The 71,290-nt window shown below is 38.6% G+C and overlaps 5 protein-coding genes and 1 pseudogene across 6 annotated transcripts; 3 read left to right on the forward strand and 3 right to left on the reverse strand.

Moving 5' to 3' along the window:
- Positions 1–3,357: 3,357 nt before the first annotated feature.
- LOC144634725 (uncharacterized) lies at positions 3,358–17,693 on the forward strand. Its single transcript, XM_078493762.1, has 11 exons — positions 3,358–3,418; positions 4,486–4,589; positions 7,691–7,759; positions 8,096–8,354; positions 9,075–9,225; positions 9,455–9,675; positions 10,483–10,551; positions 11,310–11,597; positions 12,647–12,937; positions 13,732–13,809; positions 16,290–17,693. Exons 2-11 carry the CDS (start codon positions 4,521–4,523, stop codon positions 16,634–16,636), a joined length of 1,842 nt encoding a protein of 613 aa, XP_078349888.1. The 5' UTR covers positions 3,358–3,418; positions 4,486–4,520; the 3' UTR covers positions 16,637–17,693.
- Positions 17,694–18,233: 540 nt separating this feature from the next.
- On the reverse strand, positions 18,234–36,738 carry LOC144634697 (maleylacetoacetate isomerase-like). The gene is made up of 9 exons (XM_078493731.1): positions 36,645–36,738; positions 35,141–35,192; positions 27,657–27,724; positions 26,865–26,945; positions 20,854–20,934; positions 20,404–20,530; positions 19,571–19,623; positions 19,103–19,152; positions 18,234–18,584 (listed from the first exon to the last, which is right to left on the reverse strand). Exons 1-9 carry the CDS (start codon positions 36,651–36,653, stop codon positions 18,458–18,460), a joined length of 648 nt encoding a protein of 215 aa, XP_078349857.1. The 5' UTR covers positions 36,654–36,738; the 3' UTR covers positions 18,234–18,457.
- A 50-nt stretch (positions 36,739–36,788) lies between these two features.
- LOC144634660 (mitochondrial basic amino acids transporter-like) lies at positions 36,789–43,736 on the forward strand. The gene is made up of 5 exons (XM_078493681.1): positions 36,789–36,990; positions 38,717–38,760; positions 39,918–40,004; positions 42,020–42,248; positions 42,446–43,736. Exons 1-5 carry the CDS (start codon positions 36,951–36,953, stop codon positions 42,946–42,948), a joined length of 903 nt encoding a protein of 300 aa, XP_078349807.1. The 5' UTR covers positions 36,789–36,950; the 3' UTR covers positions 42,949–43,736.
- Positions 43,737–45,872: 2,136 nt separating this feature from the next.
- Positions 45,873–48,115, forward strand: LOC144635760 (cdc42 homolog). The gene is made up of 3 exons (XM_078494842.1): positions 45,873–46,685; positions 46,779–46,837; positions 47,268–48,115. Exons 1-3 carry the CDS (start codon positions 46,520–46,522, stop codon positions 47,673–47,675), a joined length of 633 nt encoding a protein of 210 aa, XP_078350968.1. The 5' UTR covers positions 45,873–46,519; the 3' UTR covers positions 47,676–48,115.
- Positions 48,116–50,032: 1,917 nt separating this feature from the next.
- On the reverse strand, positions 50,033–51,466 carry LOC144634874 (uncharacterized). Its single transcript, XM_078493919.1, has 3 exons — positions 51,228–51,466; positions 50,816–50,832; positions 50,033–50,662 (listed from the first exon to the last, which is right to left on the reverse strand). The coding sequence occupies exons 1-3, from the start codon at positions 51,434–51,436 to the stop codon at positions 50,415–50,417; spliced, it is 474 nt and encodes a 157-aa protein (XP_078350045.1). The 5' UTR covers positions 51,437–51,466; the 3' UTR covers positions 50,033–50,414.
- A 14,571-nt stretch (positions 51,467–66,037) lies between these two features.
- On the reverse strand, positions 66,038–67,968 carry LOC144635344 (perlucin-like protein; annotated as a pseudogene). Its single transcript, XR_013567353.1, has 3 exons — positions 67,251–67,968; positions 66,860–67,207; positions 66,038–66,674 (listed from the first exon to the last, which is right to left on the reverse strand). The product of XR_013567353.1 is annotated as a perlucin-like protein (transcript).
- Between the last annotated feature and the right edge of the window lie 3,322 nt (positions 67,969–71,290).

The raw sequence follows: 71,290 nt of genomic DNA on the forward strand, positions 1-71,290 counted from the left end.
CAGTTGCCGGAAGCTAGTTTCTCCTGGTCTTTGAGACAGTTGTCATCAGAGTTTGTTGCCAGCAGTTTCAGCGCTAGCGCACTTTCGCATGCACAGCAAATGCATGTTACTAAGCTCTTGCAGAAGACAATTAGAGAGATCTTCACTTCAACATTGGTTTTGCTTGATTACGCCCAGTGATTGGCTTAAAACTCTCGCCTCAATTTTTCAGCCAATCAGAAGTAAAACCAAAACCAATCATGACTCGCTCGCGCGCGTTTTTCCGCGCTTCGTGCCGGCTACATGTATTTGCTTGGAGTTTTGATTGGTTTACTGGATTATCTGTGTTCTTTGTGATTGGCTAGAGTGATTACTTTGATTTTGGTTTAACGACACTCAATGAAAACTGCTCTAACGTATCAATAAGTTTGGCCCCTTATTGGTCGGTGGAGAGGAGCGCCCCAGAAATCAAATCGAATAATTACAAGGCCAGCTGCATTTCTCTGGAAAGGGTTATAACGAAAGGCTTGAATTCAAATGGGTCTAATACACCATTTCTGAGTTTCACCTGCATATCCATTTCCATGCAAATCAAAAACATTTTCATTTGAATGGTTTCGCACTGACGTATAGACTCGTTTTAAAACAGAGGCAAAGGGTAACTTGGAAAGAGGTTGCCTATTTACCGAGTTAGGATTTCGAGTTGGATTTTCGAGTTGGATTTTCGAGTTGGATTTTCGAGTAGGATTTTCGAGTTAGGATTTCGAGTTGGATTTTCGAGTTTCGAAATCCTAACTCGGGAGTTAGTTTGTCTCACTCGGAAATGGCCTATTAAAAGGAACATAATCTAATTTGACACTACGGAATAAAAAAAAATATAGTATTCGTCATTAATAACGGTTGTTTAAAAGAGTGCAATAACGCAGGAAATACATTTTTTTAACATGGAAAGTTATCAACGAGCTAACTTCGCGTAACAGTGGTAAGTCGGCTAATATTTTGGAGATCAAAGCTGATAACAGAATAGTTAGTAACCCGATGGAAATAGCTGAAACTATTAACGAACATTTCTCAAATGTTGCGCAAGTATTGGCACAAGATATTCCTGTTGTCGATGTAAATCCCGCGTCTTACTTGGAGCCCACTGATAGTTCGTTTTCTCCGCAAATTCCGAGTGTAAATACTGTTTTTAAGCTTTTGTCGAAAATTGATGAAAAGAAAGCCACGGGTCTTGATAGGATTCCGAGTAAATTGTTAAAAATGGCTGCTAGTATCGTCGCGCCTTCTCTTACTTCCATTTTTTCGAAGTCTATCCTCACGGGGATATATCCAAATGATTGGAACACTTTTCAAAAAGGGCTTAAAATCGGATCCTAACAATTATAGGCCAATATCTGTAATCCCAGTAGTTTCGAAAGTTTTTGAAAAAATTGTTTACAATCAACTTTACAATTATCTAGATGACAATAAATTGTTATTAGGTTGCCAATCCGGGTTCCGTTCCCTACATAGTACGCTCACGGCTTTGCTTGAGGCAACAGATGCTTGGTCAGTAAACATCGACAATGGCCTTCTAAATGGCGTTGTCTTTATTGACCTTATATTACTAAGGCATTCGACACCATTGATCATGAGATTATCCTGCGTAAGATGTCATACTTGGGTGTCGACCAGGCAGCCAAAAAGTGGTTCTCATCGTACTTAAGTGGCCGAACCCAAAGATGTAGTGTCAATGGCAATCTATCAACTGCTCGTACCTTAAGTTGCGGCGTGCCCCAGGGCAGCATATTAGGTCCATTGTTATTTTTTAATTTACATTAACGATCTTCCAAACTTCCTGCAGAACGCTGTACCAAGAATGTTTGCCGATGACACCAATCTTACGTTATCTGCTTAGACGTTAATTGAGCTTAAGTTTAATTCAGGAGCTTTAGCCCCTGAATTAAATAGCCTTAGTTGTTGGCTGAAAGCTAACAAGCTCAGCTTAAATGTCGCCAAAACAGAGTTAATGATAATTGGATCAAGGCAAAGACTATCTGTTCAATGTGACGACGTAGAAATCAGAATTGATGACCAAATTATCGAGAGAGTTGATCATACCAAATCTTTAGGTCTTACCATTGATGCTCATCTCTCTTGGTGTAAACACGTTGAAGAGATTTGCAAAAAAGTTTCCTCGGCTATAGGCGCCCTTAAACGAGTGCGCCCCTTTATATCGAAAAGAACTGCAATTCAAATTTATAACGCTTTAATTATGCCACATTTCGATTATTGCAGCCCCGTTTGGGACTGTATGAGTGGTTACTTGAGTGACAAGCTCCAAAAATTACAGAACCGTGCAGCCAGAGTTATAACAAAATCACCTTTTGATACGAGTTCAAACCACCTCCTTTCCACACTCGACTGAGAGAGGCTATTTTCTCGAAGAAAGAAACAGAAAGCCTTGATAATGTATAAAACCATGAATGGACTTACCCCAGATTACCTACAAAACTTTTTCTCTCAGCGTCACTCTGTTTATACCTTGAGAGACTCTGAGGTAAAGCTGACGCTACCAAAACCAAATACCAACTATTTAAAACGAAGCTTTTCTTACAGCGGCGCTATGCTCTGGAATAACATGCCCAAATGTCTTAAAAATGCCGCATCAGTTAATAATTTTAAGAAAATTATCAAGAAGGTAGCTGACGTATTGGATTCCCACACGGCAATCATGTAAAGCAGTTTTAGTTTTAGTTTCTTTAATACTTGAGCTTATTGTAACTGATGGTTTCCCGTGTTTAAATAAAGTTTTTACATTACATTACATTACCTTAATCTAGAGCCGTGCAACATTAGCGAGTTGTTTTCGTCATTGTATCGTGATTATTTAACAATGCCACCTTATGTAGATTTGTCGTGGTTCTGAATTGTGACTTCAGTTTAACTATCACAGCACTGCTGAACTAACCAATGAAAATCACACATTTCACCTATAATTTTGCGATCATTGCAAAGCAAAAGACTCGCTCATCACAAGAATGTAGGACTTCACATTTTCATATATATATTTTCCAAACGACGTTAAAATGGGTAACGATAGTCATTCGGCTGTCTATCGTCTTTGTATACCAGAGTTTCGGAGGACTGTAACATCACCAAAACAAAAAAGCAATTGTAAGACCCTTCAAAAAATACGAAAATTTTCGGTTGATCGATGGACAATCGTCGGTGTTCTTCGTAAATTTGGTCGAGGTTATCACGAACTTAAACCAACAGGACAGAAAATATGACATGGTTTGTGTCCATAAAAGGATGTGACGTAGTGTAAAGCCACTACAAATATCACTGACCTATTTAAACTACCCGTTAAGTCAACCTGCCTATCGGGTCAAAAATTCCATTTCGTAATGTTATTCTTTTTAGTCAAATTTTGCCTTCGGGAAAATCCTTAAAAACGGTAAGTAACCTTTAGATATGAGTGTATTTGGGGCTTTAAATTGGTATTCACTCAAATCTAAAGAACGATAGAGTTTTAATAATTTCGGGAAAAATGGTAAAATGAAATTCGTCGTGATCTCCTTAATGATCAGGTTGAATTGTCAGAGGTAATTTATTTCAGGTTTTCTAAATTTATTGACAGACACCTTTACTTTTTTGATTAAACTTAACAGCCTTTAATTTGGCGATACCAACACTTCTCGAAGCGATGCCTGCGTTTTTTTAAACATAGTAGAAAATATAATACTTATAGTTGAAAAATACTTTGTTTTTTCCAGTTGTAAGATTTGTTTAAGTTCCTCACGTGACCCACTCGAAGAGGTAGCAGACAAGACAGTTTAGAGCACATGCTGAGCTCTCAGTGTATTGTTAAACTTAAGTTGAAAAGGTGATTAATCGCAGTTTTAAATCAAATCTAGTGTTTTAATGGAAAGGCAGATAGGTTAGTTTTTTCTATATGATAATAAACTTTGCGTTTTGTCTTGCCCTAAGTAAGTAACAAAAACGTAACTAAGAATTTCAAGTTTATACAACAACTTGTATGATTTGGATACACGATTCATAATTTAAGCATTTCCGCATCATTTTCTGTCTGCCAGCTTAAGGTATTTAGGTATTTCTGTTTTTATTTTGTGCTGATTATTAGCCCTAACAAGAATTCCCTTTAAATGCAACAACGGTCTGGAAGCAAAATAGTTATAGTTAAGCAGACCTCCTCTTTGCGTGCATGCATACTTGCACGGATAGAGTTTTGCACAAAAAATGGAACTGGGCCAAACAGCGGTCAGAATTGCTGTTTGAGCAACATGAGTCGTGAGTCTGAGGCAGACTGAAATTAGAGGCAAATTGAAGTGGTTTGAATGTGCGTTAACCCTAAAAGTTCATAGTCATTATGTTAAGCACAAAATATGGAATTCTGTATAAGGGTGCCATTTCTTTCACGCAAGGCATTTATAAAGAAGGGTGTGACCTTGTTAGATTGGATTTTCCTTTTCTCTACCAACTAACTTGCTTTTGTGTTTTCAGCATTGAACTGTATGAACTTGTACTGGTAAGGAACGATGAATATGCTTTCCAGAGTGGAAGGACTAATAATACTGTTGCTTTGTCTGCGCGTAGAATTTTCTAAGGTTTGTTATTTGAATATGTTTGTATATAAATTAACGGTATTCATCATTACATTTGTTGGCTTTATTTTGTAAACGAAATTGAAAATGGTCGCAGCTTCCTTACATAGTCCGAGAAAGGTCTGGAGAAAACGAACTTACTAAGAACTTACAAACATACGAATTCTTCCACTCGTATTGTTTGATTGCTTTATTTACAAAAAAAAACAGTGCAAATTATGCAAAATAAAGAGAAAAAAAATGACATACAAATATTCATATCTGGCTTATTTACAAACGTGCGCCATCGTCTACCTTTAAAAATTTAATGGCAAAAATAATTATGTTAATATTAGAACAGATTTCTCGTGGATTTAGTCATGATTGGTTAAGCCTGATTTTCACTAGCGACGCAAGCACAAGCACAAGAATAACAGCTCTTATTCTACCGTAAAAACGGCTTCAACTCAAGCAAAGGCACGAGCGCATTGCATTTTAATGCTTGTGCTTGTGTTTGCGGCAAGCACAAGCACAATGAACAAACTTTGTCCTTTTTGCGTGATTGCGCTTGTGCTTGTGCTTACGTCGCTAGTGAAAACAAGGCTTTAAGGTGGGAGGACGCGAATTGTTGACCTCTCGCATCCCGGTAAGACAGACGGGTGAGGCGGAGGCCGCGGAGGTGGGGGGAGGTGGTGGGGAGGGCAGGGCGGGGGTGCCTCACCTCGCGCCATCGCCCTGAACCAGGGGTGGAGGGGGGGAGAGGGGCGGGGAGCCCGACGACCCTGGCGCGTGGACCGGGATGTGACCTGAGGGAGCCGGGTCCCCGCGACCTTAAACAACAAATTCGTTCTGCATTGTCATAGCGAAACAAAACAGTAAAAGACGTAATTGACGTCGACTTACGGCCGAATCGCACTAGCGGACAAATTTTGTAACAACTGGTATATTTCATCATTAACGTGTCACTTGTTACAGAAAACAAGTGCGAGTGCGTTTTTTGAGACCTAGAACTTGTCCAACATTTCAGGAAAACAAAGAAGCAGTTGTCTTATGATTGGTCCGTGTTGCACGCGCGATAGATGTTGTCAAACAATTGCAAAAACAAGTGCGAACGACTTGTTGGACAAGGGCAAATTTTGTCAAAATGGACAAATCATCAAAGGGGCCGAAGTACTGCCTCAAGGCAGGACATCTCATGACAAGTCGCATTCCCATGCCCCTCGTAATGCCAGATAACAATATGTTGTTGATTGGCTATTGTGTTTGGTCCAAATTGCACCGAAAAACAACACGCACTCAAAAGTTGTTGGGATAGTATGCACCGTGATGTGGCTCTCACTATCATAATCCAGCCGCAAAATCTTTTCGCGAGAGGCAAAGCATATTTATAAGTGAAGTGTTTCGGCCAAATGTAAGAATGAGAAAAGAAAAAGTTATCTTGAGACGACTCATTATCACTGCATGAGAACACGCGTACTTTAAATGCGAATTGTTTTAGATTTTTTTACCGCGTTGTACTGCATATTTGATGTTTGCCCAAGACGACCGTGCTGAGAAATGTACAGGGATGGCAGAAGCACGTGCAGAGCTATTGTACTAATAATTACACCTTTTGTCTTCTTCAAAATGTCTCTGACTTGTCGCGACAATTTTGTTTTTGTAAAAAATGTTATGACATTTAAAACTTGTCTGCTAGTGCGATTCCGCCCTTACTATACATTGATAAATAAAGATAAACCACCATCAGCAACTTTTACAGCAAGGCGCCCAAAAGTGTAAACACTTTTAATTTATTCACATTCTTTCGTGCAGATTTAATCCAATCAGAAGTCAACTGCAAGCTATCCACGGCTTTTGACTGGATTAAATCTGCACGAAAGAATGTGAATAAATTAAATGTGGTCACACTTTTGGGCGCCTTGCTGTAGCATAAAAAAGATGTAACTTAAGTGGCAGTTTCTCTTAAAGCGGTCCATCGCATTTCGGGTTCGGAAAAAAGTTTTCCCTCAAACTTTGCCCAGTCAACTATCTTAGGTTGTAAATAAATGCAACGACTTTAGTTTTTGGAAATACGTTAAAATATATATTGTTAGAGCTCTCAACAGTGAAGGCTGCAAAAGGCCTAATTTTGAGCTTGGCCAGAACGAGAAATTTCATAAGTTGACGAGCTCGCCGCTCAAAAACAACCAAACGAACCAAATTATTATTATTATTCCTAAGTTAAGTGGTCCTTCAAAGGTTGGAAGCGCATGTTAATTTTGATACATTTTGATTTACGGGTCCGTGAAAATTTAAATATCAGCAACCGTTAGATCGCTTTTTGTAACCATGCAAAAGTATGGTGTCTTCGCCGGCCTTTATTTCACGAGTCCAGACCAGACCTTTCTAAATTCCAACTAAATCCTATTAAACAGATGTTAGGAAGCATAGAAATATAAAAATACCTTGCACTTTTTATCTTCCTTTGCCACAGCGACTTCGAACATTTCGTGCTTATGCGAGTATTTCATACACATTATGCAAATGAGCTTACTTTACTCGCATGAGCACGAAATTTTCGAAGTCGCTGTGGCAAAGGAAGATAAAAAGTGCAAGGTATTTTTATATTTCTATGCTTTTTAACATCTGTTTAGTAGGATTCAGTTGGAATTTAAAATGGTCTGGTCTGGACTCGTGAAATAAAGGCCGGCGAAGACACCATACTTTTGCATGTTTACAAAAAGCGATCTAACGGTTGCTGATATTTAAATTTTCACGGACCCGTTAATCAAAATGTATCAAAATTAATATGCGTTTCCAACCTTTGAAGGACCACTTAACTTAGAAATAATAATAATAATTTGGTGCGTTTGGTTGTTTTTGAGCGGCGAGCTCGTCAACTTATGAAATTTCTCGTTCTGGCCAAGCTCAAAATTAGGCCTTTTGCGGCCTTCACTGTTGAGAGCTCAAAAAATATATTTTAACGTATTTCCAAAAACTAAAGTCGTTGCATTTATTTACAACCTAAGATAGTTGACTGGGCAAAGTTTGAGGGAAAACTTTTTTCCGAACCCGAAATGCGATGGACCGCTTTAAGAGAAACTGCCACTTAAAAATTTATCAACTGATACCTCATTAAATTTTAGGGAGTCACAAACTTTCAAAACCTTATGACGATATGGCGTCATTACAGTGGGCAACTGATGGATGGAAACGTAAGTAAATGAAATGGAAATTGTATTTATTTTAAAGCTCAAATTGAAGTCGAAACCAACTATGCAAAATTAATTATTCGTACTGAAGGTCATATAATCCCGGGTATAATACCGTGATATTTGCTTGAATTTATGTGCCTGCGATACGTCAGTGGTGCGTCTCTTTTCACACATTTTTAGTTCTCAACAAAAGACGAGGCGTTCTTCGCAGCAATCCTCAACTAACCGAACGTCTGGAACAGCTTTTGTGACCTTTACCGAACCCTTTATATCGAAAGATGCGTAATATGTGTAACAATGAATTGCCCTTTACAACTGTGATTTCGTCGTAAACAGAGCTCATACTACGGATATTATCAAGGTGGCGGAGCATGCTCTCTGGACCCTTTAACTTCAGACTACAGCCATAAAGGTTGGATCAAGGTTGCAGCAGGGGATGGCGAGTTTCAGAAATCACTTGGATGTGGAATGTGCGTAGAGATCACAGGTCAAGGAATTCTGGCTGAACTTGCTGTAAAAGGAAGAATCCCCAAGACGCCAATTATAGGACCAATATATGCTTTTGTAATTGATCGCTGTGGAAACTGTAAACAAGGTAATAATTAAAATAGTTTCTAACTGTGCGTTGGCTGTAAGGGCTGATCAGTCACAAATTTGGTGAGCCCATATACATTCACTGTAACTGCTGTCTGCTGAACCCTTCAAGTACCACAAACGGTTATGCGTATTTCTTTTACTAACATCCTAAAAAAGCTTTTTTATCATGAATTTATTGCACCCCGATAAACGACATTTTTCATATGTGAAATATTTACTAATGAATGACTAAATATTCAGGTTCCGGGTCAAGAGAAGATCACTGGTCCCACCAGAGCATCGATAAACGTTTCTTTCAAACAAGAAGTAAAATTCCACCTGAGTTGAAGCCAAAATCCGAACAAACCTGAAATTTTAAAAAGTCGTTGTATGTTAATCTCATACCTACTGCAGCAGTGTATCGCCGCAGGGAATTAGTATCTTTATACGAAGTGACACTTTTTAAAAATCTTTAATTCCCCACCAGCTTTGATTTCAACTTTTTCCTTCAATATTAGCATAATCTGAGGTGCAGCAATTGTATCTGTTGCTTAGCAACATTACATGAAAATTTGGAATGCAAGACTCGAGGTGTGCAGTGCTTGCCAAATTTTGTGATTGGATAATAAGATCCGAATACATTTGAAACGCATATACGAGAAATTGGCAAAATCGACACTTATTTGAGAAATCACATTAGTCAAATGATAAAGAGTAATTCTTATTGATATGATTGCAGGGTTCGATTTATACGCTCCAGGCTCTGACCAATGGAAGACACAATTCAAAGCGATCGATTGTCCAAGAGTTGCTGGTATCAATGGAAATATCAAGTTCAGATTTGTAGATAGCAATCCCTGGGCCATGAAATTACAAACGAGAAATTCTAGGCAAGTTTTTCTACGTTAATAGTTCAATGTGCACTGTTAGCTCTTAACAAATAATTGCGTTGTACATAAAAAATAAAACTTACACTCTATCACGGTATAGGATGCAATGCTATACATTTTTAAAGCCGCTATAGTCACATGCACGCATGCACGCATTGCAGAGTTATTCATTCTCGTTCAGTACTCGTAGCTGTCGGCTCAGTGGACTATCTTTCTTAATTCTCGCTAGGGTGGTGACAGTTGGACTAGAGATTTCTCACAATGGAAAGTGGATTTGTCTGCCGCGTACAGATGATAATTACTTCCTAATGGGATCACGTAATAGAATACAATTTCCATTACAAGTCCGTCTGACAAGTGTCAGCGGTGAACAAGTGGAATCTACAATCACAGAACTCAAGAATGGCGTGGATATAACTTCTTCGGTCCAGTTCTCGGGGTTTATAAAAGGTAAATTTTTTAAACATCAACTGCTGGCCTCAACATGATCTAATAATGAGAACAAAACGCCGTGCTTGGCAAGTCGTGATGGGCAAATGAGCCTAATGCCGTGATGGGAAACCGTGGCAAATTAATATATATAAATAAATATAAAAGTACTAGCAGTTTCAGCCAACGTCTTATAAACCATGCAGAAAATTAAAGAAGTACGCGAGTGTAAATGATTGAATTGATATTCGAAGCAATCAATATCAAAAAGTGCAAGAATTGTCTCAAAACACAGATGGCTCGGGAGTATGACGCTTCTTCAGGTGTGATTAAAAACCGTTAAAATACGCAATACAATGTATTGGTAATTTCCCAATATTTGTAAAAGTACGCGATCGTACTTTGTCGCATTACATTATTGTAATTTAGTAAGCTGTTTATAATGCCTTTCAGACAAAAACTGTGGATCTTTAAAATTCCTAAATTTGATAGGGAAAGTGCTGCAGCTGAATCGACTATAATAATTACTGAAGAAAACGATCCCAAAATTAGTTACTGACCATGTACGTTCTTTTCGGTTCCAAGCTATATATATTTTCTTGCATCTTTGTTTGTTCTAAGTTTAGCTTAACAAACAGCTTTTTAATAGTCTTTCAAATCACCGCTTGTTGAATTTAAACTATGTCTTCCTTTTCCTTTCTTTCCGACTCATTCCTTCCTATTAATTACCTTCATTGCAACTAATTCACTGTTCGATTCACCCAATGTTAGTCTTGCATCGTAAGTTTCCAGGCAAATTTTATCATCGTCGGTTTTCTGTCTCATTAGGAAGTGATCCACGCGCTATCAAATGCTATGGTCAAGGTCCAGCTTTGGGTAGTAATGATGAAGATATGGGTAAGTCACTAGTGAACAGGTCCCGGTTTTGCCAGGATTAGAAAGCTTTCTTTCAACTGCGCGGTAACCATAAATCATTCACACTTTGTCTGAACACGCAATTCGTCCATGTTAAGTCAATCTACAAACTGACTCCTTTGTGATTTGATTAATTATGAATTTACCACTTTCGATTGTTAGGTATGGGTCGCACTTGGGAAAAGTTTTCATCTGTGCCGGCTAAAAAACCGCAAAATTTTGAAACCACAACCGGAAAGGAAAACTTTTAGTCAAACTAAGGCCGGGGTCGCACTAGGCGAGACTTTTGTTAAAAAAAAAAAAACAATTCTTGGGAAACGAAAATTGCGGTTGTGTTTTTTAAAATCTTCCAATATTTGAAAAGGGTCGCATCTAGCCTGCAAAATAAAACCCACTGACAGATGACAAGACAAATTAAGTAGAAGGGCATCGGTATATGTACTTAGAACACAGTTGCTGAATTGCCTCATTTGGAGGTTTCGATTATCATATAACCAAAATTATTATTCTTTATTTATTTCTTTTCCATTTTATCCAATCTGTCGCCCATAATTAAAATAACAGCTCATTTTGGGGAGTCATTCGCCTAGAAACACACCATAGTTTCCAGAGGCCGCAATTCATTTGGTCAGCCAAAAACTGAACGTGATTTGTTTAAGCTTGAAAATAGTTAACGATTTTCTATTATATCCAGTGTACAACAAACATGAATTGCAGTTTTACCTTTTTGGACGTTGTAGGGGATGACACGTTTTGCAAAGGCAAGCAAGATGGATATTACCTGGACCCCAAGGACTGTGCGGCATTCTATCAGTGCTCAAGAGGCAGTGCTTTTAGGAAGCATTGTCTTAGAGGACAGGTATTCAATGACATTCTCAAAACCTGTGACAGCCCAATGAACTTTCCATGCCGCCAAAGAAGTCTTATTAGTGTTCTTGGTCCAAGTAAAGAGAGGACAGTGCAGCCAGTAGTAAATCCCATAACACAACACGATCAGCCGGAACTGAGCCAGAGTACCCTACAGAAAGGTATTCCACCTAACCTGAGCTGTTGCAGTTGGTGTATATTATCCTCCAAAATAATTGCTAATTAGCTAGAATAGATCGCATGACCTCTACCGGACAAACTTCGCGCAATAATGTCTAGTTCAGAGGGATAATTTCAGTTCTGGTAGAAAACGCGTATGTGGCAATAGATCTTCACGTTCCTTGGAACAATGAAATTCTTAGAAAAACATGCCAGACCAGGTCAGACCAATAGATGAATGCCTTAGCGACTTCTTCATCCCTCTAAACTCAAAGATACAGCATGCGCAAATGCTGTATCTTTGAGTTACGATTTCAAGAAGGACATACTTTCCACATGAATTTCAAACATCTTTGTATTGGCTTCCGTTCCTAAGAAAAATGAAAAATTGTTGAAGGTAGCGGGGGTCCAAACGGCATTGTCGAGCATTGGCATATTTCTCTCAGAAACCAATACAGTGCAGCAAAGAAATGGTCAATTTTGTGTCCTGCCTATGTGAACTGGAGTTACACGAAAATCGCAAAGTTCAAATACAACTGTAACCATAATGAAGTTCGCGTAGTCTCTACTACAGTACGGCGGTACGAACTGTAGACTAATTCCTTTTTGTTTGAATGTAACACAAACGGTGAATACAACGACAGTACTAAATCATGCCTCAGTTGTTCAAAGGGTGGATAACGCTATCCAACGGACAAATCTGACTGTCCAGTGGTTGATAAGTGTTGAAAAAACACACTACACGGTCCACTGGATGTGGTTCATCCAGCATTCAGTGGATAGTGTTATGCACTCTTCGAACAGCCGTAGCCAGTAGTACAGCTCCAGTACCGTAATTAATTATCCGTCAGTTAAATATTCATTGCACAAAAACAACGACTCGACACTCTGCTGTCTCTGGGCATTTCCCGGACTCTTTTCAGGGAGAAGAGAGAGCTGGCAGTGCTCCGATGGTTGCTAAATCAACATAGCTGCCAGGAAAATGTATGTTCCTTACAGATACGTAATATAATTTTGTTCGAAACAGTCATTTTTCATTCCTTTTTTCCAGTGGATGATACCTTTTGCAATGATAAGTTTGACGGCTTCTTTGAAGATCCAAACAACTGCACAGTATTTTACCAGTGCCTGAAAGGTAAAGCGACAAAGAGACATTGTCTGAAAGGAATGGTGTTCAATCCTCTTCTGAAAACGTGTGACACTCCTCAGGACTTCCCATGTCGAACGGCTGGGGGCGTCGATGGGGTCCAGATAGAAAACAACACGCCAGAAGTGAAACCAAGCCCTCGTAAAGAATTGAACAGTGATGGAGGCCAAAGCCTGATAAATTTGGCCGCTTCAGGTATTTTAACGTCTACCTGATATAAGAAGACACAGTGTGAGCATTTGGCTTATGTTGACTGGTAGCGAGATAGAATGACTGTCAAGAGGACTAACTTTCTCTGCTGCGAATCAGTGATGCAGCCTTAAAAGGAAATATAAGGAGGCAATGGGGTAACAGCATGATCCGGGTTAAGATCGTTGTGTCGTGTCAGTTACAAAACACACTTGTCTCTCAAAGTCTTTATGTGCCTAGAGGGGTGGCGTACTCGTAGAATATATCGGCCCTCGGTCTAACAAGGTTTTTCCAGTAGTACACAGAGCCATCAGGCTTGGATTGTACGATATATTTGACGAATTCCCTGCCTAATCTTTAATTAGAAACTGATTTCAAATCATAGAGTGGTGCTTGCGACACTCATGGTTGTTAGCACACCGACTTTTATTTTCATGAGTTTAATTTCAGTAATGTCGCAATTCGTTAACCCGGCCGGCCATTTCTTAAATAACTTAAATCTAGTAGGCATGTTTCGATGACTATGGTTTGATCATCTCGCTCTGTCGAAAACTGATACTCAAGGAGGAATTTCTCCAGATTAATTACTCGTGGTAGAAACCAGAAATGATGAAAGACTAGAAGAAGCGCGCACTCAGACCAACAAGTTCGCGCTGCTTGTGCGTCATGACCTGAGTGAGTTGTTGCACGCATCAAGTGGTCCTCGAACACGCCGGATCTGTAGCAAACCAACTACAGAATCTTATTAAAAGCGATAAGATTCTTGTCCCTCACGTTATTACCTTAATTGCTTTTTTCAGCCAAGCCTGGAATCAACGGGATGACACCAGTAAAACCACCCGTTGTTAAGTCTGAAGACAATGCGAATGGAGTCATAGGTGAGAAGAACATTTCCTATTTATTCGAGTTGTTTGTTAAATTGCTTTTTAAAGCTACTTAATCAATGTATGGAAAATTCGATCTTAAAATACCGTAGAATTCCGGTTATAAGCCCCCCCTTTTTAACCCCCCCCTTTTTTGGCCCCCATCCTCAAAAAAAAAAAAATTTTTTTTTTTTATCCCCCCCCCTATTATCCCCCCCCCCCCCCATGTAATTATTATATATATATTTTTTTTTTTTTTTTTTTTTTTTTTTTAAAAAATTTTTTTTTTTTCCCCCCTCTCTCCTTTTTTTTTTTTTTTTTTTTTTTTTTTTTTTTTATCCCCCCCCCCTCTACCCCCCCCCCCTCCTCACCCCCCCCCCCCCCCCCCCTATTTTATTTTAACCCCCATATCAACATATAACGGAAGAGTACGGGTTAATCGACAAACCAATGACTGTCTTGGACACTGTTCCTCGAAGCAGGGCTAAGAGTATCCTGGGTTAGCGTTTTAAATAGGCCTTATGCATGATAACGTCTTATAAAATAATTAAGATAGTACGCGCGCTCTCATTGGTCGATAGGTGTGTTTAGATGAGAGTATGTAAACACGGTTGTGACGTCACGCTTTCTGTGTTTCCCGGCACAATTTAAAAACATTATAAAACTGCCAAAAAGACTTGCAAAGTAATTTCAAGTACGATATTAAAGAAATTGAAAACAATACCAAATTTTGATATGTGTTCCAGCTTTCTCTTCCCATATGAGCCCGAGGAAAAAAAGCAAAAGAAAGAAGAACCACAGCGCTTTGCCTGGAGGGAGCTCAAGCGAACGACAAAATATGCAACAAAATACGCTGTAAACATTTTTCAAGTAAATTTTTGCGGTTAAGTACTACAAAAAAATTCCCTACAAGTCATTCTTTATTAGAAAAAAATTATAGGTCAATGCAAACGAAACTATAAGCTACAAACTTAAACTTTGCACGGCCGATCGGTTGCCGTGTTTTTACCGGCAAATCTGCTTAAAATGCAATTAAAATGACGCTTAATAAAATATATTTTCTCTGAGACTTCCTTAGCGTAAAAATTCTACTGTTACATTGGCCATAATAGTCGTGAACTTTTTTCATTCAAAATGGGCTTGGGGAAGACGAAAGAATGGAAATATTTGTCAGAGAACCAAAGCAGAATTTGTTGTCAATTTGAGGTTTATTCTACGCTTGGAGCACACTACAAAGACGGAGGAAACGACAGTAGAAGAAACTGGACCCGTTAAGATCGGCCATCGCTAACTGAACAATTTACCGTACAATAAATGTATACCATTGCTACCGACCTCGCTAGATCCGCTGCTTGTGCTATGATTCCTAATTATCCAGTAAAACTTCACAAGACACGATGAGACATTTCAACCGTGTTATCGGGCTGCCAAATCATTCAGGCAAGTTCACTTCACTTTCAAGAGCGATAAAGCACAGTGGCATTCATTTCCAGCTTAAATAAACTCCTCATCTTGAAGTTCTATCCTTACAGAGCTGTATTTTTAGCATTTCTTTTAGTTTTTGCCAAGCTTTCCGTATTTTTCTGCAAGATTTACGTGGAATCGCTTTCGTCGACACGGCGCTAATTGCCACAAATTTTACTTGAACTTTTATAACACGAATTTTGATTGGTTCATGTGTTGTCAAATGCGCGTTTTGAGGAAATCTATTTCAATCAAGAAATAAATAAACCAAATCCCCTCATTTTTCGAATTATTTTTGAGAAAAATATTTTATAAAAGCAATAGAGGACTTTTTTCCCTGTTTACATAGCCTCATCTAAACACTCGGGTGGTTGGGAGAATTCTCGAAAGTTATGCAAACCCGAGACGCAGTCGAGGGTTTGCATAACTGTCTCGAATTCTCCCAACCCCCCTCGTGTTTAGATGAGGCTATGTAAACACGGAAAAAGTCCTCTATTGCTTAAATATGCTCAAAATTCACCACCAAGCCTCGTTTGCGCGAATTATTTCTAACCCTCCGCCACCTTCATGCAGTTTTCACGTGGGTATGCTTTTCATCTGTGCTGCTTTGGGAATTCGTTTATGATAAAATTTACAAGTTTCCACTTCAGAAGCGAGGCTTGGTCGGGAAACTAACCAGCCTGACGAAGACATGCATAAGGGCTATTCCAAAGCAGCTATGTATAATTCATAAGTAATGATTATGAGCAGGCCAAGTTTGAGTGCTGGCCGGCGGGTCACTATGTTGGGCTAAACACACCTTACAGTGCCTTTCTGTACCCACGAATATGAATTGCATTATCAAACTGTTACAACAACCTGACAATTTAATGCTGGGAGGTAACCTGGCGTTAAACTAGCATCCCATCCAGGGGGACTGTACACATGCATGCTCCAAGTTACTACAGAATCCGGGACATGCTCCGGTTGTGTGGAACAGTTAAAACCCGAGTGCAACTTAACATTTTTTACCTTTCCTTTATATGTGGAAGTGGATAAAGAGTTCTGTCTGGATAGATCAAATGGGAACTACGCTGATCCATATGACTGCTCTGGTTTTTACACGTGCACCGAGGGAGAAACTATAAAGGAAAGCTGTCCAAGACGCTTAAAATACAACTACAGCACGGGAGAGTGCGACTGGCCCTTCAACGTCAAGTGCACCACACCACCTCCCTACAAGCCAGCTCGGAGACGCAAAGTATTTATGTACAAGACAGGTGAAGACAAGGCAATGACAATCCATGGTTTGATAACACGCATCACTGCTGTGGCCAAGAAACGCACCATTCACAAAGGGTACAAAGACAAAGAAGATAACACAATTGATACCAAGTAGTTATCTTAAATACTGTGTTAAAAGTTTCGTTGTTTTATATGTTAATCGGCTGGAATCAAAGCACCTAATTTGAATTAGTGCCTGGATAATATTTCAGCCAGTTCAGCAATTTGTTTCAACTGTGTGTTTCTTTTTACACAATTCTCTCTTTATTTTCTGGTTTGGTTTAGACTATTTGATAATCTCCAATGATTATTAGTTCTTCCATTAAACTACGATTCTCTCAACTACGATTCACGGAAAGAGTAGGCCCTGGGAGATTTTTTGAACGACATCTAATTAAGCTTTTTGTGTGCAGTAATTTGAAATTGGACACAATTGAGTTTTTGTATAATCTCCAGCTTCGTATCTCATAAATGTCACTTCTCATGGGAAAAAATCGAGGTTACCAATGTTACATACCTTTAGCTAAAAGTAAGAATAATTTGATTTCATTATCATGGAAATTTGCCTGTTGGTACCGAATCATTTATTTTATTCTTAACATGAATGTTCTGGCATATTGGAAAAATGCAATAAAATAATAAGTGTTATTTAGGTAAGTGTATTTCATATTACTCAAGACCCTAACAAGGACTAGCTAGTCTAGAAATGATCTTTAAAAAGTTTGCTGTTGTTCATACAATGAGAAAATGAAGGTTGCTAAACATTTGGCTTGGTCTCGTAAGTACACTGGTATGTGATCAGTGGGAATTCTAGTTGCTGCCGTTGTAAAAACTTGAGTTTTAGATCACCACACTGTCTCTACAGAGAATGCACTGTTCAATTTTGTTGTTATACTCAAAACGATCAGAAGACATCACATGACATAAATTTCGTAGATGCAATTATTACACAGATTAAATAAAAATCCTAAAATAAATTTTGTAAAAAGCCATTGACGTTTAAAAAACCTGTACACAGAAGATTTCAGTATGCTGAATAAAAGTACACGAACATTATTTAAATTTGTGACGTTGATTTTCCCTGCGGTGAAGTTGCCAAAACACTCGCCAAACTTTATCAGTTGTTTATAAGGGCTTTTTCGAGTGTGGTACATGGCTGTTCTCATGGCAATGCTCGGGAGACTATCGGAAAAATTTGCTGACCCTCCGATCACGTCCGAAACGTCCGTCAAGGGTGATGTTCGGGTCATCCTTGGCAATCTTCGGAAAGCTTCGGGTCATCTTTGGAAGTCTTCGGCTCTACTGTTCAATCTTCAAAGTCCCTCGGGCGATCTTTGAGTCAAAAATTAACGAAAACTGCCTTTGCTAATATGGTATTAGGGTTAGTTAATACTGAGACTCCTCCGAAAAAATGTCATCTGTGTAATCAGCAAAGTTTGATGACTCGGCGGTGGACCAGAAGTTTGACAAATATCGATTTGATGCTAGAGTGATGTGGTGTCAACAATGGTTTTTTAATAAATAACAACCACAGTAACCGGTATTCAAACACTGCTACATTTGATCGAAAAGAATTTGAAAGTGTTCTAGTTATATACTGCCTGCACTTTATATATCACCGTAAAGCATAATGAGTACATCTGACCATTTCTCATCGTAGTTTTTACTACTTACATGTATCAGTTTACTTTTACAAATAACAAAGAGTCGTATTTCGTTTTGAATTGTCTCGCTATGATCTTTAATGAAATATTTCCATTACCTACCTAAAAAGTATTCTACAAGTAGTAACAGTTTTCGTACATTAACGTTATTGGAGATAAATACTAGGACGAATCCTTGACAACGTTTCTGCTTTTCATTTAAGTAACTACCCTACATCGACAATTACATAAAGGAACTCTGTGTTAGAAATCAGTTGCAGGCTCTTTTCCATTTATTCCCTCATTTCCTCTGGACAGTCAGGTTGCTTGGAAGGGTGTGCAGCTTTGAAAGCTTCTAACTTTGTCAAATCCTCGTGGATTCTTGATATGATAGGAAACTGAGACATATCAACTTTAAACCTATCACGAGAAATACAAATTTAATGTATTGCTCCCCACTCCAACTGAAACGAAGTTTTCTATTGGAGGAGTACCGTGACGTTATCACGTGACGCTCCTTATAATATAACCATATGCAGTGTAGCTCCCTAGGGCAACAACTGTCTAGGATCGCAGTAATCATATGGAAGTGGTAATGACGTAAAGTACATGTATATGAAATAATTCATATATGTGAACTGCGGATGAGATGTAAAGTGAAGAAATGATCCTCGCAGTGAACCCATGACCTCAGCGATACCGGTTATACCGACTTTACCCAATTCATATTCCTTCACTTCCTTATTTGCAAAGAATAAAATAATAACTGATGTATTGTGCATGGTCAACCTAAAATGTCCGTCATCTCCCGCCCTGAGCCAACCCAGCTGGCGAGAGACTGCCCGGGGATAGGCTGAGACCAAGATGAATGACACTTCAGTCTAATTAGAATTCAGTTAACAAGCAGTTGAAACGAGCGACGAAATACTACTGCTTACCTGTTTGCATTGAAAACCTGGGGAACCAAACATAAATCTGCCATTGATACCTGACAACACAAAGAAACAAGTTAAAAACAAGTACTGTAGATTAAATGGGATAGTCATAATACCCTTCATAAATTAACAGTTGTACTGATGTATTAAATGTTTAGTTTTTCATCTCCTCCTCTTTCATCAATCTGGCTTGAAAAATCTAACAAGCCAGTGCACTGCAACATTGTACCTAACTGTACATAACGGGACAATGGATTTGCAGACTTACGTTTATACAAAACGGATAAATATTCCAAATCTTTACAAGACCTTTAAAAGTCTTGAAGCTGAAGTTTGTCCGTTGAAAGTTCTAAGGGTATAGCTCAGTGCAAGAAGCTTCCTCTGCCATCATATTCAAATGGCATCAAAATTCATGTGCTGGATACGCCCAAATATTGATGTATTTTTTCAAGGTAATAAATTATTTCCTACCTCATCCCCAACACAATATTTTCCTGATGTATTCTGCAAAATCCTCTCTAAATCTGTAAGCAAAAACATCACGGTTTAACAATGCTATTAACTTACAAAACAAAACTTTTACTATTTTTGCAAGCAGCAAAATACGCTGGAAATCAGGAGCACCCAACGGAATATTTCGTTAAAATATCTGTTCGGAAGACGATTTGAGATCTAGAATTTTCGGAACATTCATTGTAATTTTTTTTGCTTGCCTGCCTTTCCTAGGATTTTCGAATATCTAAAAAATGGTATAATTGTTCATTTTTAACGGATTTTTTACTCTAAAAAGGTCACCTAGAATTTTCGGGAGCCTTTCTCTGGCTGAAATTTTCGAAAAGGTAAGTTTTGATCCCTATAACTTTCGGATCACTAGACTTTCAGCTAGGAAATCCGAAAAGATAAAAAAATTTTAGGGGATAAAAATATGACTATATCCACCGTTTAAATACTAAAATACGTTAAACGGTGCTATCGTTAAGTGGTTTTGAACTATATTCTCGATGGGTGCCCCTGGGAAATAATTACAACCATAGACTAACTTAATAGTTGTCTGGCTACTGGACTACATGTATGTGTTGTGGTTTAATTTCAACTTTTAAACCAGTTGGATGATGTTTATTTCACTCTGTTTCAGATTATGGTAATGAATATGAGACTAATGGAAAATCAAAATCATACTGGTTTGAAAACATTTAAACCAAGATTAACCACAGAATATGCATCCAGCAAGAAGGTGTGGCAGTAGGTCTTTGCATCTGCAGCCACTTCAAGCCGTTACATTAACTCAAGCATGTTGAACTCACTTTGAAACCCCTTGTTAATCCAGTAATGTCCCCACTCAGCTTTCTTTTCATCGCCAAGATACTTCAGGACGGAAAGATTCTGGATTGGTTGTATTCCACTAGCTATGGAATGACTCACTTGCCTTACCTGGTAAGAGAGTTACAAAACAAATAACTACACCATGATGTCCAATTCACACAGACTAAATATGTTTTTGTTCCAGCTACTACTAAAATTATAATAGATAGACAAGTCTGTGCGGCTTGGCTTTTGCTTTCTTCTTTGGAGGAGGAGGGGAGAGGAGAATGGGCCTGGGGACTCAAGTGCAAAAGAAATCAATCTTCCAATTCTCTTCTTTGGCATATCATGAGTCTGCCAGGACTAAGAACAGACAAGCAAACAAATACGTAAACTTACAAACAACAAAAAAGTCATCAATACCTCTCTAGAGAACAAGTACATGTACATACCAGGGCTCTTTTGAATGGATCATTTCTGGGAAACAGTGGAGGGTCTGGTCTTGTCTCATCCAGATATTCTATAATACTCAGCTGATAGAGAAAATAAGAATTTGCTGGTGACAAGAACATTGGCTACATGATCATAATCACTTCAGATGGGATGTGTTCCTACGTGCAGTTGCCTCCCCCTTGCAAAACAAATCTGGAATATTCTAGGAATTTCTAGAATTTTTCTAGAAATATTCTAGAAAAATATCCTAGAAATTTCTAGAATTAACCAGTTTTATTTTCTGGAAAATTCTAGAAAATTCTAGAATGTTAATGAAACATGCTAATTAGGCCAGAATTTGCCAGCTTTTTCCAGAAATCTTAATCTGGCACGAAATCAGGGTTTTTCCAGCTTTTTCCAGCTTTTTAAATATGCAGTTTTCCAGATTTTTCTAGAAAATTCTAGCAAAGAACATAATGATTGCAGGTGCAGAAAAATATTCATTTCCAGTTTTTTCTACAAAATTCCAGATGTTTCCAGAATAATTCCAGCTTTTACCAGCATTTTTCCAGCAGGATGTAAAATAGCTTCAGGTCCCTTTAAATACCATCGCAATTAAAAACTGTCTTGTTCTTAACATGCCAACAAAAACACCATGCAGCCACCTTTTTGCCAACACAAACTGGATTTATTTCTACTTAAAATAGAAGAGAGAGTTTCTTATAGCTCTTTTCTATGTTGCTCTCTTATTGTCCATTCTTGTTCTTTGCCTTGAAGCTGTTTTCTTTATTTTGAAGAAGCAGACTAAGGTCCTTCCTCACTAATGACCTGGTTGATCCTAGCAATGCTTTCTTCAATACAGTCCCTGAAAAAAAAAAGCCAAATGAAAATTAATGTTGATGCATGTGTATTATCAATCAATTACAAGACTATCAAAGACAAAACTTCTATTTGCCACCACTTAATAGGGATACAGGTAGTATTACTGTAACTACATGGGAACTACATGATGCATTATGGAGTCCAGATAAGCAGAAGCTAAATTCGTTTGTAGCCTGTAAATTTGAGCTTTCCTTTAAATTCAAACTGACAAGAAAAGAAACAGGAATTTTGCATAGGTCCTGCAAGATATAAACCTCCATAATTCCTTTCCCTGATTAAGTTTATCATTTCAGCCATTTGTTTGGTGTCATCATTTAACAGAATGTCAGTTGTTTTGCAAATGAAATTGTGGGGAAAAAACAAAGTTTGGTGAATAAAGCTTTTATGGAACGTGAAATGAAGAATTATGTATAACTCAGCCTCGTGAGTGAAACATTAAGTAAACGTTAATAAACTGTCTCGAGATGCGGCCATGCAGGCCACGTGGCGTTTGCACGCTCACTTCAAGTATGGACAAACAGACAACTTCACGCACCCCAAAATGAAACTTTGTCTTCTAGACCTAAAGAAATTGCAAGTACACGTACTCACCGAATACTCCCAAAATATTCCTTCGAATATGACTGATCTTTTGGTCACTGGATGGGTTCCCTGATCAAAAGTGAGCATGCATCTCCTTATTTAATGTTGAGATGATCTTTGTAGACAATTAAACTTCCATTCCCCAAATTCCCCAGTGAACAACAACGTATTCGTATTTTGACAAACTTGACATGACTTAAAGAGAAGAAAAACACGATGAAGAGATAAAGATCTCCAATCACATCCGTGCAGAAAACGAGTTGAAATGAATACCTAACTGAAAGCGCGTCAGTATTCCAAATTCAAATTTGGCGGAACGTTTGATCACAGCTATCACTTCTATAAAGAAAATAGTGCATTCTGCACTAAAAAGGTGCCAGATACATGTCCGAAACAAAGCCGCTTCTTTGGGATTGGCTGCCATCCAACGTGTGAAATTTTTCGTTCGTTGAGCAGTAATGAAGAACCACGGTCCAACACGTAGGGCCTTCTCCTTGATTTAGCCTTGCACATTTAGGCAAAAGACATAACACTAATTTCTTTAACTAAGAAATAAATTCTAAGTTCTGTAAGGTACTTTTAAAGTTTGGTTTATCCGTTTGTCACATTCATTTGGTGGCCGCAATCAAACGCCGCCATGTTTGTTTACGGGTGTTACGAAAACTAAGACCCTCGAAAACGAAGACCTAAGACCTAAGACCCGGTCTTAGTTTTCGTACTACGAAAACTAAGACCCCAGGTCTTAGTTTTCGTAGTACGAAAACTAAGACCCTATATTAAAATCAGAAAACCCATTGAAATAACTATTGTAGACGTACAATGAGCACCAGCAACTGTTAATTTAGCCTTTAATATGTGAGACGGCTTCGCGCGTAGTGTTTTCTTGGTCTTTCTTCAGTCAACACTCCTTTCGGCTCTTGGCTTTGTTTTTCTACGCAATCGTGTGCGATGAGTGCTAGTTCGCAACAAATTTCCCCGTCGAAAGAGCGATAGGAATAGTTTAGGGCCGCAAGAGGTTTAAGCAAGCTGAATTCGGGCGCGTACTCTCTTTGTTGCGTGACAGAAGTGTACAATAAAAGAACATGATCTTCGAAATTGTTGTTGGTGGTATCCAACAACAAATATTGCGTGACAGAAGTGTACAGTAAAATAACATGTTCTTCGAATAACTCTCTTCTTGCATGCGCTACACATTAGCAGATCTTTTTCCTAACGGAAGAGGGTCATTTTTGATTGGAATATCTGTACCAGGGTCTACCAGCAATGGAAACGTTTTAAATAAACACAGTCCAGTTATATCGTTATTAACACTTTATTACTAGGAGTAGTTCTCACTAACATTGCCCCCGCTTTTGGCTAGTCCTGCTTTGAATTTGATTTTTCAAATGTCGTCTTTTTGCGGTAGCAGAGAAACTTTTTATTAACCGTCTGTCATTGGGCTTGAATATGTTTAATTATCTTGGATGCTCCTGAAAAGAGCTTTTTTAAAGTAATCTTACTCAAGGGTGCCTTTATAGCCGTGAGACAACATCTTACAATAAATGCTAATTAGTGAAAATTAAACAAAAGGAACAATGAGATTAGTGTCTAGTGATATCTATTTGGGTAGTAACTTTTTCTCGGTGAAAATAGTCAAGTCCTCGTATTCGTTTCTGCAAAAAAATGATTGTAACAACTATCGAACAACTGGAGCTGGCTAACTGATTTCATTAGATTTTCTTGGCCTGGAAGCGGAAACCACAGGCTTCGTCTCGACAACTGATCGAAACTGACTTGTCAAAGATGCGGCAAAATTTTCTTTCAGACGGCCCTTTTCGTAATAGCTGAGGAAGCTTAAACTTTCGAAAAACCGACATAGCTGAAAATTTTACCCCTCGATCTAAACATGTGTCTCAAGTTTCGCGCCAAAATGTTTACTTCTGCCTCACGTGCGATAGCCGACCTTCGACCTCAATGGCTGAAAGCAAGCTATTGTTCGGTCACACCACCACCAACAATTTCGAAGATCATGTTCTTTTATTGTACACTTCTGTCACGCAACAAAGAGAGTACGCGCCCGAATTTAGCTTGCTTAAACCTATTGAGGCCCTAAACTATTCCTATCGCTCTTTCGGCGGGGAAATTTGTTGCGAACTAGCACTCATCGCACACGATTGCGTAGAAAAACAAAGCCAAGAGCCGAAAGGAGTGTTGACTGAAGAAAGACCAAGAAAACACTACGCGCGAAGCCGTCTCACATATTAAAGGCTAAATTAACAGTTGCTGGTGCTCATTGTACGTCTACAATAGTTATTTTAATGGTTTTTCTGATTTTAATATAGGGTCTTAGTTTTCGTACTACGAAAACTAAGACTGGGGTCTTAATTTTCGTACTACGAAAACTAAGACCTGGGGTCTTAGTTTTCGTAGTACGAAAACTAAGACCGGGTCTTAGGTCTTAGGTCTTCGTTTTCGAGGGTCTTAGTTTTCGTAACACCCTTTTGTTTACAGCAAGTAGAAAAACCTGGGAACTAGGCCGTTTTTAACCACGTGACTCGCGCTTGTGTACGAAAACATGGCGGCTCTTGGCAAAAGTTTATCAAACAGAACTGATTCTCCTGAGAAGGAAATGTATGATGTATCTGCAACAAACTATTTTTTGCAACATTTCCTAATGTTATGTTGTATCTTCAAGCATTTTGTTCGTCAACAAGTTGTTGGGAACTTCATTATGAATCACTGCAAGTCATTTGTTCGATCGACAGACGTGAATTAGTATCAGAAGTATTGAGCCAAGAATGGCCGTTCCCATTTGAGAGTCAGTGGAACAGTTTTAACCTTTGAAAGGTGAACGAGATCAAAAGCAAACTAATTCGTCATTATGCCGAAGTTTGACACTGCGATAACATCATTCTCTCTTCGTATTAAACAAGTGCTCTATAATAACTTCAAGTCTGGTTCGACCGAATGAAAGGAGCAGAAGGGTTAAGGATACTCGGGCTTGTAAATTTGTGGTAAGCGTAATGTTGTGGAATATTCTGAATAGCTGTATGCTAGACAGGTAAACTAAAATCTTTTAACAACAATGCTTGACTGTGTAGACTTATTCTTGGCTTCGACATGGAAATGCACACAAGGAATGACTAAATAAAGTAGGTAATTTGAACTGGAAATACATGTCTTGTTGAGTGGTTTAGTTACTGAACTTATAGCTGAGTTTTGGTTAAGGTATTTGGAAAAAGCTGGAAATTCAAGTAAATTTGTTATTTTTACTCCTTTAAGTAAACACCTTCTAGTTTTTTCCAGTTTTCTGATAGATATGAAACCTGGAAAAAGCTGTCAATTTCTGGTATCACAAAGAAGAAGTGGCTTTTTTCAAGCTATTTCCAGCTTTTGAAAGAATCTTAAGCTTCCAAAAACTAGAAAAATCTTTTCTAGAAAAAAGCTGGAACTCAATTCTGGTAGAGAGCTGTCAAAGTTCTAGAAATTTCCAGACAATGACAGAAAGCTAGAAATCCATTTTGCAAGGGGTAACTGCTACAACAATTTGCTGTATATTTCAGGTATATGTATCATTCAGTTTAAGAAAACTTAAACCCTGGATCCAACAGACCGGATGCCATTTAGGTCACCACACAATCATGCCTTCTTGAAAACAAATACTAAAACAATAAACTTCAACAAAGAAAAAAAGGTAATTGAAAATTACTATAATTAAAAATAAGGGTGTGTGATAATTTGAAAAAAAAAATTTCAGGACGAACTGTTGAAGCCTGCAAGTGAAAACAAAACAAAACAAAACGTAATTATGCAGAACAATCCATGTGAAGTTTATACCACTTGGGCCCAACTATTTTCAACAGTGATAATTGGGCTGGGAGCCCAAGCAAGAATGACCAACTTGTTTGGCTAGTTGGAAAAGATGCTTTAAAAAGACTTTCTCACGTCTGTCAATACAATAACCCCTGCCATGAGTTTTAATTTAATTGTCAGACAAAATAATTTGCCCCGATGGGGGGAGGGGGGGGGAAGTACTTGACAGGCAGGATCAAAATATTTAAGGGGGTTTGAAATTTTCGATTCCAGGATTTTTTTGGGTTGGAAAATTTGGCAAGTAATTTTTTGGGTGGCTTGATTTGAGAAGGGATTTCTTTGGGTATTAAACAATGTGAAGGTGCGTGGTAGTGCCTTGGCTACGTAAAAGCAATATTTGTATTTGTGTTATATCATTCCTCCTTTATGTTAGCTTATTAGGGTCAGAAATGCAGCATGGGATTTTTTCAGGGTTTTGTTGGAAGCCCTAGAGATTTTTTTGGTCTTGATTTTTTCCCCGATTTGATCATCCCTGTCTCTTAAAATCCTGAGTACCCCCCACCCCCCAGGTAATTTGCATAACTTTCGGCTTCCAGACCATGTGAAATGGACAGACCTCAAATAAAACTTCAAATCATAAACCAAGATGAAGGGTGTTAATTTAAACTCAAACCAGAAAAAAAATTAAAACTGCAACAAACTGGTAAAGGCTTGTTCAGCAAGTATTTGAAAAACTCTCGTTACCTAGCAAAAAAGAAAATTAAACCAAACTTACAGAATCAGCCAATGTTTTTCCATCAATAACTAATGCAGGAACTTGACCCATGGGATTTAAATTCTTGTAATCGTCAGCCAGCTAGATAAAAAAATTCCATAGTTATATAAATATGCTCAACACTTTGAAAAGGAAGAGGCAGAGAAGGCTACAGAATAATGATCAACATTTAGAGAGTTTTTATAAGGTCCCTGAAAAGAAAAGACCACTAACAGAAAGCACTTGTTATAAAGCATTGAAACCTTTAGTGGTGTTTTTTTCTTTGTCTTAACGCTTAATTTTAACACACACCTCTATCGTGGTTTATGTCTTTTCGCATTTGTGTCAGGTTTCTCATTAGTCATATCGAGTTCAGCATCATCTGATAGGTCAGCTGCAGTCTCTTCCCACTGTTTTTACCCTCCACACCCGCTCTGGGTTTAATTTTATAGCCTGTAGTTTTCAATAAATTGTTCTTTTGCCCCAAACTTATTGCGTTACTTTTGTGTCTACTAATTAAAGAAAAATAGTGGTTTCTCTGTTTCTTTCATTCAAAAAGGTAGTATTTCAAAGCTGTAATTAAAAGATGTGGTTTTCTTTCGTGGTCTCTTGTATGCACTTCTCTCTTTTGAAGACAATATAGACAAGACTACAAGAAAAATGACTGTGGCATCTCTTTCTTGATAAAAAAATCTCTTCACTGGTAATAATGTTGACATTGTGATGTCAGTATCATAGGTCTGCAAGGAATGCAAAGGGTTAAAGCTAAAGGTACACAGGCCTCAGCACGCAGTGCATGCCTATCAAACTGACCTGTTGGCCTCCATCTTTCAGCAAGTGAACAGGGTGTGTCTCATACTCAATTCCTTTTAAGGCTAGAGCTGATAAGAAACAACATGCATCATTAAGCTGGACATCCAAACATAAAGAGAAATATACACATCATGCCATTTAATGGGTTCATTTCCTAACAATTCCCAAATTTCCTTGTATCACAGTTTCAAAAAGAGTTGGTAGCTGACCCAATTCTCTGCCTATCATGATATTAAATCTACATGACTGTATAATTTAACTAACTTGAATTGGCTTCCTATTCTTCAGGGGTGTCTCCAATCAAAAAATAAAAAAGGAGTGCATCCAGGTAAATTTCCATTCTTTTGACAAATCTATGAATTTTCTGACTTCTCAATCGCATCTCCTTTGGGCGACCAGATAATCTTATTTCTTTCATATAAGCTTTATGCTGGGCACCCTGGATCTCATGGCTTGGAACCTTTGGGTTCCTTGTAATTTTTCTAAGAGCACAGCCTTGGTGATTCCACATGCATGCAATCTCATAACTGCGAGAATTTGGAGTTGGAATTCTCTGAAATTTGTTTCCTGGTAATATATTATCGATAATATAATTTAGTACTACCCTTCCAAATAATTTGTATACGTAATTGGACTACATGCTGTCCAATTTGGAATAATTTGATGAAAAAAATTCTGAGGGCAGCCAAAATTAAACGAGGCTGTAGGCCGAGTCCAATTTGGCTGTCAGAGGAATTTTTTGAATCAAATTATTTCCAAATTGGACAAGCATGTAGTCCGGTTACATATTAATTATATAGCTTGTAGTCAGTCAATCCAGCGTTAAACAATAAACTTATGTCCAAAACGGAAAAGCATTCAACAATAGTAGGCATAACACAGCACATGCAACTCACTCAAAGCATTGTCTTCAAAAATAAAACTTAAACAAAACAGTGCAATTTTATTCCCCTGAGTTTGCGAAGCTTGCTACAAAGTGAGTTAAAACACAGCATCAATCAATGAAAGTCGTAAACAAAGTGTCCGAAGAGCTTTACAACTTCTTGAATCTGACATACTCCTTTCCACTATTTCGTTCATACTTCATGGCCGTCTTTTCTTTTCGAATTTCAGCATAAACGACAAAGAATTGCATCTAGCTTGTGGCGATATCTGTCAGATTTCTTGCTTCGCTTCGCTGCACTTACGTTCACCCAAGTTTAGTTTGTACTATTAGAGGCGTTTTGCTCTTAGTTTTTGCTTCTTAGTGTAGCTAGCTCCTCTTCTGACAACGTAGAAAATTTCTCTTTGTTGTTACTATTGCTGAAAAGCTCAAAAGGAATGGAAAAACGTAGCAAATTTGCCTTTAAAATTCCGCCATTGTCGACTAACAATGCGACAAGTTTACTGGGCTAGACTGGTGATGATGCCTCACTGAAAGGACACGATTTTTGAGGCTCCGTTGAAGGTTGAGCTAAATAGCTCATAAAACGCTGAAACCGCTTGAATTGTGTTCCGAATAACATCTATGTTCACTAATCTCTAGTAAGCTATGGGAAAGACGCCAAAGAAGAGCCCAAAGAAACGAAGCGACAACGCAAAACGTGCCAGGCCAAGCTCGACCGAAGAAGAACAATATGGCGGCAACGAAGACGTGTTGTACCTTGAGCTTTTTGACTTAATTAGAACATTGCAGGCCAAGGATGAAACCAAAGAAGAACAATTAAAAGTGCTCCAAGAACAACTCGACCGGGCTCGTGATGAGATTAAATCGCTAAAATCCAAAGTAGAGGAATTAAAGGAATCGCTCGAATTCACGCAGAAGCAGCAAGATGAGGCGAATGACAAAATAGAGAGATGTGAATACGACCAGGACAGGCAAGAAGATGAATTAATCAGGCAAAGCATTTACAGTAGGCGCTGGAATCTTATTTTTCACGGTATTCCGGAAACAGATGATGAAAGCTGCTCAGACCTAATTAAACACACCATGGTATCCAAGCTTAAGATGGATCAGAGGAAAGTAAAGGCGACTATGTTTTGTGGAGCACACCGCCTCGGGAGGAGAAAGAGAGCAAGTAACAACAACAAACCGAGGCCGATTATAGTCAGGTTCACATGCCGCGCTGACAGAGATTCCACATGGCGTCAACGCTATAACCTTAAAGGGTCTTCAACCAGAATGGCGGAGGACTTACCGCAAAATGTTCGCGAGATCAGGAGAGACGTCCTCGTGCCGGCCCTTAAAAATGCCAGAAAATGCGAGGGAACCAAGGCGACAATAATCGGCGATCGCTTACTAGTGAACGGTAAGCGATATTCTTTCGACAAGATTCCAAGGAAATGGCAAAATGTCTCTCAAGCTCCCGATGATGAAATGCACAACACAACTCATGATGAAGAACCTGAGCAAGCTCAAGCAAGCCAAGCAAATGACTAATAGGTAGAGCAAAATAGTTTTAATTCATAATTTTGTTTTCTTGTGGAATATTACAAGCTTAGATAAAATTTCAAGTTTTAATTGAAGCCACTAACTCAAAATTGTGATCTCTGACAACAGCACTTGATAAAGCTGATGCATATGCTAGCCAGTCAAAAACGCCAAACCTCGTTATCGCGGTGCGTTTTAAGGCCAATATTTGAGCCTCTTTTAGGTTACTTGTGTATATTTTTGTTATATGTTTTTGGTAATTTTCCGTATGTTGTTTCGTTTGGTTTGCCCAAAATGCTATCAATCTCAATATTATTCTTGGTATGTTTACATTACACTACAAATTATGCTAGTTTTGTATATCGCACGTCTAATGAAGCTTTCAAAGTCTCAGCCAATCGCATTCTCCTGAGCGTTACATTTTTGTTTTTCACGTACATAAATAATGAATCTGCACGAGAGTATAAATGTTAAGTGCGAATCGTTAAATGTAAGAGGTCTTAATAAGTCGATAAAACGACGCTCCATCTTCCGATGGGTGCACAATCAAAATAACCATTTCACATTCTTGCAGGAAACGTATAGTTCCAAAGAATGTGCCAACATATGGGAAGCTGAATGGGGCGGGAGAATTTTCTTTAGCCATGGCTCAACTCACAGCAAAGGTGTCATGACACTTATAAACCCGAAATTAGACTTCAAATTAGAAAAAATGATTTCCGACAAAAACGGTAGATACATCATTTTAGACGTAATCGTTGACGAAACCCATTTAATACTTGTGAATATTTACGCCCCAAACGATCTTAATCAACAACTCGTTTTTTTTAAAGACCTGCATAATCGTCTACAGGAATTTGCACAGGAGAACATTATAATAGCCGGGGATTTTAATTGCGCTTTGGCTGACAAAGACAAGAAAGGTGGAAACCCAGTGTCAAAGAAAACTCCGGTAATTAAGGAAATTGAACGAATCATGCATGTCTACAACTTAACTGATATCTGGCGCAACTTAAACCCAAATACGGAATGTTTTACTTGGAGAAACAAAGCGCTTAAAATCCAATGCCGACTTGACTACTTTCTCATTTCTAACGATCTCAACAGCCTAGTAACATCCTGTACAATCTTGAACTCTCCAGAAACCGATCACTCTGCAATCACACTACATCTCAAATCAGAGGATCTAAAGCAAGATAGAGGCCCGGGCTTCTGGAAATTTAATAACTCATTACTACAAGACTCCGAGTACGTTACCATTCTTCAAGAAAATATAAAAGATTATAAAGAAAAATACTCTGCTATTGAAGATTTAGGGCTAAAATGGGACCTAATTAAAATGGAAATTCGGGGTTTTACAATTAAATATTCCAAGATGAAAGCAAAGAAACGCGAAAATGAAGAAATGGCGCTAAAAAAGAAAGCAGAAAAGCTGTTGTTAGAATCCGGAAAGAATCCGAAGGACAAACGAATACTAAATGAGCTTTACGCGACTAATTTACGTCTACAGAACATAATGCATCACAAGACAAAAGGCGCTATTCTCAGGAGTAAAGCACGATGGCATGAACATGGTGAACGTAACACCAGATATTTCTTTAACCTTGAAAAGCGAAACCACTGTAGGAAAACGGTGACAAAATTGAAACTTGGTGAAAATAAGTACACAAAAAATCAGTTTGAGATTTTACAAGAAGAGAAACGTTTTTACGAATCACTTTACAAATCCCAAAATATAGACAACAGCATCTTCCTCGCTTCCACGTTTTTCAATCCCGAGAACGTATCACCATAATCGCAAGAAGAAAAAGAATCGTGTGAAGGCCTCCTCTCAGAAAACGAGTGTTTCAACGCTATTAAAGAGTTTAAGAATAATAAATCTCCTGGCACTGATGGATTTACAGCGGAGTTTTATAAGTTCTTCTGGCCAGAGCTAAAAACCGAAATGACTTCTAGCTTCAATTACGCTTTCCAGAATGGATCACTGTCAATAAGTCAGCGACGCGGAATTATCTCTCTCATTCCTAAAAAAAATAAAGATAAAACGCTCCTAGAAAATCTTAGACCAATTTCACTCCTCAACGTGGATTATAAAATTTTGACTAAAGCAATTGCGAAGAGACTAGAAAAAGTACTACCTAGCATTATCAACCCTGACCAAACCGGATACGTCAAGGGTCGTTACATCGGTGAAAATATAAGGCTAATTCAAGACCTCATGTTTTACACAAAAACGTTGGATAAACCGGGCGTCGCAATATTTTTGGACTTCCGAAAAGCTTTTGATACAATTGAATGGAATTACATCAACGCTGCTTTAAAACTTTTCAATTTTGGACCGGACCTATTAAATTGGTTCACCGTATTATATAATCAAGTGTCCAGTTGTGTCCTAAACAACGGTCATGCATCTGAATTCTTCCTCCTGCAATGAGGAGTAAGACAAGGTTGTCCGTTATCTGGTCTTTTATTCGTAATCGGAATTGAATTATTTGCCAGAGCGTTAAAAAATGACCCCACAATCAACGGCATCGAAGTAGAACAAAAGGAAATCAAAGTTACGCAATACGCTGATGATACCACAGTCTTCGTGCGTGACCGTGAGTCGGTAACGCAGCTTCTAAAACTCTTAGAAGAATTCAAAGTGAATTGTGGACTGGAAATTAATACCACCAAAACAGAGGCGTTGTGGCTAGGTTCCTGGCGAAACAACAAGGAAACTCCTTATAATTTCAAATGGCCGAGGGAGCCTGTGCACGCCCTCGGTGTGCACTTCTCTTACGACGAACAACAGGCGAATAAGTTAAACTTCGAAGAAAAGGCCCGCAATTTAGAAACAATACTTAATGCCTGGAGAAGAAGAAACCTTACTTTGATCGGTAGAATAAAAATCGTGAAAACCCTGGGAGTAGCTAAAGTTATATACGGTACATCCGTTTTATCCATTCCAGAGCATTTTGCAGAGAGAGTCAACAAGCTTATCTTTAACTTCATATGGGAAGGTAAAACCGCAAAAATTAAAAAGAGGACGATCATTGCTGAAAAGAATCATGGTGGATTAAAGATGTTAGACTTCGAAATAATGGAGAAAGCTCTGAAAATCGCTTGGATTAAAAGAATACATGAACAAAGCGATGCTTCCTGGAAAACAATTCCCGAACAAGCAACAAGTCATTATGGTGGTCTTTCGTTTTTAACAAAGTGCCGTTACGACACTAAGCTACTCGACCTACGAAAACTCCCTGCTTTCTACCATTCCGTACTAAAGTATTGGCAAGAACATAAGCATTTATCCTCCTTTGAGGAAAAGAACCCGGAAAATGAGATCATTTGGAACAACTCTAGCATCCTGGTTGACCAAAAGCCGATTTTTTATAGCGCCTGGTTTAAAAAGGAAATTATACATGTCAAGGACCTGTTAAACGAAAATCGAGATTTCCTCTCTCTAGCTGACTTTAAACAAAAATTCAAGGTCAACAATCCATTCACTATGTACTACGGTCTCATCAGAGCTATCCCGATCAGTTGGAAAATGTCAATTCAAAATTCATCTCGCAGTACCCAGAGCTCCCCTTCTGAAACAACACACTCAACAACAGTCATCTCCACTCGAGGGGCGTATAATGCTATTCTTGCTAGACGTTCCGCTACACCAACAAATGAAACTAAAATCTTGAAATACGGGTTTAATACAGAAAATATTCATAACATTTATTTACTCCCTTTCCGGGTTACCACAGAGGCAAAGCTAATTGCTTTCCAGTTCAAAATAATACATAATATTCTGCCTACTCGCGTCAGCCTACTCCGTGCTGGCCTAGTAGACGACGACATTTGCCCTATTTGCAATTCCGAGAGGCAATCACTTGTTCATATGTTGTATAGTTGCAGGGAATCGTCAATCTTTTGGGAACAGTTTACTCAATGGTGGAGCGAAAAATTTCTCGAAAAAATAACGTTATCAGAAAGTACGATTTTATTTGGGTGGCACCAAAACACTAGCAAAGAGCGAGAGCTCAACTACATTCTTCTTATTGCAAAATACCATATTTTTGCAACTTGTATCTGCGAGGACAGGCTGAGCTTTGATCGCTTTCTTTTAAGACTGAAATCGAAATTAGAAGTTTTACGTAAAGTAGCCATAGCAAACAAAACGCTTCATAAATACAATGCTACTTGGGCACCTATACTGTAGGTTATTTTTTTTTCTCCCTTCTTCTGTTTTACTTTACATTTTTTATTTCTTGTTAATGTCAATCCTTAATTTATTTAACTGTGTTGTAGTTTATCTGTAGTGTATTATAAGTTTTCATGTTTTTATTTTATATATATACACACAGTATAGATTTTGTATGTAGTGTAGGTATTGTTAGTGTTATTTGTTTCTTTGTTTGTTTTTTTTTCTTTTACTGTTTGTAACGTGAGTTTCTGCAAATAAAAAAAGAAAAAAAAAAAAGTTTACTGGGCTGACGCTATGCTTAATGCTAATTGGCTGATATCCGTCACATGTCATTTTTCCTTCGATTTGATTGGCTGAGACAAAACTGTCCAATTTTTCTTAAATTGGACAGTTTGTGCATTTTACCTGAAAGTCCTAATTGAATCTATCCAAATTTAATCCCAAATTGGACAGTTCTCAGAAATTAAGGAAAAATAGCTGCGCTGACAATATAGGATTTACTGACAGCTATATAATTATGACAAAGAATAAACACATTCCCTCTGAGTTGTTAAATTGTCCTCTATTGCCCAACAATAGTTTTTGAGAAAATATCGAGAGAAGTCTTCACCCCAGTTGCAGTAAAATTTCCTCCATAATTTCTACTTCTTCACCATAATTTACTTACTCAATTCCAACAGAGTTATTGGATGGTATATATAAAAGATAATAATGGGAGCCTCATATTTAAATAATAAAAAGAAAATCAGCTCATGTTTAACAATTTTTCTAACCAACGACTTTTTAAGGTATTTTTTTTTTTGTTTAACCCTTGACTTTTAAATTGTTTTCTCTAATGCCTGTTGAAAAAATAAAATAATTAATGCACCACATGCACACATCATTTATATGTACCTGTTCTAACCCTCCAAGAGCAAGAACTTCTGAAATAGGAGTACAACACTGGCTGAAAATGTCAGGAAAAACAAGCAGTCAATAATTCATGTTCATTGAGAAACAGGTCAAGTTGTCCAGTAGATAGAGATTGCTCAACATTGTGTGGTTCCAGAAAATATCCATACTCCCCCCACTCTGGTGAGGGGGGGGGGGGGGGGTCACAAAGACCCAAAACTTTAAAGCAATGTATGAAGCTAAATAGCTGTTATTGCAGTTGAGCCAGCGATAATATATTCTTTTGTTAAAAAGGTATGCGAACGAGGCGAAAGGGTCAATACATCAATGAACACAATGCAAAATGACCCTTTAGCCTCGTTTGTATGTCAAACCGCTGAAAACTGCAATAACAGCTATTAGAATTTCCAGAGGGGTGGGGGGGGGGGTCATATTTTCTGGAACCACACATTGTGACTGGAAACAGTTAATTCAAAAATAGTAATGGACGTTTTATTTTGTCTTAACTTCAACTTCCCTCCTTGAAGTGAATGTTTCAATGTTCAAACAGTGCAAAACCAACCAATCCATTTATCTATTGATGGAACATCAAACAATCAATCATTATCAAGATAAATCACACTGAAAAAAGAGCAGAAAGCCATGATTCATCAATGTGTTGCCACTGCTTGCCTGCTCATACTCCTTCTTAAGTGCTCACAGGGGTTCCTGGGAACAAGGAAACATGTCCCGACCCCACCCCCTACTCACCCCCTACCCCCTACTCACCCCACTCTTGGGAGGCAATCTCTCCCCCCCCCCCCCCACCTCCAACAAGTCAAACAATGACCCGTTCACCACAAGATTCATGTTCCTTGAGTACGGCATAGCATAGAAGGATATGTGCTGCTCTACAGAGCCTAGTGAATTTTGCGGGGCCTTGTCAGTAGACCTTGTATCGTGTCCTATGCACGTGAAACGAGAACAATCAAAATTGAACCAATATTGATAAAGGCAGCGATTTACTCGTTGCCATTGCATACAAAAAGATGAATGGCAAAAAGAAAAACATTCTGCAAAACTTAAATCGCGAGAAATTCTTCTGATCATGATCCAGAAAGCTTACATATCCCTGTTTATTATTCAACACATACGCGCGCTGCCCATATATGGTCTATTTTTTATTGTTTTTTTTTATATATCTGTTATCTTGTGTATATGTATGTTGAAGATTGTGATTTTCTTTTTTTTTTTTCTTTTTTATTTTTTTTTTTATTTTTTTATTAATAAAAAAATTTTTTTTCTTTTTTTTTTTTTTTTTTTTTTCCCCCCCCCCCCCGTTGCGTCCCCCCCAAAATATCCGCAGATCGTCAAGCCAAATCGTGACGTCCAAAAAAATTAAGCTATTGCAAGCGAATGAATACAGCCGCGAGAAAATGGCGCTGCCTTTTTCTAAATGAGTCTCTTGGTAAAGTCCTAGTCAGTATCATTCAGAAAAGCATTTCTGCTGTTCCTTTATCAAACGTACCTTGGACATTTCACCGCGGAACTATGTACCACTCTACCACTTTGGTTTATTGGACGTTGTGTCTGACAAAAATACTCCAGGCGTTCCAGACGTTGATACCCAGTCTTCTTGCGGCCAGCGAGGAATTAAGGGACGATGTGTTGGGGACGAAGAGGGACGAATGACACGTTGCCTGGAGCGTCCCTGGATCCCCTGGAGCTGAGCGGCGAAGACCCGTGAGGAGATTGCAAAATATATACGGTAGTCGTTTGGCGCGATACAGCAAAATTACAGTAGAAAGAGATATGATGAGCATATCTTTGAACAATGGAAATTGCTCGAGAGTTCATAGCCGGCTGGTTTGCAGGTGAGGGCTATTTTCTCTTTTAGTCATGCTTTTATTTTATGATTTTAAGCTTACAACTTTCTACGCTTGCCGAAAATGTTTTAATCTGTACAAAGGTAGACGGTAATGCTGCTAGAGTATATAAAAACATGTATTCAAGGCTCCCGCCTTTCCGAGCAAAGTACTAATAGCCCAGGGGGGTAATTATTTTCAAGACCTGTGCTGAATGGAGTCGGGGAGGGGGGAGGGGGCAGGGGAGGGGTATGTTTAAGGGGTGTGAGACAATTTCACATCATACGTAATGCACCTATCAATGTTAAGCTGCTGGGGGTAGAGAGAGTCCGGGCATAGGCTGAACTTCGCTGAGACTTTCCGCTGGGGGAAGAGAGAGTCTGGGCATAGGCCAGCCATTTGAACTTCACTGAGACTTTCCGTTCTTGAAAATGCCCAACCTCAGTGCATTAATTTTGTGGATGTTCAAAAGAGTCACTTAATTGCAATAAAATGTTGTCATTAAGCCCATTAAAACAGCCAAAAGTCCCCACTACAGGCAAACAATTGCTGTCAAATCCCCTGCCTATGCAAAGGCCTCCCCCCCCCCACCCCCAAGCAGCTTAACATTGATAGGTACATAAGCCAGGGCACAAAATACCTATGGGAGACAGTTGATTAATTTTAATAATTCGGGTTTGAAATCACTGCATCAAATTAACATAAAAAGTAAGGATAAATAGAGCATTGTATGACTTTGTTCATGGGTTGTGAAGAATAACAGAACAAATAAGCAAGTGCAGTGAGCATTTGAGTTTATTATCCTTCACAACAAGTGAATAAAAATTGTACAGGCGGCAGACAGTAGATTGTGTTTTACTGACAGAGCCTGGTCAAAGTGATCAGAACTAAACAAAATAATTATGACCAGAGCTTCCTGACGTAAAGAGTATGCAATCTTGGCCAAAATTATTGGCTAATCTGCTATCCGCTGCATGTTTGAAATTCGCAAATCCGCTCATATGTCACAAAATATCGGCAGTCTGCATGCTTTTTAAGGCCAAATCCATCAATCCCCAAACCTCTTCACCCCCTATAATAAATACAATAGCCTCCATAATTTTGACTTAAAAATATACACTGAAAACTTTTTGTTTGTTGAAACAAAGGACATCTGTGGACAACAACATCAACCTTTATTAATTTTGTACTTTAAGATTACAAGAAGAAATAAAGTTACAAATATAAATTAAAAATACAAATAGAAACTGGTCACCCAAAATATCTTAAAAGCTAAACTAGTTTGGTGACCTTCATTTATTAACATCAGTGCATATTTTTTACACCAAAAATGTAGGTTATATAAAAATATATTGTATGCTTATATGTTTCTTTACTATATTGTTCTTGTAACTCATATCAGTAGATTAAAAGATGAATATAAGATGACAATAAACAACCCATTAATGTACTCTTTTGTTAATACTGAATATGTACATTATTTTTTCTTTTTCCAGTATGTCCTTTAAGAGACACTGTCTGCTTTGATATACCTTACTTGAGAGACAATACATAATGAGCTACCGCGTCTTTTCTAGAAAAAAAATATATATTGGCAGCCCTGACTTGCCATTGTTAATTTCTGTGAAAAAGAAATTATTTGTTTGAAGTATAATGATCATACTAAAATGGACTACAAACATAAGCATTTACAATACAGTATTTTTACTACTTGATAATCTTTTTCTGTCTATAGGTTGTGCAGGAGTTGTTGTTGCACAGCCAATGGACACAGTAAAGGTAAATACTGCAGTTATGATATTTTGGGGTGGTGAAATAGAGCACTTTAAAAAGAATTTGACATGGGAATTAACAGATGGTGTACCCTGGGTGCCAGAGGGTCTTTTCTTTTTTGCAGGAAAAATCAAAAAGGAGGCCAAACATTTTGATGTAATTCTTTAGCTCTCATTTTACAGTTTCACTTTCTGCAGTCATACATGAAATGGATTCTAATTTAAATGACAATCAAGGCCAATATGTTCTTCTATTAATGTACTGTTAATCATCAAATAAGCACCTCCTCACTTGAACAAGTGCCCCTTCTATCAGTAAAAACTTTGAGATAAGTGCCCCCCACAAGTACCCATCCCCGTTCCCTCTTTTTTAATCCTGATTTTTTTTTATGTTCAAAAAGTAAGACAAAAAGGGTTGAGTACAGTGTCTCAGCTGTAAGTCAAGCATGGTGTTGGAGGCGTTTAATAGCTGGTCTAGTTTTTTGCATTCATGATTACAATCACTTTTTACAATCATTCCGTAATTCAGAATCAAAGTTGAATAAGTCCTGTTGACGATAATACCAGAAACCAAATTATTTTCTTCCAAGTTGTATCTTAAAACTTTCCAGATTTAATTATTTGCACAGCTATTTTATGTGCAAAATCCATTCTTTCAATACTAATTCGGCATTTAATTGTTTCCCAACTGCAATTTGCTCTTTGTGAAAGCTGAAACTTTCCAGGGACCACTATGCCATATTGTATAGTGGTTTATTAGGACCAATTACTTGAACAAATCACACAGTCATTAGTTGCTGGTTTAAAAGGGTAGCTGATTCCATGTTCCTGCCTAGTGGAGTTTTTGTACTCTTCCCCAGATGATTTGCTAGTCCATTCCAAGGACACCCCAAGCAATGCCGGTACCAATAATGCATTTATACTTATGGTCGAGGTACTGAGAGGGTTTTGCCCAGGTTTCCAGAAACCTATACTAGACAACTGAAACATTAATCATGTTTGATTGCCACAAAATGTTTAATTTTTTACTGTTTGAGGATTATTCTGTCAAATAATTTTCTAAGAATCGCTTAATGTTTGTTGAAAACAACACTTTAAAAAGGGACTGATCTTTAATTTAGCCTGATTAATACCCACAGCAATAAGTTCTATTCTTGTTCCCAGGTGAGAATGCAAGTTTTGAATTCAGGAACCAAACGAAGTGCCACCAATTCATTCTCATGTTTTGTTAACATCCTTAAACATGAAACGGTGAGTGTGATGCATATGACAGCTTGTTTGCAACTAGTATTTCCTCTACTGCTTAGATGGTAGTGTAAACAGTTCCATGTTAATGACATTCCAATTTCTAACACATTGTTAACATTTGTGCAGAGTCTGGAAATATGGAATAAAAGAAATAGAGGATATTACATGGTTGCGCGGAGATATGAAATTTATCTTCGAGTGTTCAAATCCATATCGATTTGAACACGAGAAGATAAGTTTCATATCTCCAAGCAACCATGTAATATTCTGTTTATTATATAAACCTACTAATTACAATGTTTTTGACGATTTTCCGAAGATTGCCGACCATTTTCCGAAGATTTCCGAAGATTTGCAAATAGTCGTCCGAAGGTCGTACGAATGTTTCCGAACATTTTCCGAACTTTTCCGAAAATTTCCGAAGATTGCCGAAGATTGCCGAGGAAAATCCGAAGATGTTTCGACTTAATATCGATTTACTTTGGCTCATTCAGCATTGAAACAGGGCAAACTTGTCAGAAAATGTTTAGAAATCGATATCATCACATGTGAAAATAACATGTTATTTTCACGTGTGAAGATATGATTTTTTCGTGCGAAAGATTTCCTGGTATTTCACTGATGTTTATATAATAATGGCAGTTATTATTCTGAGCATATTAAAGGAACTGTGTCATGGATTTTAGCTAAATTTACACATACGAATTCAAGAAGTTTAAAACGGATTCATTGTGACATGAGTTTTGAAATACTGTTAGGCTGAACAGTTTTCAATGTTAATCTCATTTGCTTTTATGAAGGTATGGTTTTTCATTTAGGGCCATAGAAGAAATTGCTTCACTAACGTTATGTTTGACAGCGAGTATTTGGTGAGTCTCAATGAAAAGAAAAAACTAGCCGTGACACAGTCCCTTTAATAGATTTATACAGCGCCATTCCTGTATGTTCCTTTGTTAGAAAATATCATAGAAATAGAGGATATTACATGATTGCGCGGAGATATGAAATTTATCTTCGAGTGTTCAAATCGATATCTCACGAGTGAGCGCAGCGAACGAGTGGGATATTGATTTGAACACAAGAAGATAAATTTCATATCTCCAAGCAACCATGTAATATTCTGTTTATTATATAAACCTACTAATTACGATGTTTTTGACGATTTTCCGAAGATTGCCGACCATTTTCCGAAGATTTCCGAAGATTTGCAAAATGTTGTCCGAAGGTCGTACGAATGTTTCCGAACATTTTCCGAACTTTTCCGAAAATTTCCGAAGATTGCCGAGGAAGATCCGAAGATGTTTCGACTTAATATCGATTTACTTTGGCTCATTCAGCATTGAAACAGGGCAAACTTGTCAGAAAATGTTTCGAAATCGATATCTTCACATGTGAAAATAACATGTTATTTTCACGTGTGAAGATATGATTTTTTCGCGCGAAAGATTTCCTGGTATTTCACTGATGCTTATATAATAAATATATATAGTTCCTACAAAAGGCTACTGATCAATTAATGGGATAATTTTACGTCTCCTGTATGTAATTCACATTATGGTGTACGGTACGCAAGTCGTTCATAAATAGAGCAGTTTTCAACTAAGTGTCGTAAAACGAAAACCAAAGTAATTACTCTGGCCAATCACATAGGACACAGACAATTTAGTAAACCAATCAAAACTCGAAGCAAATACATGTAGCTGGCACGAAGCGCGGGAAAACGTGCGCGAGCGAGTCACGATTGGTTTTGGTTTTAGTTCTGATTGGCTGAGAAAGTGGCGCGAGATTTTTAAGCCAATCACTAAGCGTAGTAATGCAAAACCAATGCAAACGCAATTCACTTTCGACACTCAAGTGAAAACCGCGCTAATTTGTCTCTAAATTTTTTCACGCTCGTAAAAAAAAACGCGTCAGTGAAAATCCACCTTTACAGTAACTGTGATCAGTGCTAGCATGTATTAGTGATTTGCACTTTCTGTTTAGGTTTTGGCAACAGCGTTTTTTTTTTTACATTCTAGGTATTCGGTTTGTTTAAGGGGATGGCACCACCCCTGGCTGCCGTGGCATTACAAAACGCCATATTATTTGGAGTGTACGGAAATGTGCTGACCATGCTGTCAGGAAAGCAGGGTGAGAAGCCGTCCCTTTCTCATGTCTGTGTTGCTGGGGCTGCCTCTGGCGCAGCTCAGCTCTGGGTGGTGTGTCCCATGGAACTTATTAAGATTAAACTGCAGATGCAAACTGAAGGTAAGTTATTGCTTTAGCTAATACAGTCAAATCGCCTCACATGTAGCTCAGAAAGTGTGGGTAACAACGTTTTTGGAACTGTTTTAGTGTATAATCTGTGTGTGCGAGAAGAGAAGGAACAATGGAATAATAATTTCTTAGTTTTTATTTGTTTGAGGTAAAATAGATGACAGAATTTTGTCATTTTTCACCTGCAGTACACCGAACCAGTTCCTCGCGATACCGTGGGACCATAGACTGCGTCCGCAAGATTTACAAGACATCTGGAAGCAGGGGGCTTTTTCAAGGAATTACCCCCCTCTTTCTTCGAGATGTCCCAGGCTTTCTCATTTACTTTGCGTCATACGAGGTCCTACTTGATTTATTGTCACAAAGGAAGTCACGTGTTGACGTGGGACCGCTGTATACAGTTTTTGCGGGCGGCCTTGCCGGAATGATCTCATGGGCTTCGACTTTTCCTTTTGATGTCATAAAGTCACGCATGCAAGCGGATGGAAATAATGGAATTTTTCTCTACAAAGGAGCTGTTGATTGTTTTGTCCAAAGCTATAAGACAAGTGGTGTGAGGAGTATATATTCTGGGCTTGGACCTACTCTATTGCGGGCCTTTCCTACCAATGCAGTCATTTTTTCCGTGTACACTTTTGTTTCGAATTTGTTTACAGAAAGCTTTTTAACATTGACTAGAGATGTGGAGTAAGAAATCGGCCAAACCCATACAAAGAGGGTTTTTATAATATCTTATAAAACTCCGTGGAGTGGTTCAATAATGAATACAAAACACGAGGTAAAATCATTGAACTCTATTTCTATTTCAGTTGGAAGGACAAAAACTTTCTATCCAATGGAACCCTAGAGAAAAACTCAGTCTGAAGACAGTCTCACAGGCAACTAGCGAATGAAGGAAATAAATCTCCTCAACTGACACTGATATATGCCAGGTGCCCAGTCAGAAACTGTTGGGGTTACTCCCGGGGTTACTATCGACAAAAAACATTGAAGAAGTCACTAAAGAGAAGGCTAAACTAAACCACGGTCACTTTACCAATACTGCATGCATTCGTGACTGCGAGTCCTGTCGCAAGTTTTGTGCTCTAGGATGAACATTTTTTTATGCTATATACTAAACCAAATAGAAGACGGGTTTCCTTTGTCCTATAAGAAAATAATGCACTTTTTTGAGGTCTTGAAAAGCAGCTGAATGCCTTCGCCTACTATAGTAATTGCTCGTGCATGCATCAAGCTTTTCTATACCTCATTCGTGCATTATTTTCTTTTAGAACATGGAAAACCATCTTCAATTTGGTCAACAAAAGTTCAGTAAAAGAATAAAAAAGACTTGTGCAGTAATTCATTATAAAACTACCTAACTAAAAGGATTCCAAAAAAGCTTTCATTTCCGGCTTTCCTAAAAGCAATCCTTATTGTATATATTTTTCTTCTGTTTGATAGAGGAATCAGTTACTAATTAAAGCTAACTGTCACGTGTCACCTTCCGAAAATACCGTACTAAGCCTTTGCTCATTATAGCTTACCAGCGTGCCACACATGGATACGCCTTGTTGCTTGGCAACTACGGAGATGAAAACTGCGGGCCCAATCGCCAACCAGCTTGTACTACCCAGAGGCGGCGGAGCGTTTTGAAACGTGGGGGCCCATCGTCCTCCTAACCAAGAATGACCCACCCCCTGGGGGTGCATCCCCCAACTCAAATTTGTGACAATACATAACTAGGCAGTTTAGAAGTTCCTGCTTCATGGTGCTTTTTTGATTGCTTTAGACGTCGGAGTGCAGAAAATGTACAGCCCCCCTGCCTCCCTGCCTCACCGCCTTTGTTAGTACTTGTTCCCGTGACACAATTCAAAGATTAAGGTTACAGTGGAATCTGGCATAAAATATCTAAGCCTTGTGGTCGGCTAGGATGCTGACAAGTGCCTTCCCCATGAACAAAACAAAAAACACTAGAGTTAAGCCAGGATTAAGTGGTAATCCAAGGTTTTAATCTTCTTGTTTAAAAGTGGTTTTGAGACTATTTAATTTAGTAAACAGTCAGTTGCGATAAGCTGGGACGGAGATATCAAAGTCAAAACCTAAACACAAAGAAGCGCGGAACGCGTTACACATGAATTGAAGACCATTGGAGTGGAGTAACATAACGATAATTTCCACGCTCGGACCACCCTAGAAACCAGGTAAGATTTTACTCCGACGAAGGACTGTGTCGAAACGTCAGCTTTCCAATCTGGCTACTGCGGTCAATTTACCTTTAGTTTATCGACTTCAGGTTGATAATAAGCTAAGCGTTTCACACTGAAAAACAAGCTTATCCTCGTGCCACAATGTTTGGAGTGGTATATCGTGAAACTGATCACACCACTGACTTGGTTTTTCATTATATATGCGCATGAGCCGTAGGCGGGTATCGGTACACTAAAAATCAAGTCACCTGTTAAATGCACGATGGAACCAGAGGAAAGCATTCACAGCTATGTTTTTTTCATGCCTCTTCAATGCCCATTTTATTAGCTTGGAGTTCAGCAGAGCAGTTCAATATTAAATTATATGAAGCTTACGATATCCGACGATTTCCTATTATCTTCCGAAGATTTCCAAAGAATGTACGTAGGTCCTGATTCGAATGTTTCCTCGTATTCCGATGGGGATTCACGGTTCGCGCGAGAGTTGGGACGAGATTGAGTTCTCACGGTTCTCCAGATGCAGTAACATGCGTGCAGACGTGCAGTTCCTACACAGGAAGGTGATCAGACTCCCTGCGACTGCTGACACGTATGCCGACAGTTCTTGTTGTCGCTTCCAGCTACATTCAGATGTAAAACACGAAAACAAAAACAAAGACGTGCTACACGGTAATGTATCCTGGTTTTTTGTCAATGTCTAGTCCGTGAGCGTGTTAGCTTCTCGAGCGCGAAGACTTGAGAAACAAAGCAGCAGATTTTAGCTTGGAGTACATGATCCTGTTTATTATATGAAGCTTAGTGTTACCGTTAGCAGCAAATTTACAAATGAACTTATTTCAGGCCGCACAGTTTACCCGGACAGTTTAATCCTTATATATGCCACCAGATCGTGTAATAAGCTTAAACAAGAGAGGGTCTTATTGGCTAATTGACTCAGGATCATTTTCGAGACCGGGCGATTATATGTATGTTTGTGAAAAAATTTCGATCGGCGCAAAAGTGTTCCGAATTCTTCTGTTTTTATTCCAAAGTGTCAGTTTAATCCTTATATATGCCACCAGATCGTGTAATAAGCTTAAACAAGAGAGGGTCTTATTGGCTAGTTGACTCAGGATCATTTTTGAGACCGGGCGATTATATGTATGTTTGTGAAAAAATTTCGATCGGCGCAAAAGTGTTCCGAATTCTTCTGTTTTTATTCCAAAGTGTCTCGATTTCGTTTAACCGTGCCTCTTAAACTAATGTGCTTTTGGAAAAACGATGTTCAAAGCACGGTTAAAAGTCGGTCACGTTTAGACGTCATATTCATTTTCATGGCAATCGCCGATCGCTGAAAGAAAGAGATCTGGAGCGAGATTAGGGCCAGGTTGAGAGGGATTGCTTGTGATTTTTTTTTCCGCAAAAAAGAAAAGAAAAAATCATTGTCAGCGAATGTGCTTTAGTTGAGGAGTTTAATCGTCTGCTTTACATAAATTAAACTTAAACTGAAGCTCGATTAGCCTCGGTAGCCTTTGAAAATGGACATGTTACTATTTTACAAGAAGACTGGACGAAAGAAAGCATATCCAACAGTGTTGGAAAATTTTTCTATTTCAATGTCAATGTCGACTTAAATAGTTTAGCATTTTGTGTCGCACGTGGTCTTTTGTGTGGTTTCAGTGTCCACAAGCAAGTCACGACACCTGTTGTCAGCCCCCTCTCTACCCCACCCGTACAACTACAGCCTTGCATCGGGTGAATGTGTACAACTTGATACCTTATTTATCGTATTGAAGAGGTGATCATTTGATTTGTTTTAAAATAAAACAAAAACGTGTTCAAAAGGCTCACTTTCTCTGCCCAGGGCATCAATAACGAAAGGTTAGAAAAACACCGGAAACTCGTAAACCGCTCGTTATCGGCGACCAGCCAATCAAAAGCTGATGTAACTAATGACATCACTTCCGTTAATAACTTCTCATTACAAAAGCGATCGCTGAGTTCCTGTAGCAGTTTCCCTATATTTTGGTTTGAACCGTTCTCGTTGAAATATCGTTAATAATAGCCAAGCGTGTGGCCTGCTGGGTAGATGAAATGGAAAGCAACGAGAGAAAATTGCTGATGGAGGAAACCGAGAGTAGACTGATTAAATGTGTGATTGTTGGAGATGGTGGAGTTGGTAAAACCTCGCTTCTTATAAGCTACTTGATGAACGGATTTCCTAACGATTACATCCCAACGGCTTTCGACGACTATAGCGGTGGGTAAAGATTATGAATGACTTCTTATGTCCTTATTTCTGCGGTAAAAAGAATTCCTGATTCATTTATTATTTATTTTGTTGTTATTTTAGTCTCGGTTAAAGTGGACAAGATACCCTATACATTGCAATTTTGCGACACGGCCGGGCAGGTAAAGTTCGCTTTTCAAAATTATTTATTTGTCTATAAATCTCGTATTTCTTTCTCCTAAGCCTTATATTGCTGGGAATATAAGTGTTAATACAAAATGATTAGTAAATTTATAAATTGCTTATGAACTTTATGCTTTCGTGCAGGAAATTTACCAAGTCAGTTGACAATGTGCATTATTACCGTTTCGCTTGAATGAAACGTATTATTTCCCAAAACATTGATTTAACGCTCAATTTAGCTAGCAGCGGAGCGAAGTGAAAAAAATATCGGCTCCTAAAATCATTGCACAACAAGACGCGTTCTATAATTGCTTTGCAAAAGTGGGAAGTCACAATCGATAGAATTGTTTACATTAAGAAAGTGCTATAAATATACAATTTACACGCGCTAACTACTTGCTGAATACATGTTTATTCTGTAATTTTCAGGAGGACTTCGACTCACTGCGGCCCCTGTGTTATCCTTCAACGGATGTATTTATTGTTTGTTTCTCTGTGGTTTCGCCAACGTCTTTCGCAAATGTTGCGCAAAAGTGGCTCCCCGAATTACGTGGTTATTCACCTAATGTTCCTGTTATCCTAGTTGGAACACACTGTGACTTAAGAACAAATGTTCAAGAACTAATACGGCTTTCTGATCGCGGTCAAGAACCTATAACGGCGCAGAAAGCCGAGGGCTTAGTGAAGAAAGCTGGTATTGTCTGCTATATTGAAACTTCGGCAGTGACTCAAAAGAACATGAAATCCGTTTTCGATGAAGCAATTATGAGCGGATTAAGACCACCTACGTGTTCTAAAAGATCTGACCTCAAAGGTTGCGCTTGTACTATCATGTAATTTGCTTCTGATGTTGTTATTTAATTATCAAGTTTCGGTTTTGACGCAATTTAGCGATTCAACGAGATAAAGCGAAATGATTACTGCAGCGTCGTGTCTCAGCAGGCAGCAGCATAATGAAATAGTTATTTATAAAGTTTACGGCTGGTCCACGCTGCAGGCATGCGCTAAAGGCGGACCCCAGAGGAGACATTTAATTTGCCAATGAGTTTCCTGTGGTGCTAACAGAGAGAAAATAAACGATATTATTTATGCGGTATTACGCCTTCGAGGATTGTAAAGCCCCTGGGAAAGTTAATTATAAATGTGGAAAATGAGTTGTTGGGATTATAAACTGTTTTAAAGAATTAAGTAGAGAGTACTAATTTATGCAAAGCATGGAAACCCAATCAGATTATTTTTTTTAAATAAAACCATGTTCCAGAATCCTCTCATAACAACTGTGGCAAGTGTTGTCTAAACTCCACTGGAATAAAAAATTAATAAATTCAGTTTTTAGGGTCAGTAGCGATATATTAGAATATGGCTGTCACACAACAACATGAAAAGAAAGCATTGTACAGGTGCCAGAATGATCTTCCAATATAAAGCCCTGCCACGCAATAGGATTAGCATGGTTTCTTGGGGTTTTAACACACATGTCTTATTAATTTTTGCATACATCAGCTGTTTTCAGTTATGTCAGTAAGTTTTATTACACCAATTAATACAATTTTTGAACCACAAATCTGGGGAGCTTGTCTACTCGTGTTGAGAATATAGCTTCCTGCCTTGGCCCAGTTGTTCCAAGAATGGATAATGCTTAATTTCCACCAGCTTGGTGCAGGCTGTGCTTACTCTCTATCCACCAAAAAATGACATTACCTTTGCAATTGAGTTACATGGTGCTTATCCAACCTTTGAACACCTGAGCCTTAGAGAAATCACTATCTGGCAGATAGTGTAGTTCTGTCAGGTAGCAATCTAAGAATTAAGTACAGAACTATCCTCCCTTTGAACAATTTAAGGGCCTCAGGTGACTCCAGCACCCCAGCAACGACGATGAATTCAGTTTCTTTCTATAGTCATATTCTGTAGATAAAAAATATTTTTGTGTGCAGATTAAGGGCTTGACTGCTCCCTGACCCATTGCTTAGTTCCTTTTCTTTCTTTCTTTTTTTTTTTTCACTCCTCAAGTTTTTTGCTCTTTCATTTTCACTTCTTGCTTGCTCAATGATTCAAATAGCCATGCTGTCAGTGCTTTTTGAGCTCTGTTGTGTTCATTGAGACTTGATTTTACCGATTAGATTCCAAATTTTGACCAAGCTGTTAGCTATTGGGAACCTTTTTCAATCCACTGTGTTACACTTTTGTCCAATGGGGGCTTTAGGGGAATGCTTGGAACCCACCTTAATTTTTGTAATTTTGTTGGAAGAATGTATTGAAATTATTGACGTAAATATTAAAGAACCATAGCACATCTTAGCTCAATAACGATATAACTGGCGCTTATAACGTTTTTATTACATTTTTTACAGGGGAAATAAATTATCTTCTGAACGATTCAGTCAAAGGTGAAAAATTATAAAAACAAGTTGATTTACAATTAAGTATTTCCAAGTTTGATCAAAGTGCAAATCACACCTTACTGTTTTAAAGACATTCAGGAGAGACAGAGCTGCCAATGAAAATGAATAAAGGGGATGTTTATCTGTATGAGAAGCCTATTATTCTTGGGCGGAACACTGACCCGGGCACACAAAGCCCTATTTTCAATTTTACCCTCAGTAGTCGAAACCAGTGGCAGCCCCTAATTTGTTCCTTACAACAAGAAAACGCAAGCCAACTATGACGGTACATACTATGCGATTCTTCCTTACAAGTGCACCAGAGTTCTTGGAGATTTTGCTCGTTAACTGTCAATTTTTTATCGTTTCGTACAATAGACTTGTCCATTATCAAGCCTAGCGGATCTCACAAAAGAATAAGAACGAGATCTGAGCTATGAGTGTAAAATCTGCGTTTTTTTTCCCGCAACTCTATGTTCTGGGAGATGCTTTAACCATCTTTCTTCCGATTGCAAACGGCGCAATACTTCCTGCAAAAATTTTTTTTCCCTTTTTTTCCAGCTGTTGTTTCTACTATTAATGGTGTATTAATCTTAAATTTCCGAAGCCAATAAACGGATTCCGTCTTTTTTTTCTTTTTCAAGACGTCCCAATTGATCTAAGTATTGATTTTGGCACAAAATTATTGAAAACGGCGTCAATAAAATCCTTCCCTTTCACATACGAGATCTACCAAATCCATAAGAAATTTGTTGAAGAATTTCATGTCAGGAGTTTGAATTAAATTAAATAAATACCACAATGTTTGACTAGTTGCAACCATACACCACTTTTATTCCATTTTTTTACCTTACAAAAATGCATGACAAACGATCGCGAATCAAGCCGGAATGACCTGCTAGAAATAACAACCGATTTGCCTTGTAACTGAAATGCTTTATAACCCGCCAAGTCTAATTTCTAGTTCTACGATAAAATATAGATAACAGCAGCCTCATTTGGACTTTTTCTGGCAAAGAACACTTGGGGCGTACTTTAGCTGTGACTCTTTCAAATCGCACCACAAGTCGTTCCACTCTCCCTGGCTGCTTCCGGTGCCAAACATATTACCACATTTCTCGCCGGGGTGAGAATTGTTCGGTTCCTCACTTCCCCACGAAGAATACTGGCCCGCCAGTGGAGTGTCGTCGATCTAGTAGAACTTATTGTCAGCCTTTCGGATAAAACCAAGCCACACACCCCAAGCTGTAACTGTCTTCTGCTTCTTCACCAGGTTAAAGATAAAGTTGTTTTCAGCAGCTGATTTGATGATGGCAAGGTCTCCTCCCAGATTCTGGCAAGTTCTTCTAGCATCGCTCCATTTCAGGGTTGGAATGTTGATGATGAGGAAACATGACTTGCCACGAAGAACCCAACCATCTGGACAAGCAGATCCGGTGACTGAAATATCAAAAAGGCAAAACTAAGTTTCTATTTAGTAATTGGCCCACGAGGCCGAGTTTTGTATGAGAGAATTCATACGCAAAAAGGCGCAGCTGTTTTCTAAGAGGACACGGCTGAGTTTCGACTGATTAAAATCAAAACACAATTTACCTTTCTCGGACAAAGAGTCAATTTTGAGCCTCTCTATGGGTATTTCCGAAGAAATCGAAGACGCGAAGATCACCGGCGAAAAAACGAAGATCTCAAGATTGAAGCGAAGATCTGAAATTAACCAAAAATTGACCAAAACTCGTGTGAACAAATACTAAGATATAAAACTGTCAAATTCGTTAACACTACAGAAAATATCTGTAATTTCTTAATTTTGGCATTTCAACCTCATTTCACTGCGATTTCCACAACAGTGGTTTACAATCACTGCCGCGAAACCACAGGAAGCCATTACAAGGCTCAAACGTTCAAACCGTTTCAATCCATAGAACGAAGATCTGCTTAAATAAAAAACGAAGATTTGCAAAAAAATTGCGAAGAAAACGAAGACCGTGGGCACCCATAGAGAGGCTCAATTTTGGCTTTGATATCAGTTAGCAGTTTTCGTTCAATCTTCCCAAGGCCCCAGTTGTTAATGTTAAAGGTTTGGTCAGCTAACTGCGGTGTCTTGTTACCAAGAGCCGATTTAAAGTTGGCTTTTTGAAGTTTGCCGTTCGCCGAACCAGTCGTCGACTGTACCAGGATGCAAAAGATTAAAACGAGGTTTGTTTTGTAGAACATTTCGACTATCGTGAAGTTATCAGTCAGCGCTTTTCCCAAGCCAAGTGTCGACAGCGACTAGTGAAATGATTTTGCAGTCTTCACTGAACTATGGAAAGCTGACGTATACAATATATGTGAAACAAGAAAAAACATCAAGTTGTCCTATTGTAAACAGTTCAGTGATGTACGTGTTACACAAAAATATTTTGAAGATTGCTAAGATTGCTTAGTATTTTTGTTACATACACCATTTATTCAGCGCGCGTTGTCGTTGAGATGAAATATAAAAGACACTAGTTCAAGTAAATTTAAAAGCACCAACTATCTCATGAATAAAGTTGTAGCGCGCACAAGAAGTCGGAGTACATGTTTAAACAGCGTGTTTGTTTGTCTGGCAAGCAAGGTACATACTGATTCAACAACAGAGCGCGTGGATTTTTACATTAAAAATACTGTTACTGCTAAGACGTTGCTCTTAAAAGAAAAAACGAAAAAAGGTGAGACTTGTTTCGTCGGTTTTTTATGTAAGCATCACTTTCCTTCATTTTTCAACTAGACACTTCCTGTATTGATTCGTCAACAAGAGAGGTTTCAGCGAAATGTGCTCGTTTAATAGTACCAAAAGCGTCCTATCGTGTTAAATTATTCGTTGGCAACGAATGAAGTGAACAAGAAGCTATAATACTAGTAGTAATCAGCGATTAGGGAATGCGTTCGAGTAAGGCTTGAAAGGAGGGGTAGTTTTTGGTGTTTACTGAGATTTCCCCTTTTTCTTGTACAATTTGTTGGTGATGGGAAAAAAGAGGAAGGTGAAATTTTGTAAGAATAATTTAACAACATTGATGGCGAATAAACTGTGAACAATAACTTTATTAATTCCAAGAATGAATGACAATTGCTTCTCTTTGAATGTGTGTTATGTGTAACACACAAGTATGAAAGTAACGACACAGTTCAAAGTTCAAACTTAAACTCAGCTGTGGCACTGTTCCTTTAAGGTTACAGACAACATTATTTTATATTTGAAACAGCAACATGTGAATTCCATAGAAAGCACTTTTAACTTGAAACAGCAATATATTGAAGTATGAATTAATATTGCAGAATTTGCTTTCAACTAAAAATGCCTACTGCCTGGATAATTACATTGTCACACCAAGTTCCTGGTGTTGACATTTGCTGAATGTAGTCTTGCCAACTATTGTCAGAAACGCTCTCAACAGAAAATTCTGGATGATTATTCAAGTGCCTAATACCAGCAGCACGAATTTGAAAATGCAACTCTGCAGTTCCATACAGTTGGTGTGAAACTGACCTAAAAAAACTGTCTCCACTCCCACCAACATCATAAGGCATTAAACTTATTAATGAAAGTATCTCATTAAGAGATACCCAAGTCAAATTACAAATTATGACCAAAAGCGCAATTGTGACTGAAGTCAGACTTTTTTTTGAAGCATGTCAATTGATAACTCTTTCTGTTTACCATTGCAATACTTGTATCTTTTTTTTTTTCTCTTTCTATTTGTTTATGAAAAAAAGATATTTATTGTAAAAATGTTCAGTTACACAAAATAAACCATTTCTTGTAATTGCTACAAAAATTTCTAATAAGTGAGGAGCTTGGGAAGTTATGTTTCAGTAGTCTACTTCTGTATTTCTTTATTCTAAGCAATTAAGTAACTCTACGAACAGAAATTCGAGATGGTTCTCTGTCTGTTGCTTTTTGCTTTTAAAAAAAGCCTGAGATTTCTCAGCATTTGTAGAGATCATAGCAACAGAACAACCCCTATCGCCATTCTTTCCAGCTACAACACGAACATCTCTTTCATATCTCTTTATAAGCTTACTATCATAATTATTGTGGGTATCATTTATCGAAGTCTGGACAGAACTCTGTGCACGACGTGATTTGGTCACGTTATACAAAAGAATGCTTCCGGTGCCGCATTTACTCGACTGAACAATGGTTCGGTTGTATTCGATCGCTTCATCTGACTAAACAATGGTTCGGTTGTATTCGATCGCTTCATCTGCTCTGAAGTCGTCTACACCGTGCAAATGTTTAACGCAAATGCGAGCCTCATCACTCGATAACGCCTGAATTACTTGTGTTCTGATCACAAGTAATGATCAAGTGGCTCAACAGCCGCCGAGCTACATAACTCGGAAAGTTTGTTATTTGATCACAAGCCATGATCAATTGGCACAATGGCCGCTAAGCTATACAACTCAGAACATTTGCTATTTGACCACAAGCAACGGTCAGTTTTGGTCGCAGTTCAGCGACCAAAGACGACAGAAGAGGCGATTCTTGTACGAGAACGAAAGTAAACAGTTTTACTAAGTACACAATCTAGCGACCAAACGAAATGTTCTAGCGAATTCGTGAAGCGCGCACGCGTGCAGAACAGCGACCAAAGACGACAAAAGAGACGATTCAATGCGAAAACGAGACTAAAATATCGTCGCACCAGTTTCCCGGCCGAGACTTGCCCCTGCAAAAATCAATCGGGGCGGCCAATTTGGAGTCCATACACCTGCGCGCGCATTACGGCTCGATTCATTCCGCATAACAGTGCACAGGCCTACCAACTCAAAAGACACAGGACGCAAAACAGAATTAGGCTTGCGCTCTCCTTCGTCGAACGCAATGACATAAATACATCAAGGAGAGAGAACAAAGTCAGTTACTCGTTGACGCGAAAGAAATATTAAGCCTTGGACTGCGTTGCAGTGGTAAAGAAACGCGGTAATAAATAACTCACATTAACAAAAGGACCTTTTGCTTTCTCCCATACAAACGATACTCGAAAATAATGGCCTTTTGCTTTGTCGGAGATCCAAATTTTAGTTCGTTTTTAGACGTATAAAATAACTTTCATGTATTATTTTAAAACGTATCTATAATGGCGAGCGGAAGCTGTTCTGTTTAGAAAAAATGGAATTTAAAGTCAACAGACTTAGTTTTCGCATCAACATGCACTGTAGCTTTGTTTATTCAGTACAACAGAAATTACAACTTAACAAAAGATTTCTTTACTTGGCCTGCACCTAAGCGATAGGTGAGACACGCTACGTTAACAATTGTGACAGCAAAATGTCAGACATGTTCAAAATATTATAATATTAAAGGTAACGACGAAGAGTCAATATTTTCATTGGGTTTGGTTGTATAATTTATGGGGGGAAAAGGCAAGAATCTAAACAATTTAAAATGGGTAGAAAATCTGACACCTATCGCAGATTTCGAAGCCTTGTTTTCACCATCAAACAAAGGTTCATTTGATCCGTCGAGCCGCCGGAGATAGTCGAGATAAGGAAAGGCCATTTAGCTCATTTGAGTTTTGGAGTAATGGACGAACGAATTATTTGTCGTGTTTGTTAACTTAATCATTCAGTACGTACTATTCCTATATCTTAGCAATTGATTTCAGACATTCTTGTTTCCCAACCTGAGAGTTTAAATAAAAAAATACGTGGCTGTGACTCAAGATTAATACGCCATGCAATGCAATTAATTTGAATGAGGAATAGTAACTTTATTTACTATGGAAAGAGGAAAGAGAAAGCGAAAGGAAAGAGAAAGCGCGAGAGGAAAAAAAATCAAAAGCCCTCTGGGCTTATTGTCTTGTGACTCTTTTCAGAGTTTAATTTATTTGAAAATAGATCGCTTTTCACGTCTATTTATTGCTTGTAAAGATATCGAAAATTAAAAAGCGTGCATCTAACATAAAGAAACATTTAGTCTCCTCACCCCTAAAATTTAAACTAAAACTAAAGCTACTTTAGTCGCTCGATAAAAGTTGTGACATTCACAACACGATATACGAAACTCTTTATTCACTTGTCAATTCAGAAACCTTTGTCGTGAATGCTTGCGCTGAACTTCACGATTTCACAGTTAAAGATAAAAACAAAGGTTTATTCCAACTACAAAAGGTTCTCACGCGAAAGGCTTAAAATCCAACTAAAAAATATATATAAGATTTGGGACCTGAAAGACAACAACACCGAATTTTCGATCATGTGGTCCATTGTCACGAGAGCAAGCGCTTACAGCGGAAACCCGTCACGCTGCAATTTGTTTCTGACGGAGAAGCTCTGCATACTATCAGCTGACAGATCCACCTTCTTGAACAAAAGATCTGAGCTTGTTACCAAGTGCAGGCACGAAAACAAGTACTACACGGCCAATCAGAGACAGGATCGTTCCAACCGTCCTCCATGAACGTAGTTTAAATTGTATTTCACCGCATCTAACGACACAGTCGGATGATCGCTTCGTGCGTGAAACTCTGAGTAACTGTCCGTGAAGTTTCTATCTTTAATTATTGTATAAGATTACATGCTTAAAGTTTTGAAATCGATGCCTTAATAGTATCCATTCCGATCACAATCACGGTAATTAAGCGTCCATCTTGATTCATACTAATTGATCGTTGCTATTTCTGTCAGGCGGATAATGTTTGTACTTATTATTGTCACGCGACTTGTTTCCGACACCTTATCAAAAGCGATTTTTCCAAGCAGGCTTGACTTAAATTCAAAGTACACTCTAGCACGTAGCCGTTGAACAGTTATAGGACTCCGATAACAGCACAAAAAGAATACAGACACACACAGATTCATAAGCATTTATCTGTCACAGATAATTCTTAAATATCTTAAAAAGGTCAACAAAGTCACAGATTCTCCTTTGTTGTTTTGTGTCTGTGACTGATAAGAACGTTTTCAGCCTCACGTTTCAATAAACTCACGCACACTACCAAGCAAAGTTTCATGGTTGACCTTTCGCGTGTGTCTTCGAGTGATACTCAAATTGAAGACACACAAGGAAAATAATGTCCACGGGATCAGTTGTTTTGAACTAGTTTAATCAGCACAAATTCTAACTTGCCTAAGCTAGCTAGTCAACTGAAGTAAAGGCACACATGTGGTTCGACTACTACGGTCTATTACATCTTTGAAATCGGATCTAATCAAAAATGGAAACGGCAAAAAAAGGTTTTCCTGACATATTGTCGGTCGACATACCTACAGTTCTGTAAGGCGCAATCCTGTTTAAGACATGCTTTTCCCCTATTGATGTACCAAAATCATAAAACACATTGTTCTCACGAAACGGTAGCTATTATCTGATTGACTAATATGACTAGAATGGTGGGAATCTCGTGTGATTGCTTTTATGACTAAGAAAAACAAACAAAAAGCTTAAAAATAAACGCAACTGTCAGTGTAAACAGCATCTGCAGACCTCTCAAGTCTCACGATTTTGTCCTGAGACTCACGGTTTTCACTTCAATCTCACGACGAGAAACAGAAATCTCACGGAAAAACTGACAGAGTAACAAGTCATTTGATTAGCGCCTGGTTTCAGGACTCTTTTAGTTATTTTTGTCCGTCAGTTGATCAGTCTCCCGGTTTTTACTGAAATCTCCAGATTTTTTTACCTCAATCTCCAGATTTCCAGTGCTTTGAGGTTGAGAAGTCTGCATCTGTTTTGTTTAAATCTGATGATCGCATTTTTCGGCATTTACTAAAAAAAGAAAATTTTGACATGGCGGGAAAAATATTGACATGACGGGAAAATTCCGCGGCCTCAGAAAGCAAATACGCATGGAATGCACCTTGTCCCCTGTAGTATTATCTTGTGTCGTCATGACTACGTCATGACGTCACAAGACAAAAAGGGCGAGAGGAAAAAAAGCGCGTGAAATTTCCTGCCTTCCTTTTCATTATCAGAATTCACTTGCAGCCTCCAGAAGAAAATGTGTATAGGGTAAAGTGTATATTTTTATTGATGTAAGTTAAATATCAAACAAATAACACGGACGTTAGAATAGTGGCAAAAACATTTCAGTCATGTTTTGTTGGGTCTGCAGATGATGTCTTCAAAGGTGATGGAAGATTCAGAAACTTCAATCTTCAATCTCGCTTTAGACGTCAGTATTCCTTTTAATGAAAAGGGGCTAGCAACTAGTGTTCACAACAAATTAAACCTACCTACTCTCCAGACTCTCCCAGCTATTTATTTCGTTCGTCTTCTCACCCGCCACATGTTAAAGACTCCATGTCTTAACTCAATTGCTTAGAATTACACGTTTATGTACGATAATTCTGACTTCTTGTACCTAATCCATACGAAGCCACGCCAGATTCTTCAAAGATCGCGGCTATAATGATGCTGATAAATCTTTGTTGAGGATACCTTCTTCACTCGAAAGTCCTCTACAGAAGGGTGCTTTTACTTAGTTACAATTCAGCTTTTCTGACTTCGCTGTCAAACCGGCCAGGAGAGGGGGGGGGGGGAGACGCAACAATGGAGCAGCTGTGGCGCAGTGGTGACAGCGCTCGCCTGAGTAGCTCTGAGTCGCCGCAAACCGATGTGATCTGGGTTCGATTTCTCGTCCTTGCTCCGAGGGTTTTCTCGGGGTTCTCAAATTCTTTGTCCCTCCTGAAAAACCAACATTTCCAAGTTGCAATTTGACCTGGACAGAGGACCCGCATAAAAATCTGCTAAAGCTGATCTAGGTTCCTATCCAAATATTGTAATTTATTTATTGGCCAAAAAATAGTATACTATTCCGCACTGCAACAATCATCGCATCGCATTTAAGATTGGGGATAAAATTCGGCGACCCGACAAGAGTCGCAGTGCAAGCTAAGTACATAATGGGAGGGTGGGTGGGTAGGTGAAATTGTACTATCCATAATACCCTCAAACGATATAAACACCCATAACTGACTCCCAAAAATATTCAGCAAAACTACCAGCTGGCTCTTAATAGCACTTGGTATGTTCCTTCCGCCGTCGCACTTGAACAATGTCAATTTATTCATGATTTGTAGTACTTATATGCGATGTCGATAATTTATGCAGTGCGAATAGTATACTATTCCGCACTGCAACAATCATCGCATCGCATTTAAGATTGGGGATAAAATTCGGCTCCCACCTAAAATCACCTATGCTGCACCGATCAGGAAACCATCAATGGGCTCTTTAACCCCCAAAACTCATATCCAAACAAAGAGACCATTGATGATCTCCTACAAATGGAGGCCAAATCACACAAGCACAAATAGAAAAAATACCAAAACAACACTTGCATCCTTACCCAGTGAATATAAAGCACGACTACTCCAAAATCTCAATCCTATCAGCATTACACTCCACTAATCCCTAAACACTACTCCCAAACCTTACTCCTAAACCTTACTCCCAAACCTTACTCCAAAACCTCATTCCTGGTCTTATTCCCATACCTAATTAACTTTATAGTACACTTCCTCTATCAAACCTTGCGACCTCATAACCATTCTGGAACTGGTAAACCTTTTCGAGGAAAACCGCGACTGTCACCCCATTACCGACCCCAATCGAGTTCCCCTGTTGGTCAATCCATGATTGACATTTGAGAATACTATACAAAGGCTAACAGTTTTTCCTTCAAACTCGGAGTCAAAAGGAGAAAACCAAACGTTGACGGGGGAACCCATGGGGCCAGCAAAGGGTGACAGTCATGACCCAGCATAACCGGGGGAGTTTGTTTAGATACTCTTTTTCACAACTGTCACTCCAAGCAACCCCTGAACCAAGGAAAACCCAGAAAATTAATGAGACATAAGAAATTATCGCCATTCAGTATCACTGTAGTTGCGACTATAGTTTTGTATCACTGTAGTTGCGACTTTAGATTCTGAGAAATTTGACCATTGGAAACCGCTCAAAAAAGAATTCTACGCCTCTCGGGCCATAACATTCTCGCTGTCATAATTATCAATCAAACTAAAACAGCAACAACGAACAAATTACAAGCTACAACATTCTCAGTCGTAATTCTCACAACTCGCTGAACGAATCACTTTATGACAAAACAGGAAAATCACATGCCTCACTGGCCATAACACTCTCACAATCATAATCATCGATCAGACATCCTGCTGAACGAATCACTTTATGACAAAACAGGCAAATTATATGTCTCGCTGGCCATAACATTCACAGTCGTAATCAACAACAAAACAAAGCTTCAAGACAATAAATAGGCAAATAACATGCCTCACGGGCATAACATTCTCACAATCACGATAAATAATTCCTTAAGATTCTTTGTCAAGTGTTACCTATACCTCTTGGCATAACGTGTGCAATCCCGATAAACATACACATTAGCTATAGACGCCGAGTTAATTAGCACTAGAGCCCAACCACGTGGAAAAATAACAAAAGAGACACTCACTTGGGGTATCGCACTTTTGTCATGAAAACGCCCAAAAAATTATATAACCAGATTTGTCGTCTAAGACCGTTTGAAAAGAGTCACGCGAAACATAACGCGGTGAATCCATTATACTGTCCAAACTAAAGGGTTTGTCTGTCATTCATAAGTTTAGGAAACGAGCGTCATAACAGAGGCGTGGTTTTGATGGCTCCACTGTTAAAGGGAGAACTAAATAAGTGGGCTCCACCGCACCCACCTTACCAACTAAAGATAGCGCCCCATTTTCCATCCTTTCGAGCAATGTTCGTTGAATAAATTGCACATAGGGTTTACACGACGCATTATTCAAAAACGCCTTCCTTGGAGGACGATCAGACTTATATAGACTTTCTCACCCTTGAAAGAGCCAGAGAAACTTCAGAAATATGGAAAGATTGAAACTTTTCTCTCAATCAATTGGAGTCTCAGACTTCTGAGGGGAAGGAAAAACCCAATAATTGCGCTTCACGAATCTAGATGGTTATGCAGCTCGCCTACTCTAAAATAGCCTTGGTCTCTAAATAACAAATCTTCCACATTGCTAAGGGTCTCTCCAAGAGCTACACTACGAACAGTTCATTCCATTCCCAGGTTCGCTGTCATCCCTCCGCTGATGGGGTTTCCTCGCCAGTCAACCAAACGAACTGACCTCTGAGAAAATATTTGCACATAAGAGACACGGGAGTCAAATTCAACATCTTGTTCCCATTCCCAGCCAAAAGTTGTCACTTTAGTCTAACAAAAACAGTTAGAAAGAGAGATCCAAATGAGAAAGATGAGAAACACCTATGGCGACGAACCCCAAGTCAGCAGAGAGATGACAGCTTTGACCCAGTGTAACCGGGGGAGTTGATTTAGATACTCTTTTTCAAAGCTGTCAAAACCCTATTGACTTATCAATGACCCACATTATGATGACTACAATAAGTAACAAGAGATCACAAAATTCATGAGTGTCATAAAGAAAATAAATACAGTGTAGCACTTTATTTCATGTTCTTTACATCAGACGTCCACTAGACGCTAATCTCATTTAGCATAATAAGCGTATTAATTTGAAAAGTCAAAGCACTACTTTCTAACATCGGCAGAAGTACCATTACCACTATTAGACAATGTACGCATATCCCTTTTTTTTTTTTTTTTTCTTTTCTTCAGACAACGCGCTCAAATGTGGCCCAGCTTATTGCAGTAAAGGCAACGGAGATCTGGACCAGAGAACGAGCTATGTCCCTAATTTCCACGGGACTCAGGATTAGATTTTCTTCCATACTGTCCTTGATTCGACTTCTCTACTTTCGAGATGATATCAAGCACCTTTTCATCGTTCTTGTCTCCAAGCAACGGGAAAAATAGTCACAAAACTGGTCGTTAGGCAACTCTAATTTCCCCCGCAAAGCCTCATGGACAAGCGGGTTGTAGTATCCCTCCTTCTCATGATGGGTATCATGGGCTACATTCTTCAGTCCCTCGATCAGTTCCATGGCTTCGAACCTATTAAATTTAACTCAGCTATAGGGCGCGATGCCAGGCTCAGTCACGATACGTTTCAGTAGGTTGTCCACCGAAGACTTTGTCAACATGTCCATTGCCTGTTTAAGTTCCCGGTACTTTTCTTTCAAATTCCAAATAGTAAGGGACAAAACAAACAGGCTATTAGATGCCAACCAGCTCAAGGCTATAATATCACCTCCAGTGTTAATTGGTGTATAGCAAATTAACAAAGTGCTTCCAAAACACAATTAATTTAAAATTTTAACCAGAGAACGCTTTTTACATTTTTATTATGTCATATCCTGGTTACAGTTCAATCTACAATTAATGGCCTGCCGCCAAAGACACATGTCTAAACATAGCCAACGAGAGAATACTTAACAATCAACACCTGACATAAAAGAGGAGTCCCAACAAAACCATTGCACAGCCCTTATGTCAAAACAACAACTATCACAACATTTGCAAACTACAAGTCAGCCTTTCAAAACATATTAATGACTGTAAAAAATAAACACTTGTATAACTCAGATATTACCCTCCGCTGGGTAGTTTATACCCACAACTGGATCCGAGATCTCGCCCGCAGCTGAAGTCACAATGGACTCGAGAAATAAACTCGCAAACGACAACCACGCTTTTGTCATACAAATTGTCAGCGAAGCCTCGCCCAAAGCTCAACACAACAAATCCTGAGAACAAACATTCGCAAATCTGGAACAATGCGAAACTTGGCGAAACCTCGCTCACAATCCAAGACACAATAAACTCTACTAACAAGCATTTCACAAATCTGCGACAATGCTTTTGTCTCACGAAAAAACTCGGCGAAACCCCGCTCAAAATTAAAGACACAATAAATTCTGCTAACACGCATTTCACAAACCCGCGGCAATGCCTTCGTCTTACAAAAAGCTTGGCGAGACCTCGCCCGCAATTCAAGACACAATGACTTTGACAACAGGCATTTCACAAATCTACAACAATGCTTTCATCCCACGAAAACCCTCAGCTAAACCGAGCTCGCAATTCATGACACAATAGACTTTGATAACAAGCATTTCACAAATCTGCAACAATGCCTTCGTCTTACTAGAAACTTGGCGAAACCTCGCTCACAATTCAAAACACAATAAACCTCGATAACAAGGCACTTCACAAATCTGCGACAATGCTGTCATCCCACAAAAATTCTCGGCGAAACCTCGCCTGCACTTCAAGACACGGTAAACTTTGATGACAAGCATTTCACAAATCTGCGACAATGCTTTTGTCTTTCAAAGAACTTGGTGAAACCTAGCTCACAATTCAAGACACAATAACTTTGATAACAAGGCACTTCACAAATCTGCGACAATGCTGTCATTCCACAAAAATCCTCGGCGAAACCTCGCCTGCGCTTCAAGACACAGTAAACTTTGATAACAAGCATTTCACAAATCTGCGACAATGCTTTTTCTTTTAAAGAACTTGGCAAAACCTCGCCTCACAAGTCAAGAAAAAATAGACTTTGATAACAAGCTTTTCATAAATCTGCGACAATGCTTTTGTCTTACAAGGAACTTGGCAAAACCTCGCTCACAATTCGAGACACAATAAACTCCAGTAAAAAGCATTTCACAAGTCTGCAATAATGCTTTCGTCTTACAAAAAACTCAGCGAAACCTCGCTCACGATTCAAGACACAATAAACTCCAGTAACAAGCATTTCACAAGTCTGCAACAATGCTTTCGTCTTACAAAAACTCAGCGAAACCTCGCTCACAATTCAAGACACAATAAACTCCAGTAACAAGCATTTCACAAGTCTGCAACAATGCTTTCGTCTTACAAAAAACTCAGCGAAACCTCGCTCACAATTCAAGACACAATAAACTCCAGTAACAAGCATTTCACAAGTCTGCAACAATGCTTTCGTCTTACAAAAACTCAGCGAAACCTCGCTCACAATTCAAGACACAATAAACTCCAGTAACAAGCATTTCACAAGTCTGCAACAATGCTTTCGTCTTACAAAAACTCAGCGAAACCTCGCTCACAATTAAAGACACAATAAACTCCAGTAACAAGCATTTCACAAGTCTGCAACAATGCTTTCGTCTTACAAAAACTCAGCGAAACCTCGCTCACAATTAAAGACACAATAAACTCCAGTAACAAGCATTTCACAAGTCTGCAACAATGCTTTCGTCTTACAAAAACTCAGCAAAACCTCGCTCACAATTAAAGACACAATAAACTTGATAAACAGCAGTTCCGAAAATCTGCGACAATGCTTTCATCCCACAAAAACCTCGGCAAAACCTCGCCCACAATTCAGGACACATTGAACCCCGACAACGGGCACCCGCAAATCTGGGATATTAAAAAACCTCCTAAATGCAAACAAAAGCATATAAAGCAATATTCACCTCAAGTTCTCCACCTTGTGCCTCAGCATTTTGCACAGGTCCATTTAGCCAAGCAACTCAGAAACACATTACCATGGGGTTTATTTGGTCCAAGCACAATTGTTCCCGGCGTCGCCTGTGGTTAAAGAAGGCCCGGCAGGTCTTGAGGCATCTGAACTGCTTTTTGTTGAGGTATTGCAAACGTATTTGCGTTGATGGAGCTGATGAAAACGCATTCGAGGTCTCCGTGCGAATACTTACGCCGAACGATTCAGAACATAAGTTCAACACTGACTGGCGAATAAACTCGCACAAGTCCGCCTAAAAATCAATAAATACGCACTGAAATACACATTTGTGGAAACACCCAGCCTGATGGGTCTAATTCCGCATTCAGGTCAAAGGTTTGCGTTGTAGTTCCCGATGAGAGCTTGAAGAAAGGCACAGGCATGTTCCGGGAGCCGTCGCACTTGAACAATGTCAATTTATTCATGATTTGTAGTACTTATATGCGATGTCGATAATTTATGCAGTGCGAATAGTGACGACCCTAAGACGACCCTTAAACAGGAAGAAGTTTTTCACAACCATCACTAGTTTTCTTCAAACGAGACAAGAGTCTTGGTAACTTAATTTAAGTTAAAAGTTCTCTTAAAACCGGCGGACAACCAGTTTTTTAAAATGCTCGCGCGCGATGTATTACTTCTATTTTATTTGTAAAACAGTTTCGGACAGTGAGGCCTGAAACATCTCAGGTGAAACGCTAAATCAAAATCACCCTCGTTTTTTGTTGCATCTCCACCAATTTTAATCTACTGCATAACTTACACCCTTTGCAAAATGCCACACATTGAAGAGACACATTGAAGACTCTTTTTCTCGACTTTAAAATAAAATTTTTATCCTTTAAAGGATATATATAGAGAGAAAGGCAGTGGAATTATAACTCACTGGAATCGCGCTAAATCGCCCCAAAAACCACATAGGAGAAACAAAAACAGACAGAGGACTTCAGGTAGGGTTTTTGTTTTATTGAAAACTTGGTCGCATTTTTAATTTAAAGAGGAATCGTTATTTCCCATACAAATCCTTATAATTTTGCTGTTACGAAATGGTCGCCATTATGCTCAAATAACAACACTACACAACGCTGAACAAAGGTCACATGGTCTATATCTCCCATAGAGCTTGGGGTATCTGTGATCACACCTTAGTACAGTACTTTAAAAAAAAAAAAACATTCAGGAGACTAAACCTGCGAGGGAAACGGAATACGCGGGGTGCTGCCAAGCCCTGTCTGAGCCCCTTTAGTTAAAACCTGTGTGTTCAATGTTACTCTGCTCAAATTAATCATTAGTATTGATTATAACGGTTTCCGCCTAACAACTGCACTAGAGTGCTTGGGGGAAACTGTCTTCGTGCCCCGTTTACTGACAATTTTCATTCCTGCGTGTAATAGACCGACTTGGTCATTATCAAGCCTGGTACCGGTGTAATGGAGCTAATGACAGATGTAAGAATGAGGGTATTAACCCTTAATATGCTGAAATTATTCCTAAAAAAGCGTTTTTCTTAACCGTTAATCGATTTTCTTGGCTCTACGGTCCAAAAGTTCTCTAAATTCGCTAAAAATGCACTTTCTGACAATGCAGGAAGATTTTAATGAAATTTCCATGTAAAAATGTACAATATTTTACTTTGGCTGAACCTTTCCGATTTTTTTCCTTGCTCCTTTCCTTTTCGTTTTTCTCTGCTTTCTTATTCTCTCTATCTTTTACTCTGTGCACCCCTTCTACTGGCCTGAAAAGTTTTGATCTGAATCAATGGAAAACCCTGGAAAGGAGATCATGATCAAGTACGGGTATTTTGGCCTGTTTTAGCACCAATTTTACACCAAAAACTGATCGTGTTTTTTTCGATTAGCTCTGTCGGAATGCAGTCAATATTGAAGATGGATAGTCCTGTGGAAAGATCTATCCAAGCTCTATAAGATGCAACAAACAAAAATCTGCTGACGTGTAAATTGGTGACGTCATAAGTGGCAGAATGGCCATTCCTCCATATCCCGGAATAATCCGCGCTTAGCATGTTAAGGGTTAAGGCGTCTTTTTTTCGCAACTCCGTTTCGGGGGTAGATTAAACACTTTCTTCGAGTCGCCAACATGCAGCACAGTATACTTGCTGCAAAAACTATTTTTTTATTATTTTCCCCAGCTATTGTATAAACTGCTAATGATAGTTATTTTGAATTCCCACAGCCAATTTATCCGGAAACCGGTTCGTGTTGATTTTTTTTACGTCTTTACGCTTTTTTGAGTTGAGACAAAACTGCATCAATAAAACCCTTCCCCTTCACATATGAGGTCTAACAATTCCGTAAGAAATGTTTTGGGGAATTTCCTGTCAGTAGTTTAAATTTAACTGAAAAAACACGCAATGTTTGACAAGCTGCAACCATACACCACTTTTATTATAATTTTTACCTTACAGAGCAGCTCATCCAAAAATGCATGACAAAAGATCGCGAATGAAGTCGGAATGGCCTATACGAAATAACAACCGATTTGCCTTGTAACTGTCATGCCTTATAACCCGCCAGGTTTGATTTCTAGTTCTACTGAAGTTCAAAATAAAGAAAACAGCAGCCTCATTTGGACTTTTTCTGGCAAAGAACACTTGGAGCGTGCCTCAGATAGGACTCTTTCACTTCGCACCACAAGTCATTCCACTGTCCCTGGCTGCTTCTGGTGCCAAACATATTGCCACATTTCTCGCCGGGGGGAAAATTGTTCGGTTCCCCACTTCCAAACGGAGAATAGTGGCCCGCTAGCGGAGTCTCGTCGATCCAGTAAAACTTATTGTCAGCCTTTCGGATAAAACCAAGCTTCACACCCCAAGCTGTAACTGTCTTCTGCTTCTTCACCAGCTCAAGGATAAAGTTGTTTTCATCAGCTGATTTGATGATGGCGAGGTCTCCTCCAAGTTTCTAGCAAGTTCTTCTAGCGTCGCTCCATTTCTGGGTTGGAATGTTGATGATGAGGAAACATGACTTCCCACGAAGAACCCAACCTTCTGGACAAGCAGATCCGTTGCGATTGCAATTCACTGAAAAGTAAAAGAGAAACAATCCGCAACTCAACTTAAGTTACAATGCTGCAAAACTCTAATCAAACCCGGATCGTGAGCAAAGAGTTATCTGCGTAATAGTACAAGAAATCGAAGCTGATAATGTGGAATTTGTCTCGCCATAGCAGAGACATTTAACCTGCATTCACTGAAACGGAATTTACCTTTGTTGTACAGCAAGTCAACTTTGGTTTTCATATCAGTTAGCAGTTTTCGTTCAATCTTCCCCAGTCCCCAGTTGTTGATATTAAAGGTTTGGTCAACTGATTGCGGTATTTTGTCACCGAGATCAGAATTATAGCTGACATTTTGAGGTTTGCCGTTCGCACAACCAGTTGATTGTACCAGAATGCATATGCAAACGATTGAAATAAATTTCGATTTTTCAAACATTTCTCAAGGTTTCAGGCCTAAAATAGGTCTTAAGGATTAACGTCTGCGACTAGAAACTAGATTATGGTTTAGTGAAATGATTCACTGCGGGTATGTAAGGCAAGCGCATTTTAGTTAGCCTGCGTTGCAGACGAACAAAACCCCAGGCTAATTTTAGTTAACGTGTTCCGCTATCAGTGAAACAAGAATATTTTCAAGTTGTCGTTATGTAACAGCTCAGCACTACTGACCAGCCGTAGCTTATGTTGAGAGCGAGTGATATCAGTAACACATCTACTAGACCAGTGTTTTCACGGTTTAATTGATCTTTTTCGTTTATTTCGACTTCCTTCTCCCCTGAAGATTTCTTTTCATGTCGCCTTTTGAATCGTGCTTGGATGCTTGATTGTCTGTTTCTAGGATCTCGCAGGATGTGTGCAATCATTTCCTTCGTAACCATGTGTTAGGAACAAAGTTTTTGTGGACCTAAGTCATTTTTTGCTATTAATACAGTGTTTACAGAACTGAGTGGACTCCAATTCGGTCATACTCGCATAGTTCGAGAAACAAAATTTATTAGTATAAATATAAAGCGAAGACTAACTATGATGATAAGATTCGCTTGAAAAAAAAAAATTTCTAAAAGGTTTTTGGGATATAAAGAAGGAATATTCAGTCACAAGAAAGAACCAAAAGAAGCGCGCGAATTTTGTTAGACACCTTCAGTTACCTGTTCGCGCTCCAGATTCGAGAATTTTATAATAGGAATAAGCTAGGAATATGTGTACATGTTTTTTTACGCAGTGTGATTAAGTTCAATTTGCATTGTTTTGTGGCTATTAGAGAGTATCTACTGGCTCAATGCACGGCAGCACTACAACAAAAATATCCACGTAAACTGATTATTTACCCTGGGCACTTGAGGCTTAGTTCTTCTGCGTTTCTTCTTCTTGAGGCTTTACTGGTCCGCGTGATCATTTTTCGACCCTTAGTGTTGTTTTGACTGAAGATGAAGGCTAATTAAGAAATATGCAAGGACGCATAACATCAGTGCTTCGCCACTCGAATATATTAGTCCCGGCATGGCTTCAAACGGCGGACTACAGACAAACATAAGCTAACATAGGGCAAGCAAAGAGGCTACTCTAAGTCTCCGACCTCCGTGGTTTGCTTTTAGAAAAAAAAAAAGATATATTTTCGTTCTGTTTACTGCAGAGCATACAATTAGTTACTGAGAATTCGAGAATCTTCAGTTGTATACTTTATATCTGTAATATAAAAGGCAGTTTGTTTAGTTGCCACTTACCCCTTCAGTTCGGACGAATCAAAGGACTGGTTTGCGGTCGATTCAAAGTCCGTCGTATTTTACAAAATTGAGAAAAATGGACGATTGACTAGTACTATGAGTTCAAGTTTGCTCTGATCGGAATTAATTATTCAAAAAGTTAACTCAAGCCGACGTTTGTTGTTAAACACTCTTTGTTCATCGACCTTAAAATGTTCGTGTAGACATAATGAAGTCATAAAGAGTCCACGTCAATCAGGCGGACAGTACCGGAAGCAAAATGTTCAGTGTTCTCCATTTCATGAAGGCAAACCTATTCATTCAGCTCTAATAAATCACCATGATTCACAGTGTGGCATGTGCTGTCAGCTTTTTTTCTTCAGTCAGTTTCCAATAGCCGGTCAGTCAACTGTATCAAGCGGCCAGAGTTCATATCTACGCAATTTATGCAAAAGGCCTGCAGCTATGGTCCAAAATAGACTGAAGAGCAGCAAGACAGTTTATGAAAATTGGTCATATTATCCCAATTACCAAATTATATTCTTTGTAGTCTTTGTAGTAACATTAGCTAGAGGTAAAGCGACGACTTTGTATTTCCTTTCAGAACACAATTGTTCCTTCCTAATCAGTGCGTGTTCACTCTGAGTAAAAAAATGGTACTTTATTTTCTTTAGTATTGTGGATCTTTCGTTAGAATATAATTTCAGGCCTTTAGAGCAACTCTTCCAACTAAAAACTGAACTGATGAGGAATACTTTTCACGATAACAAAAATGTGAATTATAATGCAGGGAAATTAAAAACGTAACTGAACGCTTTCTAGCCCAGCTACATCCTTCAAACTCGGCAAATACAAACTTTTGCCTAGTATCTTAACTTTACAATTCATAAGTTGTCCAGAATTCAATTTTTGTAAAATATATTTGCTGTCGGATTCCCATACAAACACTGTAATTTCTACCCGCTTTGCCTACTCGTTAATGTAAGATGGCGTCGAAAACCGTGATAAGGCCTATTTAGGTCCATTTTGATCGCAATTTTGCCACAAGAATAGTTTTGTGACTTTTGTGACATAAAACACGATATTGTGAACTTACGTTAAGTTTCCATTCCAAGCTTTCTGGAGTATTTGCGTACAAAATGCAAATTTAACGCGCGGAGTGAGTGTTTGGAAAAAGTATCTATATACCGGTATGTGTCTAATTCCACAACTCTGTTTAGCCGGTTTTGTAATTTTCGTCCCTCTCTTCAATAATTTGCCTTTCTCGATTATATTCTTCTATCCATGCGTCGTCCGCTAGAGGTTCTTGACAGTAAGCGCCTTCTTCTTTGTTACTCTTATCTTCTACTGCAGTGCAAGCAAACGATTCGAGTTCTCTGAACTCGATCTCTTCGCTCGAATCAGATGAACTGCTAGTCTCGTATTCTTCAGATAAAAAATCGCTCTCGTGCGAGTATTCCATCCAAACTCAAAGAATTCTTGAGAAAAACAAACTTTAAGTCAAGCAAATAAACAAATGCAAACGCTTCGAGCGGTTCCTGACATGACGTCATTCATCACCAATCCTCGATTATGAGGTCAACTTCTTTGGGCGTGGCCAAAGCGGGAACTTTAAAGCTCGATTTTGCAGCGAAAAAGTGGCGGAATCTAATAATTTCTTTTAGAATACTTGTTTATGCATTATAGAGATACGAAAACCACAAAAAACCTGTAGGCTATATAGACACTTTAAATAAATGAGGAGCTCCGCTTTTAGGCTTGCTTATATATGGCCGCCATGACGTCATGTGAATACACTCTATCAACTAGTGTTGACTGCACTAAAACCTTTCGAATTTCAAAGATATTTATTCATTGTTTTTCTCATGTCAACGCGCTATCTGCTTTTAATTTTCAAGTCTGATTTCAAGTCTGATTTTTCCTTTGTCTGTAACATGTTGACTAACAAAATCTGGATTCTTTTTTTTTGAAATTAAGAGAATATCTTAGATTTGTCACTGCAAAGCATTAACAGGAAACATTTTTCAATATCTCCAAGTTGCTTATCGTATTCTATTCTAGCCATAACCTAGTGATCTCAGCTTTAGTTAATTATCTCGCTATTTTCTTTCGATGTTTGATTTGGGTGCGAGACGAAAGTTCTTAGAGGTTATTGACTGACATTAGCGAAGTGCCTTTTATTACTGACAATACGACGAAAAGCCACGCGATGCCATGGCTGTGAATTCTATACACCAAACCATTTCTTTTGTGGAGTCCGGCGTAGGTGGACATTTCCGGCTTGAGCATAACATTCTGGTAATATGAATATTTCATATTTCAACCGATTTATTTTGATGCCAATCAACTGCGCGGGGGCTTTTATTTCCTTAGTATACAGATATCACTTGAAAGGATTGAAAGTTTTCTTCATCAAAGACAGTCGCAAAACAACGTTTTACGCCTGAGAAAAATAATTCCTTTGTAATCAGAAGTCGAGAGTGAATAGCGGCACTAATAAACCTTCAAATTGCACGTGAGGGATCACTTATCACAAAGTCCGTTGTTTTTCGTTTTCTCTGCTTGAACAAAACTATAAAATTCACAGATGCCATGCAAATGAATAATTGAGTTACGGGTGGCCAGGTTATTTGGGGCTTTCTATCATAACTTAAGCAAACTTTTTTGTTGAATTTGTTGTCAACTTGTCCTACTGTTTATTCTAAACGCACAGATGAATACATGTATTAAGTTTTTAATTAGACTCCCAACAGTCCCTCTTTTGCCGTCTTAAATCTGTAGCCGGGACAAACGCGACCCTCTCTTGTATAGTAAACCAAATGGAGAAATGAAGTTGGTCAACTAAGCTTTCTCAACTTAGGGAAAAAAAAGTTTAATTTCTTAGTGAAGAAAACTTCAACATATAAACACTAATTGATTAACTTGACATTCGACAACT

Source organism: Oculina patagonica, chromosome 13, assembly GCF_052425735.1.
Source record: "Oculina patagonica isolate OP01 chromosome 13, crgOcupat, whole genome shotgun sequence".
Classification (NCBI taxonomy): Eukaryota; Metazoa; Cnidaria; class Anthozoa; order Scleractinia; family Oculinidae; genus Oculina; species Oculina patagonica.

Excerpts from the sequence above, each read along its gene's own strand:
- LOC144634725 (XM_078493762.1), top strand. The coding sequence starts at position 4,521 with ATGAATATGCTTTCCAGAGTGGAAGGACTAATAATACTGTTGCTTTGT. Across the intron at positions 8,355-9,074 it reads CTGTGGAAACTGTAAACAAG|GGTTCGATTTATACGCTCCA; the intron begins GTAATAATTAAA and ends ATATGATTGCAG. Across the intron at positions 10,552-11,309 it reads TAGTAATGATGAAGATATGG|GGGATGACACGTTTTGCAAA; the intron begins GTAAGTCACTAG and ends TGGACGTTGTAG.
- LOC144634697 (XM_078493731.1), bottom strand. Across the intron at positions 20,935-26,864 it reads GAAAAACATTGGCTGATTCT|CTGAGTATTATAGAATATCT; the intron begins GTAAGTTTGGTT and ends TTTCTCTATCAG. Across the intron at positions 18,585-19,102 it reads CAGGTTTTCAATGCAAACAG|GTTTAAAGTTGATATGTCTC; the intron begins GTAAGCAGTAGT and ends TTCTCGTGATAG.
- LOC144634660 (XM_078493681.1), top strand. The coding sequence starts at position 36,951 with ATGGAAATTGCTCGAGAGTTCATAGCCGGCTGGTTTGCAG. Across the intron at positions 38,761-39,917 it reads AGCCAATGGACACAGTAAAG|GTGAGAATGCAAGTTTTGAA; the intron begins GTAAATACTGCA and ends TCTTGTTCCCAG. Across the intron at positions 42,249-42,445 it reads ACTGCAGATGCAAACTGAAG|TACACCGAACCAGTTCCTCG; the intron begins GTAAGTTATTGC and ends TTTCACCTGCAG.
- LOC144635760 (XM_078494842.1), top strand. The coding sequence starts at position 46,520 with ATGGAAAGCAACGAGAGAAAATTGCTGATGGAGGAAACCGAGAGTAGA. Across the intron at positions 46,686-46,778 it reads GGCTTTCGACGACTATAGCG|TCTCGGTTAAAGTGGACAAG; the intron begins GTGGGTAAAGAT and ends TTGTTATTTTAG. Across the intron at positions 46,838-47,267 it reads TTTGCGACACGGCCGGGCAG|GAGGACTTCGACTCACTGCG; the intron begins GTAAAGTTCGCT and ends TGTAATTTTCAG.
- LOC144634874 (XM_078493919.1), bottom strand. The coding sequence starts at position 51,436 with ATGTTCTACAAAACAAACCTCGTTTTAATCTTTTGCATCCTGGTACAG.